Genomic DNA, 72,089 nt, shown 5'->3' on the forward strand with positions numbered 1-72,089 from the left:
TCTGTCCAGTCTTGGAATTTACAGAGATCCTCCCTGGTGGGCTTACTCTTGTGCCAAGGAGGTACAAGGTGATGCTAAAGTCATTTTGACATTAAATATCAGACTAGGGTTTCTCCCCCTAAGTTCTCGTTTGTTGAGAGCTAAACGTACACTGACAGCTTCTTCACACCACAAACACGTTTTCTCAACTATCTTGAGTTCTCACACTATTTCCAAAGTGATGTGAAAAAACCCAAGTCTTTCCACAGTTATTAAACAAATTGGATTTCTCCCAAGTTAACACATATTCTTTTGTGCCCAGTGAGATGAGTTCATCAAGGCTTCCTGCCTTCCTTACACCTGCCAGGTCTGCGCTCTCATGTTTCTCTTTAAAGAAATGTGTCACTGGAGTCTTTTCCACACTGATGATGTGAAGAGCTTCTCTCCCCGGTGTGTCTTCACGTGACTCCTGAGGGACGAGTGATCACTGAAGGCTTTCCCGCAGACCAGGCACTCGTAGGGCTTCTCCCCAGTGTGTATCCTCCGGTGCACATTAAGGTTCGAGCAGATGCTAAAGGCTTTCCCACAGTGATCACACTCATAAGGCTTCTCTCCTGTGTGACTCCTCATGTGTGTCTTAAGGGTCGACTGGTTTCTGAAGGCCCTCCCACACTGTCTGCATTCAACATGCTTCTTTACGAGATGAATGCTCATGTGCCTCCTCCGCGATAAATAATCACCAAAGACCTTACCGCAGGTGGCACACTCGTAGCGCCTCTCTTGAGTGTGTATTTTTCTGTGCGCAGTTAGGTTGGAGCTTGCACTGAAGGCTTTCCCACAGAGATCGCACCCATACGGTTTCTCTCCAGTGTGGGAATTCATGTGTGTCTTAAGGATGGACTGGTTTCTGAAGGCTTTCCCACACTGTCTACATTCAACAGGTTTCTTTACAATGTGAATTCTCATGTGTTTTCTCCGTGAGAGGAGGTCCCCAAAGGATTTCCCGCACTCTTTACACTCGTATGTTTTCTCTACCATGTGGTTCTTCTTGTGCAAGTTAAAGTTGGACTTCCATCGGAAGGCTTTTCCACACTGTGTGCATTCGTAGGGTTTCTCTCCAGTGTGGTTCCTGACGTGCTCTTTGAGATGTGAGGGATGCTGGAAAGCTTTCCCACAGTCGTGACATTCGTAGGGTCTCTCTCCAGTGTGTGTTCTTCTGTGTGCAATGAGATGGCAGCTCCTGCCATATGCCTTCCCACATTCATCACACTTATAAGGTCTCTCCCCAGTGTGAACTCTCATGTGTATCTTCAGTGAGGAGAGGGTTCGGAATGCATTTCCACACTGACTGCAGTCAAAGGGCTTCTCTGTGAGGTGAGTTCTTGCATGACTCCTAAGAGCTGAGGGGTCATTGAAAGCTTTCCCACAGGCATTGCACTCATAGGGTTTCTCCCCAGTGTGTATTCTCCTGTGCCGTGTAAGGGAAGCACTCGTGGTGAAGGCTTTTTGGCACTGATGACATTCATGCATTTTCCTCCCATTGTAAATGTTCACATGTTGGGTTACATGAGATCTGTTCTTGAAAGTCACCCCACAGTCCCGGCGGTGATAAGGCCTCTTGCTAGTGTGCCTTCCCATTTGCTGAGTAAGATGAGCACCCATGCTGAAGACGTCAAACAGGTTAGCATATTCACTGGATTTCTCTCCAAGCCGACTGCTTTCCTGTTGATGAAGAGGGAGGGTTGACTCAGGCATTTCCCATATTCATTAAATTCCTTAGACTATCCCTACATAAACTGGCATAAATAGAAGCGCATCATTACGACTAATGATGTCATAATTTGCAGTGCAAAAGTACTGCTCCTGCCTTATTTGGACTCCATCAAAGAAAACAAGTGAATGCTATGCTCTGGGGCTCCATGTGTATAACTTTCACAACGATTTTTACATATACTTTGTTAACTGTTTAAAACTCAATTAAGCCCCAACACTCAACATCTGAGACACAGTTATAGAAATATTTACTCACTGGAACTTTAAGTGAAGAGGTTTGGGGGTCAGGTTTTAGGGTTTTCCCCAAATCGGTAATATTCAGTGTCTCTGACACTGTTTCCTCTTGGGGACCTGCCTGGTTTTGAACTGCTTGTCTAACTCAGGCTGCCCCTGTCCTCTCCCAATATGGAAGATCCAGAATTATCCCAAGGAAATCTTACCATTGTCACACCATGAGATGTTTCCTTCCCAAAAATATCTTCCATAAGAATTGACCATTTGGTTTTAGATGGAGTCTCCCAATCTGAAACAAATTGGGAAAATATTAACTTGCTGGAGAAAGAAAATGGTGGGATGATGGTGACAAAAACAGAGGTGGCTTTCTTTGCAAATATTAACCCTAAAGAAGGAAAGGGAATATGAAAGGGGAGAACACACATGAGTAAAAATGACTGAAAAATCTGGTTATGTGAGATATTTGGCAATGACAAGGGTAGAAATTTAAGCTGACTAAGAAGCACCTCTTCAAAGAATGACATTGATAATGGCATTAAGAGTGAGATCAGGAATGTTGAGTAGGAAAGAATGGGACAAAGAACCCATTTGGACACATGTCGAATTTAAAGAAGAAGGGACATGGAGACCAAAAGAATTGTGAGAGGATGGAGGGACAGTGAAAGAGAAAGAGCATTTTCAGATTTCCCTGGGTGATGTTTCCTCATGGATCTCTGTCATCCCAATCACTGGAGAGAGCAGATTCTCAAAAGCACTTGTGTCTGCCTGGTGCTTACCGGGACAAGGGCCTTGGTGAAGTTCCTGCTCCTCTGTCCTCAGCTCCTCTTCTTGCTCCAAGTGGGAGATGAGGCTGGGTTTGCTCACCTGACACCCTACTCACGGGGAAAGACACATGTTGAGGGAGGATCGTGCAGAGGACAACCCCTTCCATTAGTCTGGGGTCAGTGTTTTGGTCTTCAGTGCTCTGAAGATGGACAAGTCTGACTTAGGAGCAGCAAAATGATGGTGCCACATTTCTAAGGAACACAGTGAAAGGCTTTCATAAAACACAAAACCACAAATACCCACACATTTTGCCCTTCAAAAGAATGAGGATTTGCTTTTCTTTTTGGCCGTGGCGCATGGCTTGTAGGATCTTACTTCTCCGACCAGGGGTTGAACCCGTGCCCTTGGCAGTGAAAGCTCAGAGTTCTAACCACTGGACTGCCAGGGTTGAGGACGTCTTAACTCAGAAAGCTATGCCCAAGCTCAGACACACTTGACAACCTCCAAGGGCAATACAATGGACAGGTCTCAATAGCCAAGGTACCATCAAGGCAGGCACCAGGTTGGCTTGTTCATAACTGTGTTCCGAATCCCCACACAGTTCCTGGGTCACAGCAAGTACTTACAACAAAAACATTTCATTCATGAACGAATAAATGAAGAAATGCTGCCAGCCTTACCCACTGAGGCAAGGTTGCTATAGTTCTCCAGCATCACATCTTTGTACAGTTTTCTCTGAGAAGAATCCAGCAAGGGCCACTCCTTCTCAGTGAAGTCCACGGCAACATCCTGGAAAGTCACTGATTTCTGAAACACCACACACATTTGGGGTCGGTGAGAACACAGCCTGTATGTGTTCCAAGATGGCTGAGGCTAAAGATTACACAGGAGAGACTCTAAACACAGGATTTTCAATATGGGGATCTGGGGTCTAAACATTTACTCTAGAAGTCACTCAGATGTCTTCTCTTCCAATGAGAAATCTCATGAGACAATCTCATTGCTTCAAACGCAACTCTGACATGGGATCAAACCTACTTCCACTCCAAACCTGGCCTGAGAGCTTTGAGCTATACTATGAGAGAAACACCTGTTATATAAGTCATTTCCCCTAACATCCCTGATACCAGGACAGCCTCACCAACTTCTCCCGCTCTTCCTCTTGCACCCTGATCATGCATTGATCAGCCTGGATAAAGATCTAAAAGAATCCTAACACGTGATGTTGCGGGCATTCTAGGGAAGTGCCTCCTCCACCCTCAGGGGCCTTGAGATCTTGGTGTACCTGGGAACCAACACTGGTTGATGTATGAGGCTCCAGGCCATTGTATGCAAACAGCTCCACATCCTGGGGACAGGAATGGTCTTTTGAAGAAAGAGGAATTTCTGACTCATGGACATAGGCAGGCTCCTGGTTGGACATAGCTAGAGAAAAGAGGACCCATGAGGATTAAAGCCCACCTGACATTCGCAGATCAGGAAACAGTCTCACACTAACGATATGTGTGCAGTGCACATGCCCCAATCTCACATTCCCTCACACACTCACTCACACACACTGTTGTGCAACAAGCCAGAGAAGCCCTGCTCTACTCAAGGACAGGAAAAAGGGTGGTGGGCCTACATAGCCATAAAGATAATGATATATATTCTCAATTTATGGGTAAAGAAATAGAAGCTCTGAGATAGAGCTGTTACTTCATCCAGACTTATCAAAATAATAAATGGGATGCCGCAGGGTTACCAATGACCAGCATCCCTCCTTACACAGCAACTACAAACACTCCCTGCCTCACCCAAACTCACAAAGACCCTGAATCAGACACAGTCACGTGGGGAGCTCTCAAGGCTTCGCTCACTCCCACCCCCGTTCAGTTCCTGTATCCTCCTCCACTTCTAACCTGGCAGCCCTCCCACTAGCTGTGCACATCCTTGCCCTCAGTGAAGGGGCAGGGGCCACTGGCCACTGAAGCTTGATTTCTGAGGGTATTCATCACCCGAAGAACTTACCACATGTGGGAGACAGACCAAGAGCTGCCATCCTCCGAGAATGATAGTAAATTTGCCTGAATGAAAGCAGGGCACTGGCACCAGAAAGCTACTCTCTCGCTCTCATGGGACTCTTGGAGCAGGCATCTGTAGTAAATGAGAAAAAGACTACTAGGTGTAGCCAAAGGCTTTCTGTCTCTCCCACTAACAGGACAATTCTGACTTTTGTTTTTCAGTGTTTCCTCTTTGGAGCAGCCTGTCTCAGCTTGGGTCTTAACCCTGCTTAGGTAAAACCTCCAGGCAATGTGGCGGAGGTCCCTGACCTACCTCAAGTAAGATTCAGATTCACTCTCTCAAGTAATTTGTCCCCAGTTACAATTCTGTTAAACTCTGTCACTCATTGAACACTTGGGCCCCAGACTTCTTCAACTTCAAGGCATAGTCCTCCTGGCTTAGGATGGCTCCAGCTTCCATGAGGACTGGTCCATCTGGACCATGTGTTCTGATCACCAATGCCTTCTGGCCCCCCACTCTACACCAACATACACACCTGTGGGCCACAGCCCAGGCCTTGTCATCACCAGAATCAGATTCACTTCACAAACAATGATTCAGAAATTTGCCCTCTGGACAAAACCTCCTACACAACATTCTTCTCACTTAAACTCTACCACTTAGAGGGGATTCCAGGCCACCCAGGCTTCTACCACCTTGCTCCCTAACAGCAAATTCTTCTTCACTGCCCCACCTATTCAGCTGAGAGATGCATCATGTTCCATCACTTCTACAAATTTTTGTCCAAATTCCTTTAATCCTCTACCTAGTATACCCTCAATGAGCAAAAGACCAGTGTGGGATGATTCCAACCATCTGTTTCCTCCCTGAAGGTACCTGGAAAGACCAGTCCGCACATACCCAGTCACACTAGCAGCTTTCAAAACAGTCACTAACCTTGAAGGAGCATCTATACTAAAGAAAAGCATAAGTGGTAACCCAATCTCCCCAAAACCATGTAAAAATCTCACCAGTTTTTCTAAACCCCAAACTGTCTTACATGACCCTTGCTTTCAGCAAATAATCTTGCATTTCATTTCACAGTAATCACAACAAAAAAAACATAACTCAGCAAAGAACTGGAAAATGAAACTTAAAAAATACTTTCATTTATAACAGCATAAAACATATAAGGCCCATAGGAATAAACAAATAAAAGCTGTGAGACCATGCTGGAAGAAATAAAAAACCTAAATAAGTGAGGAGCTATATCACTTTCATGGGCTGCAAGAGTCAATATTATTAAGGTATTCACTCTCCCCAAATTCATCTGCAGATACAACGCAGTCATCACCAAAATCTCAGCAGGTTATGTTCTAGACATTGACAAAACAAATCTAAAATGGGTACCAAAATGCAGAAGATCTAGAAGAGCCAGAACAGTGTTAAGAAAGAAAAATAAACTTGGAAGATTCCTATTACTAACTTTACTACAGTAATGAAGAGCTGTTGGAATAAGTATAGACCAAAAGGTCAATGGAACAAAACAGAAATAGACCTACATGTGCATAGTCAAATGATTTTCAATAAGGGAATAAAGAAATTCATTAGGGAAAGTGGTCTTTTTAATAAACAGTGCTGAGACAGCATCCTTCTATAGTTGATAGATGGGATGCTGCCCAATTTATAAATCGCCTAAGAAAGCCAATTAGATCTTCAAATTAGGAAAAAAACAAGGTGCTGCAAGAACTTAATGGACAAAAAGGAACTTTGACCTCCATTATCACTGCATACACAAAAATTTGAATTAAAAAAAACCTTTTTGAGATAACTCAGACACCAAAAAGTAAAATCCAGATAAGACTTTAACAACATTGAGTTACACAACATTTTAGACTAGACACAAATGGAACTAAACATTAAAAAAAATCAATAATTAGACTTTACCAAAATTAAAAAATTTTAGTCATCAAATGACATTATTAAGAAAATAGGGGCTTCCCTGATGGCACAGTGGTTAAGAATCCGCCTGCCAATGCAGGGAACATGGGTTTTAGCCCTAGTCCAGGAAGATCCCACATGCTGTGGAGCAACTAAGCCCGTGTGCCACAACTACTGAGCCTGAGCTCTACAGTCCGCAAGCCACACTACTGAGCCCACGTGCCACAACTACTGAAGCCTACATACCTAGAGCCTATGCTCCGCAACAAGAGAAACCATGACAATGAGAAGCCTGGGCACCACCGCCGCAACTAGAGAAAGCCCGTGCACAGCAACGAAGACCCAAAACAGCCAAAAATAAATAAATAAATAAGTTTATTTTTTTAAAAAAAGAAAGAAAATAAATAGGCAAGCCACAGATTGGGGAAAAAAGATATCTGCAGTACATACACCTGAGAAAGAATTCACATTCAGACTACATAAAGAACTCCTACAAACAATAATAATAAAAAATAAAAAAAAAAACTCAACAAGGGCTACACTTAGACACTTCACAAAATTCAATGAGTGAGGAACAATAAGCATGACAAGTTACTCAAAATCATTAGTCATCAGATGGATGCAAATTAAAACTAATGGTATAACATTTTAACCCACCAGAGAAGCCAAAATTAAAAGACTATAAACACTAAATGGTGGCAAGGATACAGCATACCCAAAACTCTCACATACTAAAGGTGGGGGTGTGAAATGGTTCAATCACTTTGGAAAACAATGCGCCAGTTTCTTAAAAAGTATACCTACCATTTGACTCAGCAATTCCACTCCTAGATATTTACCCAAGAGAAAAATTTTAAAACATGTCCACAAAGATTCATATAAAAATGGTCATAGCAATCTGATTCTTAATAGCCCCAAAGTGTAAGCAATCTAAATATCCATCAACAAAAGAATGAATAAGCAAACTGTGGTATGTAGAGTGGAATACTACTCATCAACGAAAAGAAACTACTGAGACACACAACATGGATGAACTTCTATAATGCTGACCAACAGAAGCGAGACAAAAAAAAAGCTCTATAACTCCTATTCCACAAATAGGTGAAATTTATTAAGGTCGATAGCAAAATGTGTTTATTTAAGTCAACAGAAGGAAAAAAGTTGGTCGCCTCCTTGCAGGAATATGATATGGTGGTAGAATGAGAAGCAAGAGAGAACTTTCTGGGGCAACTGAAATATTTTATTATTTTTTTCAGTTAGTGGCTATACAATGTACACCGTGTCAAAAAATTCATCAAACTGATCATCTGAGATATGTGCATTTTCTTGAACATAAATTATACTCTACTTTAAAAAAGTTAAGTGGAGTCTTTCTTACTTTCATGTCTCCAGTTACACAAAAATTCCTCCCACAACTGACCTATGACTCCTATTACCAGTAAGATGTCTGCCCTCCCTCCCTTCTAAAACCAACCTCTTCAGATCTGCCTCAGCTACACTTAGTCCTCCCTCCAGAGCAAAAGCTTATAAAGACAGTCCACACTATCTCCCTAATTCAGTGTACCTAATGTCAATTACCATCATCTCCATCTTCACAGAAAATACAATTACACCTGTGTCAGTGGAATCCAGTAAGTGCATTTCAGTCTTAGATCCTCAGCAAAATTTGGTGTCTATTTTCTTTGAGAATCATTCTCTTTCTAGGCTTCTATATAACTCTCTCCCTAGTTCTCTCTCTACTTCTCTTGATACTCTGTCAAGGTTTTTTCAGAAGGTCTCCTTCTACCATTAAAGGCTGGATTTGCTCAAGAATCAGCCCTTACCCTGTTGCTCTTCATACTCTGCGCTTTGCCAAGGCTTCCCTTAATGTTCCTTAATTTTCATCTCTAACACTCAAGGTCCAATATGAATTCAAAATCATATTCTCACTGCCTACTAACAGCCACCAAAGAACATCTCATACAAAAGCCTGTTGAAAAAAAAAAAAAAAAAGCCTGTTGAGCCTGTGTTTCTGGGCTCAACGAAGAGAATCAGTAGCCAGCCCTCTGGCCGCTCACAAGAGGGAGGTGAGGTATGGGAATATATGTATGCATATAGCCGATTCACTTTGTTATACAGCAGAAACCAACACAACATTGTAAAGCAATTATACTCCAATAAAGATGAGGGGGAAAAAAAAGCTACAACTTAACTGCTCCATTCCATGGCTCTAATCACTTACAAACTAAAGAAAAATCCACACAACCTTCTTCACATTAAAAATTTAAGTTATTATTTTCATATGAAAAAACTTGGCTTTCTCTGTTAGCTGACTCTCTTTCTCCTACAAAACCTGTCACAATGTATTTTTATGTTTTTACTCCCTTGTTTTTATTTCCTTGTTTTATACTCTGTTTCCTAAACTATATAGGAAACTAGAAGAGTGCACCACTGTACTCAGGTCCTAATCCACTACCCGATATTAAATAGAAAATGAAGGGGGGTGGGGGCAGAAAAGGTCAATGAATAGAGAACAGACTGGTGGTTGCCAAGGGAGAGGGGTTTGGGGGAGGGATAGAGTGGGAGTTTGGGGTTAGCAAATGTAACCTTTTATATACAGAATGGATAAACAACAAGGTTCCACTGTATAGCACAGAGAACTATATTCAATACCCTATGATAAACCATAATGGAAAAGAATGATAAAGTATATACATGTATAACTGAATCACTTTGCTGTACAGCAGTAATAAACACAAAATGATAAATTAATTATACTTCAATAATAAAATTAAGTAGATGTTTTAAAACTCTTGAAAAAAAGTCAATGAATTCTACCTCTTACACCACATGTCTCCAAATCATTTAACTTTCTCCAATTCAACACCCAGCAATAGAGTCTGGATCATATATGCTGGACCATAAAAAAGTCTCAAATTTAAAAAGACAGCAAATGTACTAGATTTGAAATTAATAACAGTAAGATATCTAGAAAATACTCAAATATTTGGAAGTTAAAGACAATTTTATGTAGAGGATAAAACAAAGGAAATTTAATAAATATTTTATACTACATGAAAACACAACAAATAAAAACTTGTGAAATGAGGTTAAAATCATTCTCAGAATGAAATGTATACAGTTAAATGTCTACATTAAAAAGTGGACAAGCTCAGTGAAAATCAATGAACTACACTTACGGAAAAAAAGAAAATTAGGGTTTTCCAGAATAAGCCATAAATTAGGCCAAACACAATTCTCAACCAATTTTAAGACAAATAATAGCAAAATATATTCTCCAACCACAATGGAATGAACCTAAAAAACAATGATAGAGGGAAAGCTGGAAAATTTACAAATACATGGAAATGAAACAACACATTCTCACACAACCAACAGGACAAAGAAATCACTGGGGAAATTAGAAAAAACTTTCAGACAAATGAAAACGGAAATGTAACACAGCAAAATTGATGGGATGCAATGAAAGCAGTGCTCAGAGGAAAATTTATAGCAGTTAATATCTACATTAAAGAAGATCTCAAACAACCTAACTTTACACCTTAAGCCACAAGATAAGCACAAACTAAACCTAAAGGCAGCAAAAGAATTAGAACAGAGATAAATGAAATGGAGAGCAGAAAAACTAGAATCAACAAAAGTTGGTTCTTTCAAAAATCAACAAGATAACTAAAATCAGAAGTAAAAATGGGGACATTACTACCAACCTTACAGAAATTAAAAAGACTCTAAAAGGGTGTTCCCTAGTGGCCTAGTGGTTAGGACGCCAGGCTTTCACTGCCAGGGCCGGGTTCAATCCCTAGTCATCGAACATCCTGCAAGCCGTGAGGCATTGCCAAAAAAAAAAAAAAAAAAAAAATCCACATTATAGAAATAGAAAAGGTATTTTAAAAAATAAAAATAAAGAGAATACCATGAAAACTGTACACCGACAAATTAGGTAATCTAGATAAAATGGACAAATTCCCAGAAACATACACTTTTCCAAAATGGACTAGAGAAGAAATAGAAAATCAACAGACCCATAACAAATAAACAGGCGCAATCAGTCATCAAATTCTCCCAACAAGGAGAAGTCCAGGACCAGATGACTTCACTGGTGAATTCTACCGAACACTTAAAAGAAGAATTAACACCAATCCTATTCAAACTTTTCCAAAAATAGAAGAGGTAATATTTTTCTAACAAAATCCTTACGGCCAGCATTACCCTGATACCAAAACCAAGACAATCTCAAACACCTCTGGACTCCTAAAGAGACCAAGCTACCTGGAGACCAAGCTACCTGTATACATGTTAAGCCTGGGGTGGTGTTTAGACTCTATGTCGCTGATAGGTTGTCTGGTTCTCAGTCAATGTCACATTATTCTCTATGAGACTCAAAGAAGTGAACAAAGCAGGCAGCTTTTATACCTTTCAGACAAGGAAACAATAAATTTGTGAAGAACTGACACGACAAAGTTTGGGCCTGAGGTAGTAAATTGGTAAAGAAGTAATAAATTTTGTTTATACAGCCTTCTCAGCCCTGAACTTCATATTTATCTCTGGAGATAAGGATGTCTCTTTGCCTTCTGGTACAGGGAAGGTGCCTTAGGTGCCTTTCACACGGGAGATTTATTTCCTACTTTCAGGGTAGCAAAAAAGGGTCACAGTGTCCTTCTCACGCCAACTGTTTTCTTACGTAACTTTAATTCAAAATAATCAATATGCCAAAGTGGCATACTTTGGGGCATCTTGCCCTGACCTCCATCACTGCTAATCCATATGTCATAGTTACCCCAGTCATTTATTGTTTGGCTGAATTAATCCTTTAGCAGTTTTGTTTTGTTTTTTCATATAGGTGATTATCAAATCTCATCTGAATTCATGCTGATTTGTTATACATATCAGCAATTTCTGACATACAGCAAAGTGATTCGGTTACACATTTGCCAAGCACAGTACCTCGCACGTAGAAATTACTTTTAAAATATTGAATGAAGAAAAGGATACATGAATAGTAAAATCAAGTTCAAATGATAAAAGTTAAAAAAAAAAATCACATTACTTTAGTATCTTCCGGTATCTAGGAAAACGTGTCACTCATCAGTTTTCCTTTGTCAAAAATATTGGATATTCTCGAATATTTTCTTTTGCAGATGAAATTTAGAATCAGCTGTACTACTGGTATAATGTATTTTCATTTTCATTAATGTTTTGATATTTTAAGGTCTTCATTTTCTAAGTGTTTCTAAATAGGCACATCAATTTATTGAAATGATCTTACGTTAAAATGTTTAGAATATTTCCAATTTTTCACAAGTAGAAAAACAACACTTGGAAGAAATATTTGCAGCTAAATTTTTGCAGTTTTTTTCAAGTTTTTCCTTAGAACGAATTTCTAGATAGTGAAATGCTTAGTCAACATTTATGACTAAACATTTAGTAAGTGTTGCCAAAATGCTCCCAAAACTGCTTTATCTGCAGTCTCTTTAGCTACACATATTTATCATACATTAGAAAAAAAACACTTGTCTGCCAAGGTGATGAATTATGTTCTTTTCAAATTAAAAACTGAGTAGGGATGTAAAATACTGTAGCACACAATTTTATAGCTTGTCAACTGGAAAATAAGGAGCAAGCTGTTTAATTCCTTGAGCTGTAATTAAATGTTACCAAGCACCAGTCTTACCTATTTTCTAGAAATGTGAACAAACCAGATGTAATAAAACACAAATAGAAAAATGTAATACTCTTGGGAACAACTTATGAAACTGGGTGAAGGAATAATAATAAAAGTAGTCGCATTTCTCTTTGAAAGGTTTACAAAGAGAGTGAACAGCACTGCACTGGTGGGAACCCAGGTCCCACCTCATGTTAAGCACGATCCAGTGTTGGGTTTACCTGAACCCCACAGAAAACCAATCAGATGGGCCTTATAGCACCATCAGAGGTGCGCAAACAGGCTCAGAGAGTTTAAGTAACTGCCAGAAAATTGCATAGCAGGTGGCAGGGGTGAGACCTGGGTCCTAATTTCTTTAACTGCAAAGCCTGAGTTCATTCCTCCCTTTGGAGGTGGCAGTGGCGGCATGGTTTTATTTGATAAGTACCACCTGTGTGAGAACAGTGAGGGTTCTTAGAGATTCAAGAATACTACATCAGCTGATGTAGTAGATTCTCAACAAATATTAGCTCCCTTCTCTTTCCCCTTTTGCAGTGAGGAAATAAACAAATGTTAACCATCTTTCATTCATTTCTAGATACCATGGTACCTGTCTCCAAATGAGATCAGGTGCTGCCACCTTCTGGGTATAAAGAGGTATTGCAAGCCTTCTGAGGTCACACTTGGAACAAACCTTTGCCTTTCTCAAGTAGAGGATTTGGGTTCCAACATCAGATTACTAAGGAGAGACTCGATAAGTTAAAAAAAGAGGTTCAGAGTCACTGAAAAACAAGGTCTCCACCCTCACCTCCCACTTATTCCTCTATTCTCAATTTACAAATTTCTGCTCAAGTTTCTGTCCCCCAACTTTTCTTGCCAACATCAATACCAATGCTACAAATAACAACATAAGCATGCTTACTATGTACAAAGTATCTCCTGAGTCTTTCCAGGGACTCTCATTTAATACTCACAAGTTCCCCAGGAGGTAAGCAGTATCCTGAGGAAAAAGTAGGGCATGTACTGAAGGGTTAGGTCATGTGACGAAGGTCAAACAGGGGCTAATGAACCTGATTCCAGAGCCACACATGTCCCCTCTCACGGTGACCTCTGCATGTGAACCCCCTGACACCAAATCAGGAAAACAGCTTTTTCCTGATTCTTGTCTTGATCTCAGTACATGATCCTGCCCACTACCAACCTCCCCTCTCTCCCTCTTCCCGGGGAACCTCTGCTCTTGGCCACTGTGCATCATATCCCAAGGTTGTCCTCCTCCATCTCTCCCATCTCAATGGCAACACTCTTTTTGAGACTCCTGCTCGTGGTCCTTCCTCCTTTGCCAGGATCTCTAAGGGCCAGGGTTCTCCTGAGCCTTCCTCTCCCTCATCCCACACATGTTCACACTCTGAAATCCCTCCTCCCTTGGGTACTGACATACAGGTTCTGATTACACATCCATGAAGGTTGTTGTCTGTCTGTCCTTGAGACCTCAGGTGACCCCACCGTGCTGCAAGCCCAGATTTCTTGCCCATGGGGGCTCCATTCAAGAATGGGCTCACGGACTTCCCTGGTGGCACAGTGGTTAAGAATCCACCTGCCAATGCAGGGGACACGGGTTCGAGGCCTGGTCTGGGAAGATCCCACATGCCGCGGAGCAACAAAGCCCATGCGCTACAACTACTGAGCCTGCGCTTTAGAGCCCACAAACCACAATTACTGAGCCCGAGCACCTAGAGCCCGTGCTCCGCAACAAGAGAAGCCAAGGCAATGAGAAGCAAGCACACCACAACAAGGAGTAGCCCCCGCTCGCTGCAACTAGAGAAAGCCTGCATGCGCAGCAACGAAGACACAACGCAGCCATAAATAAATAAATAAATAAATTTATTTTTTAAAAAAGAATGGGGGCTTCCCCTGGTGGCGCAGTGGTTGAGAGTCCGCCTGCCGATGCAGGCAACACGGGTTCGTGCCCCGGTCCGGGAAGATCCCACATGCTGAGGAGCGGCTGGGCCCGTGAGCCATGGCCGCTGATCCTGCGTGTCCGGAGCCTGTGCTCCGCAACGGGAGAGGCCACAACAGTGAGAGGCCCACGTACCGCAAAAAAAAAAAAAAGAATGGGTTCACTAAACTTGTTTCCTCATCTGGAAACTGGAGGTTATAACACTGGATTATGGGACTGTATGTGCTCAATAAATGTTCACTCTAAACACTATTATTTTTATCATAAAACAAAATGGCCGTTGGCGATTTAAACTGTAAGCTGTTAATTTACAGTGGATGCCACTCTCCACTACTTGGTACTTGCCCCAGGCAGCATGAGCCAGAGAAATGGGTAGATGAGCGCTACGTGAACATTTCCCCTGCAATATCTAATAAGACCTCAAGGTAAACACCTAACACTGAGCTCCTGCCAGCCTCCCCATCTCAATGGCAACTCCATGCTTCCAGGAGCTCCAGGCAAAAAGCCTTGAAGTCATCCTGGATTCTCCTTTTTCACACTTTAGATCCAAATCACCAGCAAATCCCACGGGCTTTACCTTGAAAGCTTACCCAAAATCTGGCCACTCCTCACCACCTACTCTAATACTGCCTTGGTGCAAGGCACCACCTCTCTCCTAGATCATTCCAATAGCTTCCTAAAGTATCCCTGTTTCTGTCCTTTAGTTTATACGGCAAGTAGAACTTTGCCAGTAAAATGTAGGTCACATCACTCTGTTGCTCAAAACCTGCTGGCATCCCATCTCACTCAGCCAAAGCCCTACATTCCTGCTGCCTCATCCACAACCCCTCCTGGCTCCCGGCCCCCGTGGCCCTGCTCACACTATCCTCCTCACTGGGCCTTATGCCTGTGCTAGGCATGTTCCCGCCTTGGGATCTTTGCACTTGCTGTTCTCTACACGGAAATGTGCTTCTCCGCATTCAAGTGTACCTGCTCCCTCGCCTGCTTCGGATCTTTAGTCAACTTTAAGTGTCTCGACATGGCATTTACCGGCCACTCTAATCAAAATGCAAACCTCTGCTTGTCTATCCCTAAACCCCACTCCTTCTTCTATTTTTCTTCAAAGCACTAACCTCCACTTAATATACCGTGTTAAGTCAGGGTAGGCTCTATTTTACTGCAAAAACAGACTTCAAATCTCAATGACTCGATGAAACGGAAGTTTATGTCTGGCTCATGTTACTTGTTCAACCTGGGCTGGTGGTGAAACTTTACCAGTTACACGGGGGCATGCCTCTTGTATCTGAGCCAACTGAAACCCGTGGTCATTCTGTCCAAGGATGATTAGAAGGGTGTGCCTAGAGAACTGTGCACCTTGACACACACGCTCTGGCCCTGAAGTGCTCATAGCTCATTGCCCAGAACTAGTCACATGCCCCTGCTAGTTCCAGGGATCCTGGGAAGTGTAGGACAGCACACAGAATACCTAGTAAGCATTACTGTCTCTCCCACACATACTATGTATTTTACTTGTTTCGTTTTCTTCCCTTATGCCCAGTCAGACAATAAGCTCCAGGCAGATAGATTTTCCACTTCTTTGTTTCTTTCACTGTTGAGGTGTCTGGAACAGTTACCTCAGATGACAAACAGGATAATAGTGAGCAAAAGAATGAATGGATGACAAATAAGCTGATCTACATTTCTCTTCATATTGAGAAGGCCCTCCCGAACCTGGGGGTCTTGGGAAGATCACAAAGGAGGGGGTCTATGGATCTTGGTGTATGTGTGGGGGGGGGGCTCCCCTTCAGGTCCTATGAGATGTATGTTGACCCAGCTGCTAGGACACAGCCATAAAGCTTAGCTACACCTTGGCTCCTGAACTGCCCACAATGTGGGGCAAGGTAAACAAAACGGTTCAAGCCTGGATAGAGAGTGCACTCACATCAATTTCAAACCTGGGGGATATTTTCAAAGTCTCATGGTAATGCAAACTAGAGGCCAGAGCAAGGTTCTGGAGTGTTTCTCATCTGAGCAATTATACCACTTGTTGAGCTACACTCAGTGACCCTGAATACAGATGCAACAGGACTACCTCAGCATCTAAGTGACTGGAAGTGGAGCAGGGGAGTCTAGGAACAGTTATGGGATCTATTAAAGAAGTTTTGACTCCTGTTTCTACACAATACATGAAACAAAACCACGATGATCAGACTGATATCAGCACAGATAAATGCGATGGAGAGAGAATTTTCAAAGAGGTACTGAGATTGTTTAATTTCTCTTTTAATTTCCTTTATAACACAGTGAAAACAGTTCCCTTTTTCTATTTCAATACATCTTAGCCCATTCTCATTGGGATCTGTTTTTCTCTGTGCCAGGATCAGCACGAGGGTGAGGTAAGACAGGTTGCTGGAGTACAAAATTCAAACAGGTGCTTTCAGCATCATACAAGTGCAGGGTTAATGCCTCCGCCCACATACCTCACCCTAATCTCACCCTGCTCCCCACAATTACAGAAGATCTGCCTCCTACATCAGTTTTTTGGTCCAAAACACATTTTACCCTTTAAAATTGTTCTATTGTGACTTCTCCTTTTGTGGCCATAATTCCTCCAATATTTGATTTAAAATCCCCACATTCAATTTTATAATACTGCCCCAAGATATTCAGAATTTGCAGATGTAAATACTAAAGACAGAATGATTCTTTTGTTACTTTTATGGAGTGATATTTCTGCCTCTGCTAGAACTGTTTCTAACAGTGTTACTCTTGTACACATAGACAAAGTAACAATAGTAGTGAGAACACTGCATGCCACTTTTCTCATTCCAGAAATGTGTTACATTTGTAAATTAATATCTCTATGTACTTCACTATCTGTAAGCTTTCAACCAGATGAAATGTACCAGGGGTAAAAGGGCAGGTTAACAGGCAATCTAGGTATACTGATTAAACCTTCCACTCAAAATTATTTTAAGTGCAACACAAAATACAGACAGAGGGCTTCCCTGGTGGTGCAGTGGTTAAGAATCCGCCTGCCAATGCAGCGGACACGGGTTCGAGCCCCAGTCCGGGAAGATCCCACATGCCGCCGAGCAACTAAGCCTGTGCGCCACAACTACTGAGCCTGCAGTCGAGAGCCCACGAGCCACAACTACTGAGCCCACGTTCCACAACTACTGAAGCCTGTGCGCCTAGAGTCCGTGCTCCGCAACAAGAGAAGCCATCTCAATGAGAAGCCTGCGCACCGCAACAAAGAGTAGCCTCTGCTCACCGCAACTAGAGAAAGCCCGGGTGCAGCAATGAAGACCCAACAAAGCCAAAAAATAAATTTAATTAATTAATTAATTTTTAAAAAAAGACATATCTTTCAAAATCATTCACAAGCTGGCGATAAATACTCAGAAATTTAAAAATGTGTAATTTCTAAGACGACAATTACAATTGCTGAAATAAAGGTAAAATGGCAGGGACTAGGTAAACAGTTTTATCAGATTACACACAGCCCCCAAAAAATTGTTTTCTAGAGTATCACACAAAGTGTGGTTCCTCCAGCCAGCTGCATAAACATCATCTAGAGAGCTTTAATAATTCTGATGCCCAGTTCATATCCAAGTCCAACTGAATGAGACTCTTTGGAGTACACTGATGAATCTGTTTTAACAAGCATTATAGGTGACTTCTATGCAGGCTTAAATTTAAAAACCACTTCTAGAAAATAAACATAAGGGCACACAGATAAAACGATGATAAGTATAAAGAGCCATGGGGGACAGAGGGAAAAGGGCTGAACTGATTCTAAATAGAATTCCAAAGGGAGAGAGAAGGAGCACAGGCAGTTATTGCAAAATATAGTAGCTGTGGATTTCTCATTTCAAAAAGCAGATATAAAGAGACTGAAGATAAAAACAGATCACAGATACAACAACACTGAACCAGAGAAACAGCAATGGCAAAAAGAATATTTTAACAGCAGCCGGGGAAAAAGCATAGGTTATCTTTAAAGCAATGATTCCCAAACTTCAAGATGCATCTGAATCACCTGGAGGGCTTGTTAAAACACACTGAAGGGCTTCCCTGGTGGCGCAGTGGTTGAGAGTCCGCTTGGCGATGCAGGGGACACAGGTTCGTGCTCCGGTCTGGGAAGATCCCACATGCCGCGGAGCGGCTAGGCCCGTGAGCCATGGCTGCTGAGCCTGCGTGTCCGGAGCCTGTGCTCCGCAACGGGAGAGGCCACAACAGTGAGAGGCCCGTGTACAGCAAAAACAAACAAACAAAACACTGAAAACATATTTTATAAAAACAAACCAAAAAACTCACATTGCTAGGCCGCATCCCCAGTTTCTGATTCATCAGAAACTGGGGATGCAAGAATATGCATTTCTAATAAGTTCCCAGGTGATGCTGATGTTGTACATCTGAAGCGTACACTTTAAGAATCACTGCTTTAAAGAAATAAACATTAGCCTGACACCTGACTCCTCGCCAGCAACAATGGAAGCCAAAAGATAATGGAACATCTTCATGGCTCTGGAATAAAATATACAGTCCTTTAGCAACCAAAATGCCTACTAAGATGGCAAAATAAAGGTATATTGGGGCTTGCCATTCAGAGAAAAGAGAAATTCTAAAATACGTTATTTTAGAGAGAAATAAAAAAATCAAGGAACCAAAGTAAAGAGTGTTAAGAACTTATATCGAAGAGTCCAAGAATCAAAGTAAGCATACAAAATGGAAAATGTGTGGGTAAAATGAAACTAAAAATGACTGTATACAATGAAAATCTCTTCTGAGGTTTAAAAATAGATAGAATTAAAATGCATGATCACAAAACCATGTAAATCAGGAGAGTGATAACATATCAAAAATCTAGGGACTTCCCTGGTGGCACAGTGGTTAAGAATATGCCTGCCAATTCAGGGGACATGGGTACGAGCCCTGGCCCAGGAAGATCCCACATACTGCAGAGCAACTAAGCCCGTGTGCCACAACTATAGAGCCTGTGCTCTAGAGCCCGTGAGCCACAACTACTGAGCCCACGTGCCACAACTACTGAAACATGTGCACCTAGAGCCCGTGCTCTGCAACAAGAGAAGCTACTGCAATGAGAAGCCCACGTACTGCAACGAAGACAAAACACAGCCATGAATAAATAATTAAAAAATCTAAATTTCATGAACGAGCATGAATAAGAATACTCCAAAATAACCACTAAAATAATAGACATAAATAAATTCAATATGCATATAAACATGTAGATAAATTCAAAATATGCAGAGAAAAATGTGGAATGAAAAAAGTACTCAAATCAAAGGAAGATAGAGGAAAGAAAAAAGGATGTTAAGGGACAAAATGCTTCAACTAAAATATGTATATTCTCAAAATGAAGTAAAAACAATCCAGTTATATGTTGTTTACAAGAGAAAGGATATAGCAAGAATGGAAATTTTAAAAAGATATACAAGGCAAATACTTTTTAAAAAAAACCTGGTTTAAATATATTAATATCAGAATAAACTAAGGCAAAAAGGCTAATAGAGAAAACTGAGGAATTACAAAAAGAAGAGGTACAATCCAAGAAAAAGCTATATATATTTCATAATATAGCCTCAAAAATATATCCGTGGTAGGACTTCCCTGGTGGTGCAGTGGTTAAGAATCCGCCTGCCAACGCAGGAGACACGGGTTCAAGCCCTGGTCTGGGAAGATCCCACGTGCCGCGGAGCAACTAAGCCTGTGCGCCACAACTACTGAGCCTGCACTCTAGATCCCGCGAGCCACAGCTACTGAAGCCCGCACGCCTAGGGCCCATGCTCCTCAACAAGAGAAACCACCTCAATGAGAAGCCCGCGCACCACAACAAAGAGTAGCCTCCCCCCCCCTCACTGCAACTAGAGAAAGCCCGCGTGCAGCAAGGAAGACCCAACGCAGCCAAAGTTAAATAAATAAGTTTATTAAAAAATATATATATATCGGGGTGGGGGGCAGAACTCTAAGGAGATGGACAAAGCCACTACCAGAGCTCTCAATAATATGTTCAAGCAGACAATTCAATAACTATATGCAGACTGCACAAGATGAAACAGTATTTCCTAACTATAAACTCCAACCACACATGGGGCACAATGTGTGTCTCAGAAAACGTCATCAATCTCTGACTATAGTGCAAGCAAGTTAGCAAACAAAACCAAAAGATAACCCGAAAAACATCACAGAAATGGAAATTAAAAGGCCTAAATAATTCACATGCCAAAGAAGTCATAATATTTGATAATATTTAGAACTGAAGTAAAATAAAATACTACCACTGTAATCCTTTCGGATGTGCACGTTCCAATGTAAGAAACTGTAAAGAAACATGCCAAAAAGGTAAAAGGAAGACAATTATAAAGAACAGAAAGTTATGAAATAGAAAACGTATACATTATAAAGTGGTTCTTCATGAAAAACAAAATTGACAGAATTGTGGCAGGATGTATTTTTTTTAAAAAAAGAATATATAAATACAAGAATGAAAACCTAGAAAACACTACACTTGCAGCAGCATTAAAAATATAATAAAAGCACATTATTAACAACTTTGACTATACAGTTTAGCCTTAGATGGAATGAATAAATTCCTAAAGAAATTTTACTTACCATAATGAAATAGAGAACTTGGATGCCCTATGACTCTTATAGAACTGAAACAACAGCTTTAAAATTTTCCACAAAGAAAATTCAGACCCCAATGGTTTTTCCTGGTAAAACTCCCTTTTAAGGAACAAGTTATTCTACTCTTAGGCAAAATATTCCAGAGTTTAGAAAAAAAAAAAAAGGGAACACTCCCACCCCACTTTATGAGGCTGGAATAAACCTGAAACAGAAAAGGAAAATTACAAGCCAATTTCACTCAAACATAGATGCAAATCATAAAAAGATAAAAAATAAAAAATAAATACTAGCAACCAGAAACCAAAAATGGTAAAATAGTACATATCCTTTCCAATTTAGTTATTTTACCAAAGCAAATTTAATGTAACATTAGAAAATCAATTGGTTTAATTCACCACATTATCAGGTAAATGAGAAAGTCTTAGTTTTCACTTATTCATTCAAAGCACAAACAGAACTAGAACCTATCACAGACCTATCATAGTTTTCAAAGGGTGACTGAAATCCATCAACACATCAAAGAAGTTGCTGGGGGGGGGGCGGAAATCACTTGTTAAAAGCTTACAGCTGTCCATGACAAAAACTCTTAAATTAGGAAATAGGAGACTTCTTTTACCTAATAAACGCTTTTCAAAAAAAAAAAAAAAAAGCCTCCAGCAAACTTTCAAGTTAACTTCCCTTAAAGTCAGAAAGAAAACAGGACTGCTTCAAGATTGCTATCCAACTCCATTCAATGCTACTCAAAGTCCTCAGCCTGTCTAGCAAAGAAAGTAAATGTTAAAAAATGTGTGTGATGCAAAAGGAAAGTATACACTTTCCTAGGAATAAATCTAACAACAACAAACCAAACCCTTAAATCGTTTTTGCTGATCCTCATAAAACTTCATTGAAAGGCATTATACAAGATATAACTGGGACTTCCCTGGTGGCACAGTGGTCGAGAATCTGCCTGTCAATGCAGGGGACACAGGTTCGAGCCCTGGTCTGGAAAGATCCCACGTGCCATGGAGCAACTAAGCCCGCGAGCCACAACTACTGAGCCCGCGTGCCACAACTACTGAAGCCCGCTGGCTTAGAGCCCGAGCTCCGCAACAAGAGAAGCCATCACATTGAGAAGCTCGTGCACCACAATGAAGAGTAGCCCCCACTCGCAGCAACTAGAGAAAGCCCGCACGCAGCAACAAAGACCCAGCGCAGCCAAAAATAAATTTATTTAAAGAAAGAGATAACTAATTAATTGTAAAATTCAATGGCATAATGATGCCAATATTCTCAAAATCCATATATATATTCAACACAACTTGAAAACAAAACCCCGGTATGTGGAACTTCGTAAACTGACTAAAATTTGAGTCACAAAATACCTGAAAAAGAATGGGTAGGTAGGTGCATATAATCTTCTACAAGATATTTGGAAATATCTAAATTAAAATGGGTACTTCCATCAATATGGAAAGAGGGTGTCTCTGAAAATACTTTAGTGTAAGTCCACCTACAAGTAATTACCAAAATTAGTAAATACATTTTTGAGAAAACATATAAGCAGTAAAATCCAGGAAGAAAATCATGGGGAAAGAGAAAGACGCAGTTTAAGAGAATACAGGTTTCCGAGGTTTCAAATACTTATTTTTCTTGGCCTGGTTTGCAGATTCACTTTATTTTTCTTTTAATTTTCTGTGTTTTCATATTTTTGTGGGACATATATGTTCTATATTCTGATAAAAGAATTATTTGAAGGGAAAAAAATAAACAGGAAGTACCAAATAAGGTGGTAAAGATCAACGCAAAATATTAGTAATCACAGTAAATATTAATGGACTAATTCTCAAATTAAACAACAATGTTGAAGTGCATTTTAAAATCTAGTTATAAGCTATTTACACGAGAGTCAACTAAAGTAAATAAAGATAAATAACTGAAATGTTTAAGTGTAAAAATTATTCAAGATAAATGGTAACAGAAAGAAAACCAGTGTGCTCCTATTAATGTTAGACAAAGCTGACCACAAAGCAAAAGGTAGGTAGTTTATCCTTGCGGTCTCCAATTCCTGACACACACACACACACACACACACACACACACACACACACACACAAAATAATGTCCTGAATTCACTTCGGCCGGGCTTTTCTGTCCCCATCCCAAGATGTCAGTTTTTTTGGACCAGATCACCAGTGCCTCCCCCTTGTCGCTAAATACAGTGGTCCTAAACTTCATCACTAGCGTTTCATACCGCTTATCACAGGATCTAAAACACACTCTTCCTGGCTGCCTGGCTTCCCGGTCCCAGGTCCCTATCCCCCGATACCCCTCCCTGCCTTATGGCCTCTCTTGTCCTCAGGAAAGCGGGGAGTAAAGGGTTAAGTGAGGAAAGCGGGTCTTACATCACGGAGGGTAGAATCACGGGGAGCAGAGGTCACGGAAGCTGCTGCCGAAGGGACGAGAAACTCATTGAAAGGTCCGGTCTGTCGCGGGGACCAACAGCTCGGAAGTAGCCGCGGTGGACCGCTCCTCTGCCCATGTGTACAGCAGCAATCGCCTCCGGAGAGTAATGGCTTCCGCTTCACTTCCGCCTTCTAAGTGTCGCGGGACTTCATAACCGGCCTCTAACCAGGAAGCACAGACGGAAAGGACTCTGGGAAATGTAGTTCTGGAGTTTAGACGGGCATGGCGGGGGTACCTCGGTGGAAACTGCGGATGGCGCTAATTTCCCCCCAACTTCTAATTGTTCAAGTGCCTCGGGACTCAGTTCTCAGGCCTCTTTTCGTCTTATAATCCCTGTGGTAGCACTGAATCTTACCTCTTTAAGTACTGTGTATACACTCAGGAGTCAAAATTCCATCCCACACCTCTGCCCTGAATGCCAGACAGAATGAGATATTCTCTCTCCACTTGGGTATTTTAGAGACACATTTAAAGTCCACAAATCAAACTCCTGACTCCACCTTATCAACTTCAAATAATAGCAACCCCATCTTTCACATGTCCATTGTAAACCTTGGCAACATCATGGACCCTTCTTTGTCCCATTGATCCAACAGGCAACGCTCAGCTCTAGCTTTACCATCAATCCAGAATCTGATTGCTTTGCCAGAAATGTTTTTCTTGTTTCTGAGTCATGAAAGGTCACAGCAGGACTTGAAACTGGCCCTCCTGGGCAAAACACCCTTTCTGGGTCCCCCATTTCTTATTTGTAGGATGAAGGCTTCAGCCTCCTAGACTTTCCCTGAGTTCCAAATGGCAGATTCAAACAGCTGCTAATCAGGGAAACAGGGAATGCAGAAACAATGGAGGAATAGTCAAGAAACTATAGTGCAGTGATTAAAGCAAGATCCTGATCCTCCTCAAGGGATATACATAACAATATCTTTGAGTTCTTTTGAACGAACTAAGGTCCCCAATAAGGCCCCCACCCAAGTGGACGATGGTAACTTCTGGCTGAGCACAAGATTCCTTTAACACCGCCCTGTTACCTCACCATCAACCAATCAGAAGAAAGTCAAAAACCCTGCAGCCCTCACCCCCAAATTTTGCCTATAAAAACTTCTCCCAGGAAACCACCAGAGAGTTCAGACTTTTCAAGCATAAACCACCCATTCTCCTTGCTTGGCCCTGCAATAAACCTGCCTCTGCTCCAAACTCCAATGTTTTGGTTTGTTTGGCCTCACTGTGCTTCAGGCACAAGAACTTGTGTTCAGCAACAAGAGCCTTTCAGTAGCTCTGAAGGGACTGCTTCAAAGAGGTAGGGGGAGAAGCCAGTATATATATGATTTTTGGCTAGGGAATACATGCAGTTAAGCACATATCTCGGTAAAAGATTATTACTACTCACAAGGAACAGATATCTCAGTTAATGATTTTAGTGCTTTTCTATGTATGGGAAGATCCAAGAATCTGGGTTCATTAAATTTCTTCTTGAAATATACTATCTAAAGGGCCTGTTTTCAGGCTTCCCTGGTGGCGCAGTGGTTAAGAATCTGCCTGCCAATGCAGGAGACACAGGTTCGAGCCCTGGTTCAGGAAGACCCTACATGTCGCAGAGCAGCTAAGCCTGTGCACCACAACTACTGAGTCTGCGCTCTAGAGCCCACAAGCCACAACTACTGAAGCCTGTGTGCCTAGAGCCCGTGCTCTGCAACAAGAGAAGCCACCGCAATGAGAAGCCTGCGCACCGCAACAGAGAGTAGCCCCCGCTTGCTGCAACTAGAGAAAGCCTGTGCGCAACAAACACCCAACGCAGCCAAAAATAAATAAATTAAATAAATAAATAAATAAATTTAAATAAATAAAATAAAGGGCCTGTTTTCCTAAAGCACAGAGTGCCTCATCTTGTTTTTCATCCTGAATTCCTCTCAGGAGGCACTACTGTCCATCAGCAACTGCAGTGGCTAATGACTTAATCCTTGTAGCACTTGGATGGAGAGAAACATTCTTTGTTTTACAACAAACATAAAGTCCACAAATAAATTTTTAAAGAGAACATACCTATGCGCAAATTATAAAAAAATGTCCACAAAATGCACACACCTATGCACATACTACCCAGGTTTTTCAAAAAGAAAATTACCAATAACACAGAAGCTCCCTTCATGGCCCTCCTGGTCAGTACAATTCCTCATCCTCCAAGGGAAACCCTATTATTGAGGCAGGAGATAGATGGCCTCCAGGCTGAGCAACTGGAGTTTGTCCCCTGTGGCCAGATACTCCAAGACAAAGATAATAGCAGGGTCAGAGAGGAGCAGAGTCCTGCCCAGATAAAAGATAAAGAAACCATATATTTCTCATTCTCCAGGTCAAGGAGACCTTCCCAACTACACATGCGCAGAAAGGCTCCTTGGGGGTCAAAAAGGGAGGGGGCGCCACCCCATAGTAGGTGATATCAACCTACCCATAGGCCTCTTTGCTAGAATCCATCTTGGCTAAGAGATGCACATGCACACAGTGGAGGACCCTGAGATAAACCAAATATGGACTCAGAACCAGGCTAAGCCAGGTGACTTGCCAAAGGAAACCTGGGAAAAATGCCCTATAAAAGTGATTCAAACTACCAGCAGGATGTGACTCTCTCTCTGAGTTCGCCCATGTGAGTCTATTCACACATACTCTTTTTCCTTCTAATAAACACTTTACTTGTTTCACTACTTTCCATCTCTCAGTGGAAATTCATCTCTACAAAGCCAACAGGCCAGGGCCTTGTCACTGTCCCTCATGGTCTAGCAGTTAGGATTCAGGGCTCTCACTGACACAACCTGACTTCAATCTCTTGCCAGGGAACCAAAATCCTGCTTCAAGCCACTGCAAGCCAAGGCCACTGAGATCATTTTAACTTATTATAATATCTGTGGCCAAAAAATAAAATAAAATAAAATTTTAAATAAAAGGGAATTCCCTGGCCGTCCAGTGGTTAGGACTCTGCACTTCCAATGCAGGAGGCATGGGTTTGATCCCTGGTTGCGGAACTAAGATCCTGCATGCCGCGTGGCACAGCCAAAAAATTTTAAAAACAATAACATCTGACATGGTTCAGGACACAACTACCCTAAAATATGGCACCTTAGCATATCAAATATTTTAAGTTGAGGGAATCAGAGAAATGACTCAGGGAGGATTCTTTGACGTTCCCCTGAAGCAGGTCATAGGACCCTCCTGTGATAGTTGTCCTTCCTACACCAGAGGAAAGGAGTGTCCTTATCTCTGAAGATGGAGGGACACATAAAGGAATCCAACTGTACAAGACTGCTAAATTTCCTTCAGTTTACTACCCTTAGCTCATATCCTTTTGTTCAATCACATTTTTCTATGGCTTTCCAGTCTGCATCAAACCTAGCATAAAAAAGTGCTCAGACTTAACCACTTTTTTGTGTGTCTTCATTTCCTTATGAAGGTTTTAGGGTCATGTAAAACAGATTTGTATGCTTTTCTCTCGTTAACTTTTGCTACAGAGCCCCAGCCAAGAACCTATAAATGTAGAAGAAAAGTTTTGGGATTTTTCCTCCCTTACACATCATAGAAGAGTTTTGCCTGTTTCTTGAACTTTATGTAAGTAGAATCAAGCCTCTCTCCTTTGGGATTGGTGCAAGAGTAGAAAATTTGGGACTTGCCTGGTGGCACAGTGGTTAAGAATCTGCCTGCCAATGCGGGGGACACGGGTTCGAGCCCTGGTCCGGGAAGATCCCGCATGCCACGGAGCAACTAAGCCCGTGAGCCACAACTGCTGAAGCCCACATGCCTGGAGCCCATGCACCACAACAAGAGAAACCACTGCAATGAGAGGCCCAAGCACCACAACGAAGAGTAGCCCCTGCTCGCCGCAACTAGAGAAAGCCCGTGCCCAGCAACAAAGACCCAAAGCAGCCAAAAATAAATAAATTAATTTATTAAAAAAAAAAAGAGTAGAAAACTGACCAGTGCAAGAGGACAGAACCACACACACAGGACCACCTAGTATGACAGCAATGACTACAGTGGGACAAGGACAGTCTTTCCAATAAAGCTGGGTCCATTGGATGTTCACATGGAAAAAAATGAAAATTGATCCCCATGATTCCAAAATGATGGCAGAACTAAATGTGAAAGGTAAAACAAAATTATAGAGAAAAACATGATTGGGGCTTCCCTGGTGGCGCAGTGGTTGAGAGTCCGCCTGCCGATGCAGGGGACGCGGGTTCGTGCCCGGTCTGGGAAGATCCCACATGCCGCAGAGCGGCTGGGCCCGTGAGCCATGGCCGCTGAGCCTGCGTGTCCGGAGCCTGTGCTCCACAACGGGAGAGGCCACAACAGTGAGAGGCCCACGTACCACAAAAAAACAAACAAAAAAACCCATGATTTTATGGCTTGGAGTAGGCAGAAATTTCTTAAATAGGAGACAAAAGGGGGAAAAAAAAGATTTGATAAGCTGGAATACATTAAAATTAAGAACTGCTTGGGAATTCCCTGGCGGTCCAGTGGTTAGCACTCAGTGCTTTCACTGTGGCCCCAGGTTCAGTCCCTGGTTGGGGAACTAAGATCCTGCAAGCCACATAGTGTGACCAAATTAAGAACTGCTCATCAAAAAACACCACTGATGGTGAAAAAGTAACCCACAAAGCAGAAGAAAAACATATACATCTTTATGTATATGTGTATATATCTACTATATATAAGATAGACATATATAAGATAGATAGATAACCAACAAGGACCTACTGTATAGCACAGGGAAATCCACTCAATATTCTGTGATAACCTATATGAGAAAAGAATCTGAAAAGGAATAAATATACATATACATGTATATGTATAACTGAACTACCTTACTGTATACCTGAAACTAACACACATTGTAAATCAACTATACTCCAATAAAATTAAAAAAAAAAAAAATTCACGTGCAGAATATGTAAAGAAATTTTCTCACTCAATAAGAAATAGACAACTCAATTTAAAAATAGGCCAAAAATAAATCTGGTCATATCACAAAACAAGATATTCAAATGGCCAATAAATATATGAAAAAGTGCTCAACTTTATTAAGGAAAGGCTCATTAATTTAAACCGCAATGAGATACCACTACTTAACTAACAGAATGGCTATGAAAAAGGCCAAGGTTCAATCCTTGGTCAGGGAAATAAGATCCCACAAGCTTCATGGCACAGCCAAAAAAAAAAAAAAATTGGGAAATTAAGTGGTGTGACACCTACTTCACTGCTGTGACAATAATGATTATAAAGTTTGTAGAGTTCCCTGCTTCTTAAGGATATCCCTTGAGAGAGGCACAGGCAAAGAGAGAAATGAAAATCTGTGAATATACAGTTGAGACCACACATGGAAAGTTATCTCCAATGAAAGAAGAACTGCTTGAAACTTCTGAGTAGAGTAGCAGAATTCAACAAAAATGTTTTATAAACTGTAACATTAGAAATTGAAGGGAGTTCCCTGGTGGCCTAGTGGTTAGGATTCATGGCTTTCTCTGCTGTGGCCCGGGTTCAATCCCTGGTCAGGGAACTGAGATCCCACAAGCCACGTGGCAAGGCAAAAAAACCCCAAAAAAACATTGAAGCCTTGGTTGCCTTCTGAGATGGCCCACACTGTCTCTGGAGTGTATATCTCTCTCAATAAATCTACTTCTTACCTATCACTTTGCCTCTTGCTGAATTCCTTCTGCACTGAGAAAAAAATAAAATAAAAAAGAAAAAGAAATCGAAGCCTCTAAAAATTGTCAATGGAGCATTTATTTATTTTATAAATTCCTACTAACTGTATATAAAAAGGGTCTGAACTATGCTCTGTGGTGCTACAGCTTCCTCATCCCCCCCCCCCTCCAGTCTGTGACTGTAGAAATTCTCTCCTTTTTCTCTAGAAATATAGCTCTATCTCCAGGGCCCACACTTTTGCAACTTCCACAAGTGCCATTCATGTAAAACTTCAGATCCTGCCTGCTCTATATAGAGAGACCTGAGGAGAACATATTGATTTCAAATATTACTTTATTTTTTTTCACATCTTTATCGGAGTATAATTGCTTTACAATGGTGTGTTAGTTTCTGCTTTATAACAAAGTGAATCAGCTATACACATACATATATCCCCATGTCTCCTCCCTCTTGAGTCTCCCTCCCACCCTCCCTATCCCACCCCTTCAAATACTACTTTAAATAAATTGATACTAGCGCCACAGTTAAAGTTTAGGACTACATTCCCCAGCCAGCTCTGTTTATCTAAAACTCTGGTGTGCCAGGTTGCATTTCTGTTAGTCTTTCTAAAATAACTGGTTTCAGGAAAATAAAGTTTTCTTATGGTTTTCATGTGTTTGGCACTTTACTGACAAGAATGATTCTTAAAAAAAATTTTTTTTAATTTATTTTTTATTAAAGTGTAGTTGATTTACAATATTGTGTTAGTTTCATGTGTACAGCAAAGCGACTCAGTTATACATACATATATATGTTTTTTCAAATTATTTTCCTTTATAGGTTATTACAAAATATTAGGTATAGTTCCCAGTGCTGTACAGTAGGTCCTTGATGGTTATCTATTTTATACATAGTAATGTGTATATGTTAATCCCAAACTCCTAATTTATCCCCCCCCCTTCCCCTTTGGTAACCATAAGTTTGTTTTCTATGTCTGTGGGTCTATTTCTGTTTTGTATACAGGTTCATTTGTATCTTTTTTTTTTTTTTAAGATTCCACATATAAGCAATAATAAGCAATATCTTATATTTGTCTTTCTCTGTCTGGCTTACTTCACTTAGTATAATATGCTCTAGGTCCATCCATGTTGCTGCAAATGGATAAAAATGATTCTTTTAAATGAATTATCAATGCCATAGTTTTTCTACATGGGATCAGCAGTTAGAATGATGCTGGTAGTGGGCTGAGCCAACAAGAATCTCTTCGTTCCCAGCTTTTTTTTTTTTTTTTTTTTTCCCTTTACCATGTTTTGCTTCCACCTTTGTACCTCTTAAAGAGTGCAGAGTTATCTGAAAGTCCCCTGGTCAATACCGGGAGGGTGAGCTTTTCATTAGTGCTCTGCTGAGGTTCCCAAATCTTTTCTTTTCTTTTGCTTTCCTTTTTCCAACTTTATTGAGCTATAATTGACAAATAACATTGTGTAAGTTTCAGGTGTACAATGTGTTGCTTTGATACATTTGTAAATTGCAAACCGGTTACCACCAGAGTGTTAGCTACCACCTCCATCCCATCACATAGTGGCCATTCCTTTTTTTGCTGTGAGAACATAAGAGATCTACTCTCTTAGCAAAATCTGAGTATAGGATACAGCATTATTAGCTATAATCACCTGTGCTCCACCTCGGATCCCCAACCTTGTTAATCTTATAACTGGAAGTTTGTGCCCTTTTCCAATCAAGTTCACTCATTCTTCCACCTCATTGTTTTTTTTTTTTTTTTTTTTTGCTATTTTTTGTCAAAGGCAAACAATAAAAAGTGAGCTAGTAGGGAGATTGGTTTTATTCAGGCTAACGCAATAAGGAAAACACCCCCAATCCAAACATCAGAGTGTCTCTGCAGAATGGTTTTGCCTTAGACTTTCATAGGGAGGAATAAGCAAATTATAGGTGGAGGGATTTTACACTTGGGATTGTTATTGTAACCAGGGGACTCTGTTAGTTGAGCAAGAAATGCTTAATCTCTATGTCTAGCTAGTTTGTCAGGGAGGGGGACAAACAGTCCACCTACTCATTTATGAGACAAAAGAATGGGAATTGGAGAGTGTGTGTCTGGCCCTGTCATAGGAAACAAGGAGGTCACTAGAGAGTCCTATCCTCCTATGGGGAAGAGAGGTTCTTTGCAGTACTGGTTTCTAGAACACAAAATTGCGGGAGGTGGGGGGATTAACTGTCTGGGTTTTCCAGCAGCACAGGTAAAGCTCAATATTGTCGCTCGCCTTTATATATTAATAATTGAACCATGCATATAAATGCCTACTTTATGCTAAGAGAACTTATCTGTCTTCAATTAAACTATTTTTCCCCCCTAGCGATGGTTCACAATGGGGAATGATTGGGCAACGCTTGGAGATTAGTGTTGGGTAGCACAACTTGGTTTGGGTGGGGTGCTACTGGCATCTAGTGGTGGAAGCAGGGGATGCAGCTAAACACCTCAAAATGCACAGGATGGCCTCCCAAAACAGACTTATTTGGCTCCAAAGGAGAATAGTGCTGAGGTTGGAGGCGGGGTGGGAGGGTTGGGGGGATTTAGGGGAGTACTGGTAAAATTGCTCAATACTTCCCTTTGGGAACCAGGGCTTTAGAGGCCGGGCAAAAACGTCTGAAAAACTAAATTCCTCCTGAGATGCAGAAAACAAGCAGGCTCAAAGGATTTTCAAATGCATCTTGAATTTCCCTTGGAGTTGTTGATCATTATTCATCTGTCTGTTACCTTTTTTTTGAAACACTGCAGCTCAACTTGTATAATTTTTATATGAAGTTTGTAAAACTTTACTTATAAAAATTCATGGAAGAGTCTCAGATTTTAGCTAAGAGCAAGGATAGGGTAGGGAGCAAACTTTTTCTTTTCTTTTCTTTTCTTTTCGGCTGTGTCACGCGGGCTTGCAGGATCTTAGTTCCCCAACCAAGGATCAAACCAGAGCCCTTGGCAGTGAAAGCGAGGACTCTTAACCACTGGAGTGCCAGGGAATTCCCTATAGATGCGTTCTGGCTCACCAACCTGGAAGCTCTCTGAACTCTGTCATTTTGGGTTTTCATGTTGGCTTCATTACATAGACAAGGTGGATTAAATCATTGGTCATTGGTGATTGGTTCAACCTTCAATACCTCCACAGGTGGGGGTTTGAGGCTGAAAAGTTCCAACCCTCTAATCAAAGTTCAATCTTTCTGGCAACAAGCCCTGAAGCTCTCTAGAAGCCGCTTAGCCCAGAGTTATCTCATTAACATACCAAAGACACTCTTTTCACTCGGGAGGTTCCAAGGGTTTTAGGAGTCTGTGTCAGAAACTGGGAACAATGACCAAATATTTTTTATTTCTGTTAGTCATCATAGGGACAAATACCAGCCCTCCATTCATACAAGCGTCCCCCCTACCCCACTCTCAGAAAGTACACAGAACTCACCTCAGAAAATAGGTACTTATGGGGAATTCCCTGGGGGTCCAGTGGTTAGGACTCCGTGCTTCCACCGTAGGGGTCACGGGTTCAATCCTGGTCAGGGAACTAAGATTCCAAGTACTGGCAGGCGCAGGCCAAAAAAAAAAAAGGTACTTCTGCTTTAGAAGACTGTATCCTCCATAAGTCTGATTTAGCTGGTACAGAAATTTAGCTTCAAACCTAAGATAGTATTGATTTAATAATCTGTATACAGGACTTCTGCTGCCGGTAATCGAAGGCTGGGAAATTTAGACCAACTCTCCAACTGAAGACAATGAAAAGTATGCATGTAGTGTACATTAAAAAAAAAAAATCTAAAAAGCAACAAAGATCTAAATACTAGTAAGAAATCACTGCCGTGGAATCTCAAAAAGCCGAACCCATTAAAATAGAGAATAGAATGTGCTTGCCAGGCGCTCTGGGAGGAGGGGGTGGGAATTGAGAGATGTTGGTTAAAAGGTACAAACTTCCAGTTATCAGATGAATAAGTTCTGGGGATCTAATGCACAGCATGGTGACTCTGGTTAACAATACTGTATTGTATACTTGAAAGTTGCTAAGAAAATAAATCAAGTGTTCTTACTACAAAAAACAAAGGGTAATTATGTGATAGAGGGGGTAGCTAACACTATGGTGGTAAGCATTTTTCAAAGTATAAGCATTTTACAAATCAGTACATTGTACACCTTAAACGTATACAGAAAAGAAATCACTGCATGGAGACTAGGAGAGGACAGGGTTCCAGAGAGGTGAGGCAGACACTGGGGCTGGTTTTACCCTTGAGGTGGTCTACAAGAGGCAGCTAAGGGACCAAGTGAGCTTTAGGTCTCTACAAGACCAGGGATAAAGAGTGAGAGTAAGGGTCTCCCCTCTTTGGGCTGGCGTCCCAAAGGAATGTCTCTGGGGAATAGAGGGGAACTGGAAGCAAACCAGTATGGACTGCAGCCAGGTTTCCCATCACCTGGTAGATGCCAGAAAAAGCTTGTGTAACTACAGTGCATTACTATCAGACAAAGTAGATTTTAATGCAAAAACGTTTGTTACACCCAGAGATAGCAAAGGTAACTTCATAAAGATAGAAGATTGGGTCCACCATGAAAACATAATAATTCTGAATTTATATTCAATAGTCTATTGATTTTTTATATATATATAACTTTATTTATTTTATTTTTGGCTGCGTTGGGGCTTCATTGCTGCACGTGGGCTTTCTCTAGTTGCGGTGAGCGGGGGATACCCTTCGTTGTGCTACGTGGGTTTCTTGTTGCAGTGGTTTCTCTTGTTGCGGCGGAGCACAGGCTCTAGGTGTGCAGGCTTCCGTAGTTGTGGCTCGCGGGCTTCGCTGTTCCACGACATGTGGGATCTTCCCAGACCAGGGCTCGAACCCGTGTCCCCAGCATTGGCAGGTGGATTCTTAACCACTGCACCACCAGGGAAGCCCCTCAATAGTCTATTGATTGAACTGCAAGCAGAGATAGTCAAATTCTATATCACACTGGGTGATTTTAGCATATATCACTCCATAATTGATACAACAAGGAGACAAAAAAAATCAGTAGGGCTTCCCTGGTGGCGCAGTTGTTGAGAGTCCGCCTGCTGATGCAGGGGACACGGGTTCGTGCCCCGGTCTGGGAAGATCCCACATGCTGTGGAGCGGCTGGGCCCGTGAGCCACGGCCGCTGAGCCTGCGCGTCCGGAGCCTGTGCTCTGCAACGGAAGAGGCCACAACAGTGAGAGGCCCGCACACCGGAAAAAAAAAAAAATCAGTAAAAATAAGATTTCAACGTGATTAACCAACTTGACCTAGAAAATGCACTCAATCGTCCACATTGATCTTTCAGCGTAAACAGTTCACCTACTAAGTTTAACCACAAGTGCATGAGAGCAAATCTCAATAAATTTCAAAGAATTAAAATTATACAGAGTATGTTCTTTAGTCACAATGCAATGATACTAAAAATCAATAACAAAAGAAGGAAAAGAGGTCCTCCATATAATTGGATACTAAAAAATGCACTTCTATATACCTCATGGATTAAATTAAAACTCTCAATTGACTTTATTCAAATCAATTTCTCTGCATAGATTGCAGCAGAAATGAGGAAAATGAGGATGACTCAAAAGGGAGAGATGAAACGAGAACTGGTTTATCTAAGTATAATGTGAAAGCAAATGAGTGTTCACTACAAGTTTACAAACACATGGCCTGCACATCTGATAATAATTTTTTCCTCCAGCTTTATTGAGATTAATTGACTTTGGTTAACACCGGATAATTACACATTTGATTTTACTAGTGCTTAATATAGACAAATTTCTGTACACATATATTAAACTATCTCATATATTCATATATTCCCATATATGAGATATATTCCCTATATCACTATTAAATATGTAATATTTTGCCAATTTATAGATGTCAACTGAACTCAGAGAGTTAAGTTAGCTGATAAATGACAGGTAGTGAAACACAGGATAGAAGGATTTTTTTTTTTTTTTTTGCTGCTGCTGCTGCATTGCAGCCTGCGGGATCTTAGTTCCCCGACCAGGGATCGAACCCGTGTTCCCTGCAGTGGAAGCTCAGAGTCCTAACCACTGGACCTCCGGGGAATTCCCAGGATAGAAGGATTTAATACAAAGATATCTGATTTGAAAGCCCATGATTAATCACTTTGCTAGGAGAATTGAATTTTGGAAGAGTCGGGAATTCTGGCATACCCAGTATTTCATTCCCTTTGACTCTTTCTAGAAGCCCACATCCAAGGCAGATGACAGAATCATGAAAAAGAAAATGTTCCAGAGATCAGTGTCCTCAAGTCTCCCTTTATGGCTCTGTTCCTCAGGCTGTAGATGGAGGGGTTCACCATAGGGGTGACCACAGTGTTCATCACTGAGGCCACTGCCCTCCTCCTGGGGGAGAGAGTAGCTGCAGAACTAAGGTAAACTCCAAAACAGGTCCTATAGAATAAGAAAACGACAGACAGGTGAGACCCAAAGGTGGAAAAAGCTTTATACTTCCCACCAATTGATGGGATCCTCAGGATGGACAAGACAATGCGAGTGTAAGAGAAAATTATCCCTGAGAGGGGACCGACACCTAACAGGCTAGTCGCTAGATGCATTAGGATGTCATTGATAAGAGTATCAGAACAGGCGAGTCTGAGGATCTGAGCAAGTTCATAGAAGAAGTGGGGGATTTTCAAGTCTGTGCAGGACAGATGCAACACCATCAGACTGTGGAGCAAGGTGTTCATAATGCTAATGAACAAGGAGCAAAGAATCATCAGACCACAGAGACGGGGGTTCATGATGATTGCATAATACAGAGGGTGGCAGATGGCCACGTAGCGGTCATAAGCCATGATGGTCAGGAGCAAATTGTCCATACATATGAAAACCATGAAAAAATACACCTGAATGAGGCAGCCTGCATCGGTGATGACTTTGTTCCCTGTCTGGATGTTCACCAACATCTTGGGGACTATAGTGGAGGTGAAACAGATGTCAACAAAGGACAGGTGGGAGAGGAAGAAGTGCATGGGGGTGTGGAGGTGGGAGTCTGAGCTGATGGCCAGGATGATGAGCAGATTCCCCAGCACAGTGATCAGGTACATGGACAGGAAGAGCCCAAAGAGAAGGGGCTGCCGTTCTGGATCCTCTGAGAGGCCCAGGAGGAGGAATTCTGAGACACCAGTCTGGTTTTCTGATTCCATGTTGTTGATGAGTCTACTGGAAAATAGAGACATGAATTACCATGAAACAGACACACAGACGTCACTTGTTTGAGAGAAGTCATTTAAACAATTATTCCCTTCTGGCTGCTCTACTCATTTCTTCCTTCACCAAGTAATTTTTTAATGACTTCTAAGTACCATACATTTTGTTCTAATACTAAAAATTAAAACATTTTATTAAAAATTAAAATATTTTATTTTTTTAAGAACTATCATGCCTGCATGGCATTTTAAAATCTATGATTAGGGCTTCCCTGGTGGTGCAGTGGTTAAGAATCACCTGCCAACGCAGGGGACATGGGTTCAAGCCCTGGTCCGTGAAGATCCCACATGCCCTGGAGTGACTAAGCCTGTGTGCCACAACTACTGAGCCTGTGCTCTAGAGCCTGAGAGCCACAACTAATGGGCCTGCAAGCCACAACTACTGAAGCCCGTGCACCTAGAGCCTGTGTTCTGCAACAAGAGAAGCCACTGCAATGAGAAGCCTGTGCACTGCAAGAAAGAGTAGCCCCCGCTCACTGCAACTAGAGAAATCCCATGCACAGCAGTGAAGACCCAACACAGCCAAAAATAAATAAATAAAATAAATTTATTAAATAAATAAATAAAATCTGTGATTAAATTCTCATCGTTTCTTCACATAGGGTCAAACCTGGTTGGATGACTGCACTTTCTCAGAGAATTTTAACTCTGTAGTTAACTTTATACTGAGTCTGCTCAGAATGGCAAATCTCAGGTATTGCTGGAAATTATAAGCTCAAATTCTTTACTGTCTCAATGTGAGAAATAATGTCATTAATCCATTCCTTTAAATATTCTACTTTTTACAAATTGGATCAAACCACTCTATTGGAACCTGTCTATATAGAAAGAATTGTTTTGCTGCAATCTGTCATTTGCCATCAGCCTACAGTGAGGGACATTTATAAGAAAAGGTTAAATGATTCTACATCTTGTCTATTGTGGAAGTGTCATACCTGTAGGGGAAATTCCTCCTGTCTGGCCCTTAAAACAAGAATAGCTAATGCTTTTTCTGAAAAACTGATTTAGGGAGTTCCCTGGCAGTCCAGTAGTTAGGACTCGGAGCTTTCACTGCCGTGGCCCCAGGTTCAGTCCCTGGTCAGGGAACTGAGATCCTGCAAGTCTAGAAACTCAGAAAGAGTCATTTTATAGCATATTTCAACTAGTTGTTCCTTGGTAGCTACCTTTTTGGACATGTCTATATGGCAATGGCTTTGTAATTATCCCCTACCCTCCAAGTACTCTTTCTTTTAAAAATTTATTTATTTATTTTTGACTGCGTTGGGTCTTCATTTCTGCTTGCAGGCTTTCTCTAGCTGCGGCGAGTGGCGGCTACTCTTCGTTGCGGGGCGCGAGCTTCTCATTGCAGTGACTTCTCATTGCGGAGCACGGGCTCTAGGCGCACGGGCTTCAGTAGTTGTGGCACGTGGGCTCAGTAGTTGTGGCTCGTGAGCTCTAGAGCTCAGTCTCAGTAGTTGTGGTGCATGGGCTTAGTTGCTCCGTGGCGTGTGGTAACTTTCTGGACCAGGGCTCGAACTCGTGTTACCTGCATTGGCAGGCGGATTCTTAACCACTGCGCCACCAGGGAAGCCCCTCCAAGTACTCTTGAATGCATTTAACCCTGTGCATTTTTGCAGAGCAATCTTCTTCCCAAGCGTGCCAGGGAAGGTCCAGCACATCCTTCTGGAACACTTCAATGGCATTCTACCCAATAAACCCCCAAGTCTTCACTTTGGCATTCAAGTTCTTCCAACATCTGGGCCCTGTAATAATTACACATGGGGCAAGGTACTCTCAGCAATGAATTTACCTTGTAAAACTGACACTCCATGTGGTTTCATTGAGAAAGCTTCAAGAGTGAATAATTCTAGGAGCTGGTGTGCAAATACCAGCAGGACACATAACTGATGAAGATGTGTCATTTCCTGCTCAAATCAAAAGCAGATTATTCATCTCAGAATATGAGCTTTGGAAGGACACATATTTGTAACAGAAGTGAAGGGAGGATGGAATGCATAGAGTCTTGAGAGAGCAAAGGAAACAAGTGAGCATTTTTAAGCTCTGCCTTCACACTGGCTGGCATGTGGGAGGGAACTCATGAACTACCCAATGCTAACATCCAGACCCCTTGACAGGATCAGAACCCAGGCAATGGTTTATGAAGCAAAGGAGGAAGGTCAGGTGTCTAGTCACAAAGGAAAAGAAGTTGAACAAAGTTCAAAGGACATTTGTGTCCTTCAAATTAATAAGACATATGCATTAGATAGGAAACGTTCTGAGTACTAGGGACATAGGGAATACTCCAGAAATATTGGCTCTCATTGCCATTATTGTTTTTTATTAATAACAGAATAGTTATTGTTATATTAGTCTTTATGGAAGAGAAAATATTGAGCTTACTTAAGGATGCTCCTCTTCCGCTTAATTTTCTGATGCACAGACTGATCTGTTTAACTGTCACAATTCCAGAAACATGAATGAAATTTCAATATTTGGAAAGTTTAAAAAGGCAAGAAAGAGATTTTGTAATTTTTCTGTTTTTCTTTTTCGTTCTTTTTTTTTTTTTTAGCTTATAAACAATAGGAGTTTATTTCTCATAATTCTGGAGGCTGGAATGAAAGTCTGAGATCAGGGTGCCAGCATGTTGAGTGATGGAGAGAGGTTTGGCCTGGAGGCTAGAGACTTCTTACATCCTTACCTGGCAGAAGGGGTGAGGGATCTCTTTTATAAGACACTAATCCCATTCATGAGGGCTCTACCTTCATGACTTAAGCACCTCCCAAAGGCCCCACTTCATAATACCATCATATGTGGGGGTTAGGATTTCCGCACATATATTCTGGGGGTACACAAACTTTTAGACCATAACACATATATTGGCATAATCCTTTTCATATTTTTTCAGTGTATTTAGGTTTCCTTTCTGTTATTGATTATTTATGTTTTTTAATTTAATTTAATTTTTTATTGAAGTATAGTTGATTTACAATGTTGTGCCAATGTCTGCTGAACAGCAAAGTCACCGTTATATATAATATATATGTTATATATTATATATATAATATATATATATACTCTTTTTCATATTCTTTTCCATTATGGTTTATCATAGGATATTGAATATAGTTCTCTGTGCTATACAGTAGGACCTTGTTGTTTTCTGTTTTTCTTAAAGAAAATGTTGAAGACCTTCTCAAAAAATTAAAAATAGAATTACCATATGATCCAGCAATTCCACTTCTGGGTCTGCATCCAAAAGATCTGATAGTAGGATCTCCAAGAGCTATTTATACACCCATGTTCTTAGCAGCATTATTTACAATAACTGAAAGGTGGAAGCAGCCCATGTCTCCAGTGACAGATGAATGAATAAGCAAAATGTGGAATATACATACAGTGGAATATTAAATATTATTCAGCCTTAAAAAGGAAGGGCATTCTGACACATGCTACAACATGGATGAACCTTGAGGACATAATGCTAAGTGAAAAAAACCAGTCACAAAAAGAAAAATGCGGTAAGAGTCCACTTATATGAAGTACTTAGAGTAGTCAAATTCATACAGAGAGTAGAAGGCAGAAGGGTGGTTGCCAGGGGCTGGGGGGATGGCAGAATGGGGAGGGGTAGCGTTTCATGAGGACAGAGTTTCAGTTTTGCAACATGAAAACTGTTCTGGGGATGGATGGTGGTGATGGTTGCACAACAATGGGATTGAACTTAATGCTACTGAACTGCATACTTAAAATAGCTTAAAGGGTACATTTTATTTGATATATTTTGTCATGGTTAAAAAAATAAATGAATTAATAAAAAATCCCGAAGGAACTCTTTCTGGTTTGCTTTACTCATGCTCCGGCCCACTGTGCTGCGAGAAATCAGTTGCCCCTCATTTCTCGAACTTCATAGATGTTCTTAGGGAACAAAACCCCACCCTCGCTTCTGTTTTATGCTTCTCCCTCAGCCAGAGAATCCTGCAGATCAAGGAATACTTAACACCATTCATGGAGACTCAGATCTTACCTCCACCTGTTCTTGGTAGGATCACATCCAAGTCCGGCTTAGAAGTAACTGGGTGAGTGCTGTCTCCTGGAAGAATCCACGGCAGGAGACAGACTTAGATCCTTACCAACTCTGTCCCCTCAGTCTACTTCAGGATCTTTGGACCTTTCCAAAGAGGCAAGAAAGGACTGACTAGGCGGTTCTCCAAGTGTCTACCAATTGTTCTTAGGAATGAGGGGGAAGGAGCCATCCATAATGAGTCCCCAGGGATCAGAAGCTAAAAGGATAATGAGAATTACAGAGCTTTCAACACCCAGCCTCCATGCTCCACCTACCAGGGGACAAAATAAGGACACTGATAAGTTGGTTATTCTCAAGGAAGATAGTACTTATGATGGCACTAGGGTTTTTAAACTTTAGTGTGCATCAGAATCACCCAAAGTGTTTGTTAAACAGATCTCTGGGTCCTACCCTAGAGTTTCTGATTGACTAGGTCTGGGGTGGAGTCCAAGAATTTGCATTTCTAACAAGTCCCCAGGTGATGTTGATGCTGATACTGCTGGTCAGGGGGTCACACTTCAAGAATTACTGCTGTAGAAATTCCTAAAGCGTGGTGTGGAATCAGCCACATCTGGATTCAAATTCTGTATAAAGCCAAGGAGGAAAATCCTTGAACATGTTTGAGCTTTTGTTTCCCATCTGGATAATGGGAGTGAGAATGTAGGAGTACCCTACATTTTCAGGAGTACATGTGAAAAGGAAAAACATAAAGCCCACAGCAGAGTATGCATTTATTGGGGCTCAGACCAGGCCACCCCCAAATATGCCAAAGTGTCATAATGATTATTTTGAATTAAAGTTACTTTAGGGACTTCCCTGGTGGTCCAGTGGTTAAGAGTCTACCCTCCCAATGCAGGGGGCCTGGGTTCAATCCCTGGTCAGGGAACTAAGATCCTGCAAGCCACACAGCTCAGCCAAAAAAAAAAAAAAACTTCACAAAAATGTCCAATGCAAGAGGGACACTTTGACCCTCCCCTCTGTCTCCTTGAAAGCAGAAAATAAATCTCCCCTGTGAAAAGGTACCCTCCCTGTACCAGGAGGATGGAAAAGTCCTTATCACCAGAGATAGGGAGCCCAGGGCCAAGAAGGCTATATAAACAGATCTTGTTACTTCTTCATTAATTAGCCATCCAAGCCTATTTTTCTTTGTATGGTCAACTCCTCACAAATTTATTGTTCTTTTGTCTAAAAAGTATAAAAGCTGCCTGCCTTGGTCACTTCTTAGATCCTATTTCTATGAGACTTCTGTATGTATGACTTAATTTTTGTTTCTCCTTTTAATGTGTCGTGTGTCAATTTAATTATTAGATCGCCCAGAAGAACTCAAGAAGGAGGAGGGGATATTTCCCCTCCCCAACACGTTCATTATTCATATCCTTATTATTTTTAAATTTTATTGGAGTATAGTTGATTTACAATGTTGTTTTAGTTTCAGGTGTACAGCAAAATGATTCAATTATACATATACATATATTCATTCTTTTTCAGATTCTTTACCCATATAGGTTATTACCTAATATTGAGTAGAGTTCCCTGTGCCATACAGTAGGTCCTTGTTGTTTACCTATTTTATATATAGTACTGTGTGTATGTTAATCTCAAGCTCCTAATTTATCCCTCCCCACCACGTTTCCCCTTTGGTAACCATAGGTTTGTTTTTGAAATCTGTGAGTCTGTTTCTGTTTTGTAAATAAATTTATTTGTATCATTTTTTAAAAAAATAGATTCCACATATGAGTCATATCATATGGTATTTATCTTTCTCTGTCTGACTTACTTGACTTATTATGATAATCTCTAGGTCCATCCCTGTTGCTGCAATTATTCATATTATTTATATTACGATTACCAGGACTTGAGGAGATCGCGACCTGATTCCTCCCTTTGAGCGGCGTGTGTTGGAGGGTTTAGGGCGGAAAGGACAGGAATGTAAAGGAGGAAGAGGAAGAGGCAGAAGAGAGAGAACATCCAGGGACAACACTTATGAGTTGTGAAGAAGGAGGACCATCTTGAATATTCCATGAGGATCCTTAATCACAGCAAGGAGCAAGTTGTCTGGGGAGACTGACCCCCTTTCCTTGAATCTCAGTGTCTTCCTTAAAGGGTTGGATCCAAAACCAGCAGTGTGAGGATTCAACAGCACAGTTCTCCTCCTTCCCTTCCCGGGACATAAAGGGATGCATTGGAGCAGCCTGGAATTCTCAGAAAATTTTGAGAAGTATTGATTCCTTTGAGTAGTGAATTGGCCCATGCAATTTTAAGGTGAGAGAAAGGGGTCAGGAGAGCCACAAGCAATTGCAAATCTAGTGCCAGGGGACTTGGAAATAGGCCAGAAAAATCGGGAGGGCAGTTAGACAGTGATTCTCACTCTTGACCAGGTGTCAGAGTCACCTAAAGGGTTTCTTAAAACACAGGTTGCTGGGCACCACCCCAGAGTTTCAGCATGTCTAGATGAAGTCTGAGAAATTGCATTTCAGAGAACTCCCCAGGTAATGCTGATATGACTGGTAGAACCTGCTGCATAATTTTTTGGGTCCCAGTGCAAAATGAAAATGTGGGACCCCATGTTGAAACAATGTCAAGACAGTGATAGCAGAGCATTCAACCAAGAGTGGGGTCCTCTGTGGCTCTCCTGGTTGCACACCCATGAACCCAGCCCTGGCTGCTGGTCTAGGGACACATTGTGAGAACAATTGGTTTAGACTTCCTACTTAATTAACCTAGGACTACCTCCAAATAGGAAAAATAATGATAACAATAATAATGTTGCCCCCTTTCCTCTAGAACTTACAAGGATTTCTGTGTCTCCAGGATGGCCCCACAGGAGACCACAGGGGCTGAGTTTCTCCCCAGGATGTAGATGTTGAAGATAAACGGATGCTTGAGAATTTCAAGGAGACAGTCATGTGTGCAGTTTCTGGACAATACACATTCTCTAAGAAGCAACAAGGTAGCAAAGCTTTCTGGTTGGTTGGTGTGAGATTGTGTTGATAGGGGACACTCAGTATATTTACAGTTTTTCTCTGGCCCTAGGGGCCTTGTCTCCAAAGCTCCTCATTAGCGAAAGTGTTCTATCTTCACTCCAATCCTGCAGCAGACGGAAGGAAACTACTGGCTTGCTAATCCCCTGAGCCGGGGTAAGCATGTGGCCTTTCCTCTCTCCTGCTTCTTGTACCAAAGCTCACAGTCTGGGATGATCAAGATGCCCAACAGGCTCAGCGGCCATGGCTCACGGACCCAGCCGCTCCGCGGCATGTGGGATCTTCCCGGACCGGGGCACGAACCCGTGTCCCCTGCATCGGCAGGCGGACTCTCAACCATGCGCCACCAGGGAAGCCCTGGCTCTTCTTTTCTTTTATTATTATTATTATTATTTTTGCGGTACGCGGGCCTCTCACCGCTGTGGCCTCTCCCGTTGCAGAGCACAGGCTCCGGACGCGCAGGCCCAGCGGCTCAGCCGCTCCGCGGCACGCGGGATCCTCCCGGACCGGGGCACGAACCCGTGTCCTGCATCGGCAGGCGGACTCTCAACCACTGCGCCACCAGGGAAGCCCCTGGCTCTTCTTTTAAACTCAGCAAAGTTTGTTTGTTTTTTGGTGCTGGTGATATTTTCTAATACATGTTAAAATACACAGTCTTTAAAATACTGTCTGCATCCCATTTTGGAAACACTAACGAGTGCATCTCTATAGCGTCTAGATTTTTTGCATCAGGAGCGCCTGCTCAGGTAGCCTCCTCTGACTCTCCCCCTCGGCCAGGGTTCTTAATTTGGGGCTCTAGTCATTGACGGTACTCACCTATGACTGTACTGAGATCCAAGACTCTGAAAATTATCTGATGAAAGGCCCTGTAAAATGCAGCTACAAGAGAACAGTTTTTGCTCACCATGGCTTAACACAGTGCCCGACCCAAATAGGAGCTGATAAAATATTACTATGCGAGCCAGGAAATCGTGGCAACCCATGAGTTAGGTGCCATTATTATACCCAGAATGGGAACCAACGATTAGAGGCAATGGTTTGCTGGGAAGTCAGGAAAAAGATCTGATTTGTAGCACTGGTCGATTTCTGAGGTGTAAATTCTCCCACCACAAATTCGAGCTCTCAGTCATTGAAGGCAGAGTTGGGAAGAGCTGTATGATCAGCTCTGCAGTGTGGACTTTCAGCGCACCACTGAGAGGGGTTCTCTATTCTTCAACTCCCCAAGCTTTATTCATGCCTTAAGGCTTTTATATCAGCGTTTCTGGCATTTCTCTCCTTTGAAATGTCCTCTCCCAGATCTTCCTACAGTTGGCCTTTGTAATTCAGATTGTCAAATTAAAAAAAAAAAGAAAAATGCCACTTCGAATGTCAGTAAGGAATGACTTTATTAAGAGGGACTATTGCAGCAGGCAGAAACGCCTATTGTTAGCCAGAATCATTTCGGGGAGGGAATGTAGGAACAAAGCTTTAATATGCGGAGGCCAGTGGCTGGAGAGGGAAGGAGGGACTCATAAAAAACTGCTTTGTGGGCGGGGCTGGGATGATAGTGGGGGTGAAGGTGAGCGGGGGCTGGGGGTAAAGTGCAGGATGGTGGAGGAGTGAGGAAGTGTCTTTAAACTTAAAGTGTTTTAAATAATTGCAACAACAGGAAAAGAGGAGGCAGGAAATGTTTGTTGTCAGGCACGTGGAGGAGGGGTGGGGATCTGGGACTGACGCAGAGCTAAAAAGTTATAGGGCAGGAAGTTCTCACAAATAAACGGTCTCGCTCTCCTAAGTCAATCCAGCCTCGGTTATGTCAAGCAACGTTTTAATCAGCCTTGTCAAGGTCTCCGCTGGAACATCGGCTCCCCAACGAGTGCCTGTGTTCAACTACTACTAGTCATTCAGGTACCCCGTTACCATTTACTTTTCTTCTAGCATTTGCCATTTGCTTTTTATTTTTTTCTTTCTTTTTTTTTTTTTTTTTTGGCGGTACGCGGGCCTCTCACTGCTGTGGCCTCTCCCGTTGCGGAGCACAGGCTCCGGACGCGCAGGCCCAGCGGCCATGGCTCACGGGCCCAGCCGCTCCGCGGCATGTGGGGTCTTCCCGGACCGGGGCACGAACCCGTGTCCCCTGCATCAGCAGGCGGACTCTCAACCACTGCGCCACCAGGGAAGCCCTCTTTTTTGTTTTTAATATTTATTTATTTGGCTGCGCCAGATCTTCGTTGCCACGTGCGGGATCTTCCTCGCGGCATGTGGGATCTAGTTTCCTGACCAGGGATGCAACCTGGGCTCCCTGCATTGGAAGCGCGGAGTCTTAGCCACTGGACCACCAGGGAAGTCCCGTCATTTGCTTTCTTCCTTATTTGATTTTTCTGTGTATATGTTGTGTTGTTTATTTTACATTCCTGGTATTTAGAATAGTGCATGGTATACAGTAAGTACTCAATAAACATCAATTCAATGAATGAATAATTACCTTGTAAAAATACGCAACGATTTAGACTTCCGTAGGCAGCGAACCACTCTATTGATACCACTGAATACAGTCGACCCTGGGGGTCGGTAGATCCGCGATTGGCTGAATCCGCAGACGCGGGACCCGCTGAATGGGAGGGCAGAATGTAATACTACATCACGTTACATAAGGGACTTGAACATCTTTGGCTTTTGGTATGCGTGGGGCGGTGGTCCTGGAACCAATCCTCTGCGGATACTGAGGGACGACTGAACTTGTATCTTTACTTGTACAATTAAAAGGAACTAGTGTAAACAGGGTGTGTATTCTTTGGTTTAACAATAATCCTATATAAATCAGTAACACTGAGCCTGTTACTGTTTGGGCTAGATGACTGTGTAAATCTAGTCAGGGAGAATAGGGTGTGTCTTTTAAGCCTTTAGTCCTTTCAGTTGTCATAGTTATCATAGATAAAAGTCAGTGACCTTGTGCATTTCTCCAGACAGAAAGCTTGCTGTAGCTGAGAAGTATGTGGACATCAGCCTGGTCCAAGCTCTTACCTCGCTGACTGTGGATTTCTGTGTCTTTCGGTGAGTAACGAATAAGAGCTTGTGGCAGGGGCTCCCCACTGCCCTTCACGTTGTAAGATAATTTTTACCCTGCAGAACATTTTCTCTTGACTGTGGGCATCCGGGTGCATTTGAGATTGAGGTATCTTGTGAAATGAAATTTTTCAGTTATTTATGTTGGGTAAGCGTCGACTGAAAAAAGTGCACAACGTGCGAGTTGTGAGTTAGGTTTTATTTGGGGTAAAATGAGGACTATAGCCTAGGAGACAGCCTCTCAGATAGCTCTGAGGAACTGGTTCCATAAAGGTAAGGGGGAGGTCAGTATACATGTGATTTGGGTGAAGGGGGACACGTGCAATGAAGCACACAGGTTGGCAGAGGGTTGCTACTAGTCATGAGGAACAGATGTCTCTGTCAATGATTTTAGTCCTTTTCTAGATATAAGAAGATGCAAGGAATTGGTCTCATAAAATCTTCTCCTGAAGAATATCTAACTGTCTGAAGACCTGTTCTGCCTGTTTTTCCCAGAGCACAGAGCGCTCATTCCCCAGCTCTGCCCCGAACTCCTTTCAGGGTGTATTGAAGGTCAGCCACTGCAGTGGCTAGTTACTTCATCCTTGTAGAGGCAGACTGCAGTTTTTCATCCACAAAGGCTTTGTTCACAGGGTGTCAGGATGGGCAATTTATTACCTTTTAATTATGAGTTCTACTATTAAGGTCAGCTTTGTTCTTTTCAAGCGAGCTCAGCTAACCTGACAACCCCCAACGCTTGAAAGTCAAGACATTCTTTAAAAAGTGATGCAAATTTCATTAAGGTACTACCTGAAATGAGAGTTCAATTGACTTTGTATGGAATGAGTTTTACCTCGTGCTGTGTTAATTAAATATTTGTTTTTCCCCAAACCATATAAAACATAAAAGCAAATTAGTCATCAACTTTTAAGTGCAAGCAATTTGGTTATAAAAGAGTATTCTCTTACAGAATTTGATGCTTCCTTAAATAGAATTCACATTATTTTAAAAACTCACTAACAAGCTTCTTGGTTTTTTTTTGTTTTTTTGCGGTACGCGGGCCTCTCACTGTTGTGGCCTCTTCTGTTGTGGAGCACAGTCTCCGGACGCGCAGGCTCAGTGGCCATGGCTCACGGGCCCAGCCGCTCCGCGGCATGTGGGATCTTCCCGGACCGGGGCACGAACCCGTGTCCCCTGCATCGGCAGGTGGACGCTCAACCACTGCGCCACCAGGGAAGCCCAAGCTTCTTGTTTTTATCATGTATTACATATATTTTAGTGATTATCATTTATTTTTAAAAATTTATTATTTATTTATTATTATTACTTTGGCTGCGTTGGGTCTTCGTGGCGGTGTGCAGGCTTCTCATTGTGGTGGCTTCTCTTTTTGCAGAGCCGGGCTTTAAGTGCACAGGCTTCAGTAGTTGTGGCTCATGGGCTCTCTAGAGCACAGGCTCAGTAGTTGTGGCGCACGGGCTTAGTTGCTCTGCCACACGTGGGATCTTCCTGGACCAGTGCTTGAACCTGTGTCCCCTGCATTGGCAGGCGGACTCTTAACCACTGCGCCACGAGGGAAATCCCCTATTCTTATAATTTAGTGAGTGCACACTGAAAAATTCCCCGGGTGAGTTTTTGTCTCCTGTCAGTGGTCCACAAATATTTATTACATGCCTACATCGAGCCTGTTCCTGTTTGCTCAGGCCCACGGGTACAATGGCAAACAAAATTTATAACGGTTAGGTCCCCTGGAGTTTACAGTCCAACCATCAAGCCTACTTGTAAATGATAGCTGGTTTTGAGTTATTTTATTTTTTAAATTATTGTTTGGCCCTGCCCATGGCATGTGGGATCGTAGTTCCCTGACCAGGGGTGGAATCCATGCCCCCTGCATTGGGAGCAGAGAGTGTTAACCATTGGACCACCAGAGAAGTCCCTGAGTTATTTTAAATGAGAGCATGTCAATGGAGGACTCAGTCTATGGGCTCATAAAGCCTCTTGGAAAAAAAAAAGTTATTGAAGCCAAAATCCAGTCTTAGAAATGACTAGGATACAGACAGGCAGTGGGCTAGGCAGTGATGGGGCCAGGAATGGGGAGAACATTTTAGCGGGACTCTCTGCACATGTAAAATCCCTGAAGCAGCTAAAATCCCTGGATTGTACCAGGGTGTGAGCAAGACAGGACATGGCTGAGAAAAGAAGCAAGAGAGGAGGAAAGTGAACTAGATTGCAAGAGTCTCAACCACATGACTTGTAATCTGGAAAGCAAGTTCAGGGTTTAATTTAATTTAATGCTGGTTGGAAGCCATTGTGAGCCGGGGCATCAACAATTAGATTTGTGTTTAGCAGAGCTAGCTGCACCATGAGGATGCTGGGTGAGGATGGAGTACAGAGGACAAGCTTGACTGGTGGAGAAAAGATTAAGGGTTAGTAGTAGGATTTAGGAATGAGTGATGGTAATCTAGACTCTTGGTGGCTACAAAGTAGAACAAAGTGATGATCTGGGGGGATAGATTGAAGGTGGAATCCATACTCATTCATTTCTGCACCCAGAATGTTGTACACTTTACGATGTGGCTAGTGATGTGCTAGTGACTGGGTATAGGGTTTTAATAAGAAAAGGCCATTCTCTTGGACATTACAATCTAGTGGAAGAGAAAAATATAAGCAAAGAAATAAATATATAATTACAAATTCTGAGGGCTACATAGGGAGACTCAGACAATAAGATTGGCTTTATATTAAATATGGGGCTCACAATAAAGGTGATTCTGAGGAAATGACATTTAAATGGACAGAAAAATGACAAAGGAAAAATTATCCATGTGTGGCAGGGAACGGGGAAGAATTTAGTAGTTGAGATTTTCTCTGGAGAGAGCACCATTGAAATGATTGGAGTTGGGTGGAGAGAGGGTGTGGCTTGCATTAGTCCCTGTCAGTTTCTGCTGTGGGGTAGGGTGAAGTCTACAAAGGAATAGTTTTAGGTTTCAGGTGATTTCTGCCTTTGGGGGATGGGGGAGGAAGTGTGCCCATATTTTAAAATTTCAATGGCTGTTTCTGGCTGAGGGGAGAGGAGTCAAGGATTCTGTGGGTTTTAGTTGAGTCCAGCCCACAGGAGGGGAGAAGGGCTTATCAAATAATTAATCTTCAGTTTTAATTAATTACAGCTGTGGGGTGGGGTAAAGGGTGTGATACCAGTGATGCCTTCTGCCTGCTCTGAATACCTAGAGCATTAGTACTCCTTACTGAGAGTGCAGATGCTTGAAGTGAAAAGTTTTGGGGAAGAGATAAGTTCAGTCTGATAAGCTTCATCCAAGGTGCCTGCAAAACGTTTAGATGGCCATAGTTGAAAAGGCAGCAGGATACATGGGTCTTAAGCTCAGATTTGAGTTCTCAAACTGGAGATTTGGGTGTTATGAGCATAGAGATGGAATTTATTTATTTTTAATATTTATTTGGTTGCACCGGGTCTTAGTTGCGGCACCTGGGCTCCTTAGTGTGGCAGACGAACTCTTAGTTGTGGCATGCATGTGGGATCTAGTTCCCTGACCAGGGAATCTAACCCGGGCCCTCTGCATTGGGAGCGGAGTCTTCCGCTGCGCCACCAGGGAAGTCCCGAGATGGAATTCAATTTCAAGGGAATGCATAGATGTGGAATACACAGAATAAGGTGAGAGATAAGGGCCAGGACTGAGCCTTGAGGACAGTCAACAGTGGGAGAGGAGCTGGCCAATGATCCTGAAAGACAGTGGCCAGAGAAATAAGATGCTGTAAGGAACGGCACCAAAAACGGAGGAGAGCTTAAACAAGCTTTATTTGGGAACGCTCCCGGGCGAGGTTCACTGGTCCGAGAGAAAGGGGCCAGAGAAGTCGCGCCTGGGTGCGGGCGCGAACAAGATTTATAGGGGTGGACGCAGGGGAGACGCTTGCTGTGTGAAGCAACCCCCTTTTTTGGTAATCTTTTGGATGTTGTGGCAATGTCGTTTGTCGGTTGCATCAGCTTCAGAGCCGTTGGTTCCGCCCCTCGGGGAGCGGGCGGTTGCATCAGCCTCAGAGCCGTTGATCCCGCCCCTCGGGGAGCGGGCGGTTGCATCAGCCTCAGAGCTGTTGGTCCCGCCCCTCGGGGAGCGGACGGTTGCATCAGCGTCAGAGCCGTTGGTCCCGCCCCTCGGGGAGCGGGCGGTTGCATCAGCCTCAGAGCCGTTGGTCCCGCCCCTCGGGGAGCGGACGGTTGCATCAGCGTCAGAGCCGTTGGTCCCGCCCCTCGGGGAGCGGGCGGTTGCATCAGCCTCAGAGCCGTTGGTTCCGCCCCTCGGGGAGCGGGAAGACCGGGGCCGAGTGCAAAGTCCCGGGCTGATGCCGCTCGTGTGTCCGGCTGCATTAACCACCCTGGCGGGGGATCCGTCTGACTCCCTGGGCCCTTCCCCGGACCTGCTGGCCTTACGGATGCCAACCGGGAGATTATGGTAACAAAAGCCCAGAACAGAGGCTGATTTATAGAAGAAAATAGTGATAGAATTTTTCTGATGAACGAACTAAGTCAAAGACAGGATGGCATTCACTGGATTAATCCTCTTAAATCCTTGGCAGTCTTGGCAGAGCAGTGTCAGTGAGGTGGTGGTGAGACAGAAACCAGTTTGGAGTGTAATTAAGGGAGGTGAGGAAATGGGGAGAATGAGAGGGTAGACCAGTCTTTCCAGAAGCTGGATGGAGAAAAGGAAGAGGGACTGAGCAGTAACTGTAGGGCTAAGGGGGACCCAAAGGCATGAATTTGTTTCAAGATGGGAGATTTTGGGCTTCCCTGGTGGCGCAGTGGTTGAGAGTCCGCCTGCCGCTGCAGGGGACACGGGTTCGTGCCCCGGTCCGGGAAGATCCCACATGCCGCGGAGCGGCTGGGCCCGTGAGCCATGGCCGCTGAGCCTGCGCGTCCGGAGCCTGTGCTCCGCAACGGGAGAGGCCACAGCAGTGAGAGACCCGTGTACTGCAAAAAAAAAAAAAAAAGGGGGGGGGGGAGATTTTTAATTTTTTTCAGATGAACAAGAACATTTATTTTCAAAGAAGAGATGCAAGGCAATATGTATTAGAAAATACAAGGCAATATTTAGAAGATGTAAAACTATGCAATCACTTATTTTAAGATAACTCTCAAACTTTAGAAAAATTACCAAGGAAAAAGGAAAAAAAAAATTAGTAAGGAAAATACCTGTCTCCAAGCCCGTGCACTTTCTCTTCATTTTTTTTTAACATTCCTTTTTTTTTTTTAATCTTTTGCATTAGGGTTTATCATAGGATATTGAATACAGTTCTCTGTGCTATACAGTAGGACTTTGTTGTAAGATGGGACATCTTTGATTATGTTTCAATGTTAGAAGTATGAGTACAGTGGAGTAGAAGTTGATGGTGATGGAAAAGAGCAAAGGAATAATTAATAAAGCAAGCTCTCTGAGAAGGTAGGAAGGGATTAGACCAGTGGTTCTTAAAGGGGAAATTTTGCCCTCTAGGGGACATTTGGCAATATCCCTTTCACAACTAGAGGGGATACTACTGGATAGAGTCCAGGGATGCTATTAAGCATCCTACAGTGATAGGATGGTACCCCCATAACAAAGAAGTATCCAGCTCAAAATGTGCCAAAGGTGGGAAACATGACATAGCAAAGTAGCAGATATTGACGTTAGATAAGAAGGCAGACACATCTTGTTTGCAAAGTGAAAGAAACCATGATGCTGTGGAACACTTTTGTACTAGTGGCAAGAAAATGAGGAATCCTTCTTTCATTGTTAAGAGTTTCTTTGCAAAGTAAGATGTAAGATCATTTATTGAAGAGATAAGGTTGAGACCATATGAGATTCAAAATCTTGGAGGAATTGTGAAAAGGTCTTTGGATAACTAGGAGTTTAAATTGCCTGTTGGGCTTTTCCTTTAGTGTTGAAGCCCCATTTAGAGTATATGGACTCAAATTTTTAGTGCTTCCCGTATAATTTATTGGATAGGAACTACCCAGGCAGGATAGACAGATGGTTGGAATTATCTAAGGCAGGTGTTATGATTCCTCAGAGAGGAATTTGAGGTTTTAGAAAATATATTATTGAAGGGATGGGTCATGGCATTTCATATGTAGTGCCAAGGAAATGAGGATTATAAATAGCAATATGGTGGAAGTATGGATGGCTTGGAAGCTTCTATGAGGTAGGAAAGCAGATGCAATACAGGCAAAAAAGTGAACAAGATGGAAGTATACCTACTGTGTTCAGAAAGTGGGATGTCTGACTTTTTGCCTTCATAGAGAGCAAGAGTCTCAGGTGATGATAAATTTAAGGTGTTTGGTTGAGATGTGGAAGCCATGGACGTTTGCTAGTTTATGCCCAAGAACATGGAATCATCTTCAATCCGAGCAGGGATGGGAGTTAAAATGAAGAATGGGAGTCAGGTGACAGTGACTTTAATGGGTCAGGTCTATATGTTGGTGCTAATTCAGGGGAGAAGCCAGTGAGGTGCCTCAGTGGAGATGGAATTTTTGATAAGTGGTGGGTAATGTGGTTTCATAATGTGGAGAATGTACATTAGGAATGGAGAAGGTCAAGAATACCCACTATATTGCTTTGAGGTTGTACATGGCGTGCAAAACAATGACCCAGGATCACAGACAGCTTGAATCTGAAAGGAACACATATTGGATGCATGGTGATGTAACTGTCCTAAGTGCAAAGGAGAAACAGAAAGCTTGTGAATTCTCTTGTTAGTATTTCTTTATTTCAGAGCCCTGCCTGGAGTGGATCATAGAAGCAGTAAGAGGAGCATCCTTGTTCTCCTGGTTGCTGTCTGATCATATTTACTACTTACGGACTTGCAGAATGGCAGCCCCACATCTGTCCACTATATGTGGTGAGTTCCTAGGGTAGATTCACTTTACCAGGATTAAGTGGGCACAGAATAAGGGAGTTGAGTAGCCACAGGGGACTGGGAAGAAGGGGCTGAAATGAAAGGAGGTGGGTATGGAGCTCTGTGAACACTTGGTGCCCCAGAATTTGCTCATGTCGGATTCAGTGCCCTTTGGGATTCTAGAGGAAGGGCGTATGTGCGTGGTGGGGAGAGGGAAGAAAATTTCGGGGTGGCATCTCCTTATCCCATCCATTTGTTTTATAAAGCTGGGAAGGGTAACAACTCAACCTTTCTGACTTTCAACTTCCCTTGCTAGGAAAGTTGAGACTATGTATGTGCCTAGAAACTCATGTCACCCTCTCCTCTAGCTCTGCCTGTCCTAGACCCTTCCTGTGCCCATGAGAGGATCACAGAGATGGAAAACTTGCACTCTGGGTTACAAGTGAGTCATAATTTTTTTTCTTTCTCCTAAAATACATTCCTGTCCCCTGGGGTGAATGCATCTCCTTCCAGTACTCTGGAACCTCATAACCCCTCCTGCATTTTGAAACTTCTGATGGTGGTTAAGGGACTTCCAAAAAAAAATTCTTCTATTACCTTACTACTTACAGTTTTTTTTTCAGGCATCTCTCCTGCTTAGTGCTGTTAGTAAAAGAAGTAAAAAGTAAAAGAAGGATATAAGACTGTCTTAGCCTTAAAAATGTATGGCCACTCTATGGGAAATAATTTTTTCATTTAGGAAGTATTTCTCTCATTCTTGCAACGTGTTCAGGTCTCTGATTAACCCTGCAGATAGAAGAGAGTACGATTATGAAAGCTTTCAGGCTAGGAGTGGAGAGATACATTTCATCATGTGTTAGAGAGGCCTTAAATTCTTGAGGCTGGTTGAAATTCCTTAAGGCGTGAGCATGAATAGAGAAGGAAAGATTCTGAGAACTAAATCCTGGGTTAAATGAAGAGCCCTCATCAGAATCTTGAATTTACTGTGAAACAGGTGTTTCATTTCCAGTGCTATGGTGCATGATCCTCTCCCCAGCAACATTGGTGGGGTTGGTGGCTGGTTGAGACAGGATGTGTTGTCATTTTAGAACTCAATAACCTTTGAGGATGTGGCCGTGGACTTCACCCAGGAGGAGTGGGCATTGCTGAATTCATCTCAGAGAAAACTGCACAGAGATGTGATGCTAGAGAACTATAGAAACTTGGTTTCACTGGGTAAGACTAACAGAATCCCTTGATTTATTTACTGAATTTGAGCATGGATTTCTTGGGTGAGTAAGACCCAATCGACTTGTGATACAGACTATAGGAGTTTTTTTTTGTAGGCTTTTACTTTTAAGAAAAATTGCCATATTGAGACCTAATTCACATACCATAATTTACTCATTTGAAGTGTACAATACAATGGTTTTTTTTTGTAGTACCTTCATATAGCTGTGCAACCGTCACCACTGTCTAATTCCATAACATTTTTGTTGCTCCACCTACAGGGTGTTTGATTCCTCCCTGCGTGCAGCCCCTGGCAACAACTAATCTACTTTCCTTTTCTACAGGTTTCCCTATTCAGCATTTCATATTAATGGAATCATACCAAATGTGGTCTTTTGTGACTTATTTTTTCACTTAGTGTAATGTTTTCAAGGTTCATCCTTGTTGTAGCATATGTCAGTACTTCTGTCCTATTCATTGCTGAATAATATTCTCTTGCATAGATATACAACATTTTGTTTATCCATTCATCAGTTGATGGACATTTGGCTTTTGACACTTGCTGTTACGAACAGTGCTGCTACAAACACTCACATACAAGTTTTTGTGTGGACATATGTTGTCCTTTATCTTGGATATATGCCTAAGAGTAAAATTGTTGGGTCATTTGGTAACTTTATACTTAACATTTTGAGGAGCTGCCAAACTGTTTTCCAAACTGGCTGTATCATTTTACATTCCCTTCAGCAACGTATGCAGGTTCCAAATTCTCCACATTCTTACCAACACTTATTTCCCGTCTTTTTTTTTTTTGCGGTACACGGGTCTCTCACTGTTGTGGCCTCCTGTTGCGGAGCACAGGCTCTGGACGCGCAGGCTCCGGACGCGCAGGCTCCGGACATGCAGGCTTGGCGGCCATGGCTCACGGGCCCAGCCGCTCTGCAGCATGTGGGATCTTCCCGGACCGGGGCACGAACCCGTGTCCCCTGCATTGGCAGGCGGACTCTCAACCACTGCACCACCAGGGAAGCCCGGGATGGGAATATTCTTAAATTAAAATGTCACAGATCCTGTTCACTTACCAAGGTTCAGTAATTTCTCTTGGAAAGACAATTTTCCATTTATGGAAAGTTGATCTCTGAAATGCTTTACTTTTGCTTTCTCTGTTAGAATTTTGTCATTTTGCTGCTTATAAAATCACAACTGCCTATCTTCAGAACCTCAAAGAACAAGTTGTTGTCACAGTTTGATGGTAGTTTTTGTTGTATACTGCATGGTCCTCTCATATGTATCTTTCCCCATAATAGGACATCAACTCAGCAAGCCTCCTCTCATCACCCAGATGGAGCAGGAAGATGAAATGGACATAGTAGAGAGAAGAATTCACCAAGACACCTGTTCGGGTGAGCACCAGGCATATATGAATGTCTTGCCTACAAGATCTGTTCCCTGTGCTAAACATCCCACCATTTTATACTCTAGGAACTTGAGGTTATGTTTCCCATTTGTTTCAGATTGGGTTGGGGCATTACCTGCTTTTTGTCAGCATATTGTCACCATGTCTTTTCCAAAACTTTTTCCCACTTTGTTCAGATGAGCTGATTCTCCTTAAAACCAAACAACAACAGCAAAAACAAGGTATTTTGGAGAAATATACGCTCAATGGCAAGAAGGTAAGAGTCACATGGGATAATTTCTTGTCCTCACATTAGAAGTCCAGAATTCTGTAAGATAGAAAAGGACTAGAGGGTAATATGAGTGATATCACACTCATTTCACCAATAGAAAGCAGAAGATTCTCTAAGTATTCATTTGAAGGAAACTCATAACTTAGTTCCAAAAATGGTTACAGAGAATCCCCAAGGTAAATAATTGCATAATGGGATTAGTTGTTAAATGTTTAAGATACTCACTCTAAGGCAATTTTATCTAAAATCTGTTGAAGAGACTCCAGTGAAGCCATCTGGTAGAGCAATCAGCTTATTCAAGCTGATAAACTCAGTCAGAAACTGCATATTCACTAAGAAAATGTGAAACTCTCATGCTAATAAAGTGCTCATGAGATGTATCAGAATTTATGTCAGGGGAGATTCTCAGTCATGAACATGATAAATCCTGTGATTGTAACTCATATTTTAATCAATAGGAACAAAGTCTTGGAGGCAATCCCATTCAATGCAGTGAAATTGTTGAAGCCTTGAGTGTGAAATTTAACATTACTCAGAATAAAATTTACCCTAGCAAGAAAGCCCATCGATACCTTGACTCTGCAAAAGCCCTTAGAGATTCTTCACGTCTTAAGCCATCTGAGGGAATTCTTCCTCGGGAAAAATCTTATGAATGTAAAAAGGACGAGAATGCCTTCCTCAGGAGTTCTAACTTAGCTGGGCACAAGAGACAACATACAGAAGAGACATCCCATGAACGCAGTGACTTGGGGAAAGTCGTAAATTCAATCTCACACCTTAAGAAGGATGAAAAAACTCACTCTAGAGAGAAACCTTTTGAGTGTAATCAGTGTGGTAAAGTATTACAGAGCCATTCATCCATTAAGTTGCACATGAGAATCCACACTGGAGAAAAACCGTATAAGTGTGATCAGTGTGGGAAAGCCTACAGCTCAAGCTCTTACCTTACGCGTCACAAGAGAATTCATACCGGGGAGAAGCCCTATGAGTGCCGTGACTGTGGAAAAACCTTCCGAGATAGCTCACTTCTCAGACAACATTCAGGGACTCATTCAGAAGAAAAACCCTACAAATGTGATCAATGCACCAAAACCTTCAGTAGAAGCTATAGGCTTGCCATACACCAGATAACACATACTGGAGAGAAACCCTATACGTGCAATGACTGTGGGAAAACTTTCAGTATTCTCCCATATTTTAAAAGACATGAGAGAATCCACACTGGAGAGAAATCCGTTGAATGTAGCCATTGTGGTAAAGCCCTGAGTAGTCAGTCATCTCTTAAGGTACACCTGCGGATACATACTGGAGAGAAACCTTTCAAGTGTGATCAATGTGGGAAAGCTTTTAGGCTGAGCTCCAACCTTATCACGCACAAGAAAATTCATACTGGAGAGAAACCCTGTAAGTGCAATGACTGTGGGAAGGCTTTCAGGGATCGTTCATGTCTTAAAGAACATGTGAGAATTCACACTGGAGAAAAACCCTTTACATGTAATCAATGTGGAAAAGACTTCAGAGTGAAATCTTTCCTTATTTTGCACAAGAAAATTCACATGAAAATGAAACATGAATGTAAGGAATGTGGGAAAACCTTCCATGGTCTCTTATCTTATGGGAGGCATATGAAAATCCATACCAGGGACAAGAAACCTTTTAAGTGCAGTGAGTGTGGAAAAGCTTTTAGCAGGCATGTGTCCCTTACAGTACACATGAGAATTCACACTGGAGAGAAACCCTACGAGTGTAATCATTGCGGAAAATCCTTTAGTGTAAAGTGTAATCTCAATGTGCACAAAAGAATACATACTAAAGAAAAACCCTATAAATGCAATGTCTGTGGGCAAGGTTTCAGTAAATCCTTTCCCCTTCGGCGTCATGAGAGAACTCATGCTCAATAAATCCCCTTTTAGTGATATCCATGTAAAGTAGCTTTCAGTGAACTCTCAATCTTTAAGGCATACAACCAAATGCTAAGTGAAAAGAACTGGTTGTGAAGAATGTGAGAAAGCCTCTAAGTAATGCATATATGGAAGAAACCTAAGTTATGCAATGACTGTGAGAAATCCTTTATTCATTCATTATCCCTTAGAAGATATGTGATAACGCTGAAGGGAAAATGTTTTAATATCTTCAAGACTTGTTATTTGGGCTTCCCTGGTGGCGCAGTGGTTGAGAGTCTGCCTGCCGATGCAGGGGACACAGGTTCGTGCCCCAGTCTGGGAAGATCCCACATGCTGCAGAGCAGCTGGGCCCGTGAGCCATGGCCACTGAGCCTGCGCGTCCGGAGCCTGTGCTCTGCAACGGGAGAGGCCACAACAGTGAGAGGCCCAAGTACCGCAAAAAAAAAAAAAAAAAAAAAAAAGACTTGTTACTTGAGAAAAATAAACACCTAATGTTTTAAGCCAACATGTTTTCCACGTGTTTGTTCCTTTGTTTTGTGTGTGTGGTGGTGGTAGGGAGGTTTTTGTTTTTCTTTTTTCACTCCTAATTGACTAGTCACTAATCAACAGAGTCCACAGATGGTCAGTTTTTAAAAATAAAGTTTTATATATGGTAACAAAAGTGAAAAATTATTTGGTACAGGGATGTATGTTTAATAGAAGTTTACCTATTGGATAAAGCTCTTAAGTTGTGCTTACAAATCATCTGTGTACCTCTATATTTCATGTGTCCTAACCTACCATTGCCTGCACAAAGTCTGTAATGAACCTTCCCATGAAGATTGCAGATGGTGAAATTCTCCTTGGAATTCTGAACTTTTTCCAACACATTTTGTTTACATTTAACATGTAGAAGAATGTACAACTGCATGAATTCTTACAAGGTAGAACACTTCTATATTAACTGCTGTACACTCTGGTTAAGATACAGAATATTAGGGCTTCCCTGGTGGCGCAGCGGTTGAGAGTCTGCCTGCCAATGCAGGGGACATGGGTTCGTGCCCCGGTCCAGGAAGATCCCACATGCTGCGGAGCGGCTGGGCCCGTGAGCCATGGCCGCTGGGCCTGCACGTCCGGAGCCTGTGCTCCGCAACGGGAGAGGCCATGACAGTGAGAGGTCCGTGTACAGCAAAAAAAAAAAAAAAAAAAAAAAGTATAGAATATTATAGGCACCTGAGAATCATTCTTTAATGCTCTTTCCATTACTAATCACTCTGATTCCTACCACCAGAATGTAGGTACTGTATGGAATCATGTCTTTTTAATTTTTTAAGTCAAACTATAGTTGATTTACAACGTTGTGTTCGTTTCTGGTGTACAGTAAAGTGATACAGTTATAGGTATACATATTCTTTTCATATTCTTTTCCATTATGGTTTATTATAGGATATTGAATATAGTTCCCTGTGCTATACAGTAGATGTGGGACTTTGTTGTTTATCTATTTTATATATAGTAGTTTGTATCTGCTAATCCCAAACTCCTAATTTATCCCTTCCTCACCCCTTTTCCCTTTGGTAACCATGAGTTTGTTTTCTATGTCTGTGAGTCCGTTTATGTTACCTAAATAAGTTCATTTGTGTCTTTTTTTTTGGCCACGCTGCGAGGCTTGTGGAATCTTAGTTCCCCAACCAGGGATCGAACCTGGGCCCTGGCAGTGAGTGCTGAGTGCTAACCACTGGACTGCCAGGGAATTGCCTGGAGTCATGTATTTTAAAAACAACTTTATTGAGATATAATTCACATACCACAAAAGTTCACCCATTCGAAGTGTAAAATTCAATGATTTTTAGTGTATTTAAGGTTATGTGCACTCTGTGCCTGATACCGTATGTTATCATTTGTGCCTGGCTTCTTCTGCTGAACATTACATTTTCAAGATTGATTTTTGCTGTTGCATTTAGCAGGAGTTTATTTTGATTGTTGCATAGTTTTCTATAGAATGAATATGCACACTTTATCATTCAACTGTTTTGAACATTTTATCTGTTTATAGCTGGGATATTTTACAAATGGCTCTGCCACAAACATTATTGTACATGTTTTTTGATTCACAATTGTACATAATTTTGTTGGGTATGTGTTTAGGAGTGCGTATTTATTCAAAACTACCAAACAATTTTCCAAAGTAGTTGCACCAATTTACATTCCCAGTCTCTTGCCAATATTTCACATTGTCTTTTCAGTTTGGCCATTTTGCTGAGTATGGAGTGCCATATTTTGAGTTTTAAAATTTTATATTGAACTACTTTTACACTTAGAGAAAAGTTGCAATAATAGGGAGTTGCTGTATATCCCTCAGTGTTTCTCAGTATTAATGCAATCAGTTTATCAGTCACTTCCTTTATGATTAGTGCTTTTTTGTGCTTTCTTTAAGATTGTTGGTTTATGTCTATTTTTCAGGCAACCTCGAAAAGCCTGCCCAAGTAACTAGTAAATTGGTTTCCTTGCTACCTCTTTCCTACTAACTTCATTCATGTAGGGACTTTAATTAAGAAAGGAGAAAATTTTCTTAAGTGACAGTGTGACAATGATCCCATGATACATTCCCTGCATCCCTGAGTCTCTGTCCCTATGGAGACTTAAACCACTCTTCCCTAGTCCTTTAGTGATAATCTCTGGCTCAGAGAAGGCTGGGAGTTGGTCTTAGGAGGAGGCCATCAGGTCCCTTAAGGTTAGACCTGAGAATCCAATAATGCGATACCCTGGATGTGAGAGGAGACGTGGGAAGAAAATGGCATATACCTGTCTGTCCTCTCCGGGTCAGGAAGTCAGCAATGCAGGAGCTCTCCCTTCTAGCATCTGTGTTCCTTAAGGATATAAGCTGCCTGGGGGAAGTAATGACAGTACACATGCTAATGAGGAGCTTTGGAAACTGAGCCCCCAGGGCCACAGAGACTGCGTATGGTCTGTCTGTGACCACTCTACTCAACAGCCCTACTCAGGTCAGGAAAGAGCGTACTGTAGTCTCCTGCGATGATCCCTCTTGCCCAGCATCCAGTTGCCTTACTTGGTCCATCTGCCCTTCCTGGAGACAGATCTTCCATCCCCATCCTTCAATATCCAGAGGAAAGGTGAATGAGTACATTGATGGCTCCAAGGTAATCTGAAGTGCCCAATAAATGCAGTGAGAAATGGAACAGTTTATTTTTTTAACCAGCCTATCTGGAGGACATCCAAGAGGTAAGATAAAGTTCCGTGGAATTACCAGTGAGATGACAAGTTTTTGACGTTCTTGGTATATTTACTTTTCCACATTCATCCTATTTGCAATCAGCTTTCATCATTTCTGGCTCCTATTCTGTCTTCTAAATCCAAGGGATTCCTTCCCCAGCTGAGTATGAATTAGCCTCTTCAGAAATCTGGCAGATGTTTTTACAATTCTCTGGTTTCCCTCATCTATTTGGTAGTGAGTGGGGCTGGAGTGACGTTGAGTTTGGCTTCTCAATTTTCCCAGTCCTCATTCCAGATTTCATCTTTAGAGAACTCAATCAAGTCTTGTCCTTATCTCTTGCTTCTGAGGACTCTGAGAGAGGACGTTGAGTCTACTGTTTAGTCTTTCTTTGAAAACCTCCAAACAAAACATTACAAAATATTTTAAACCATGAGAACTGCACAGCAAGCAGTAAAATAAACAGCCATGCAACCACCTTCCAGAATTAATGCCAAGCTTTTGCCATATTAGCTTCAGCCACCTTTAAAAGATTGTGACGAAGGCAGACATCATTACAGGGCATGCTAGGTGCTCAGAAGAAAACCACCAGGACAGAAGTCCAGAGCCACAAGCTTACAGAGTAAGCAGGGTCTCAGTGCAGTCACAGGAAAACTTACATGTGTGTTGGAGCACATGGGCATGTGAACCTGCCTTTTCAACTATAAGTTGTATGAAATGTAGGTGTAGGTCAAGTATTTCTTTTTCTTTTGGCTGCGTTGGGTCTTTTTTGCTGCGCGTGGGCTTTCTCTAGTTGTGGCTAGCGGGGGCTACTCTTTGTTGCAGTGCGCAGGCTTCTCATTGTGGTGGCTTCTCTTGCTGCAGAGCACGGCTTCTAGGCATGCGGACTTCAGTAGCTGCGGTGTGCGGGCTCACTAGTTGTGGTGCACGGGCTTAGTTGCTCCCGCGGCATGTGGAATCTTCCCGGACCAGGGCTCGAACCCCTGTCCCCTGCATTGGAAGGCGGATTCTTAACCACTGCACCACCAGGGAAGTCCCTGTAGCTTACTCTTGACATTTTCTTTCTTTTTTAAAAAATTGAGATATAATTGACATAGAACATTGTATTAGTTTTAGGTGTACAATATAATGATTTGATATATGTATCTATTGCAAGATGATGGGCAAAGAACAGCTTTCATGTCAAAGTTGAGGGAGATACGAGGCTGCTGAGTTCATTTCAGAAGGACTGCAGAGGCAGGCTGAGGAGACTTTCACTGGCCAAAAGACAATTTGAGAATATAAATAACAACTGCAGTGTATTGAAATATATCAAATGCATTTAAAATCCAGGAGTTCATGATGACAGCATTTATCGTTGGATAATGCTGAAAACCAATTATTTTAAAAAGTGATGAACACAAGAATCAAGAAGTATTCTTTCTTATAAGAACTCAATTTCTTATAAGAAATAAATCTATTTTTTACAAAATATTTATTTAGTTATTTGGCTACGCCTGGTCTTAGATACAGCACGAGGGATCTTCATTGTCAGTGCGGGATCTTTAGCTGTGGCATGTGGGATCTAGTTTCCTGACCAGGGATTGAACCCGGGCATCCTGTGTTGGGAGAGTGGAGTCTTAGCCACTAGACGACCAGGGAACTCCCAGAAATCCACCTATTTAATTCGGGAAATTTCATCTTTATGGAAGTATTTCAGCCAATAACTGAAAAAAGAATTAAAATGTCAGCGTTTTGTAACTCCTGGTGAATTAATAGATCCAGGCAATCATTATTACAAGAAGACAAATAGGCAATATGTTCTTCCTCATGAATATATTTAAGGATGTTTGCCAAAAATTGAACCTAAATTTAATCAAGATTCTAGACTAGAAGTAGGCACATTTTTTTCAGTAAAGAGCTAAATAGTAAATGTTTTAGGTTGTGTGGGCTATACGGTCTCTGTCACAAGTATTCGCAACTCAGACGTTGTAGCGGGGAAGCTGCCATGGACCATAAATAAACGAATGGCTGTGTTTCAGTAAACCTTTATTTACTGAAATAAGCAGCAGGCAGAATTTTGTCCACAGACTGCATTTTCCCAAACTGTATTCTAGAATACAGTCTTAATAATTTTATTCTGGAGTTATTTGCTTGGAGGCATCTTAAGGGAGAAGACAACATTCCATGACTGTTTTCCTGTGAGTACATAACCCTACTTGACAAAGAATAGATGGACTATAAAAGCTTGGAACAGGGCTTCCCTGGTGGCGCAGTGGTTGGGAGTCCGCCTGCCGATGCAGGGGATACGGGCTCGTGCCCCGGTCCGGGAGGATCCCACGTGCCGCGGAGCGGCTGGGCCCGTAAGCCATGGCCGCTGGGCCTGCGCGTCCGGAGCCTGTGCTCTGCAACGGGAGAGGCCGCAGCAGTGAGAGGCCCGCGTACCGCAAAAAAAAAAAAAAAAAAAAAGCTTGGGACAGGGGGTGGTGTGGGGCGAAGTTTTATGGGAATGTAAAGCAAGAAAAGGAGAGGAAAGAAGAGGGGAGACAAGGAAGGAGAAAAGACCTGTAACTGATTGGTTTCAAAATATGGACAATATTAAGGAAGTTTCTCTGAAGTTTTGTTTCCTTGTCACCATCTTTCTAACAGACCCATTGACAACGTGAAACCCTGAAACCTCTCTGATACTGCAGAATTCCTCCTTCTGGGACTGTCAGGGGATCCAGAACTGCAGCCGCTCCTATTCTGCCTCTTCCTGTCCATATACGTGGTCACTGTGCTTGGTAACTTGCTCATCATCCTAGCCAGTATCTATAACTCCCACCTGCACACTCCCATGTACTTCTTCCCCTCTAATCTGTCTTTCATTGACATCTGTTTCACCACCACCACAATCCCAAAGATGCTAGTGAACATCCAGACACAGAGCAAATCCGCCAGTTACACAGGATTCCTCACCCAAATCTGCTTTGTCTTGACTTTTGCTGGACTGAAAACTGGAATTCTGGCCATGATGGCCTATGATCGATTTGTGGCCATCTGTCACCCACTGAGGTACGGTGTCATCATGAACCGCAAGCTCTGCAGGCTGCTGGTTCTGATCTCCTCCTTTATTAGTGTTGTGGATGCCCTGCTCCACACTTTGATGGCACTGCGGCTGTCCTTTTGCACAGAATTAAAAAGTCCCCTCTTTTTCTGTGAACTAGCTCATATTCTCAATCTCGCCTGTTCTGATATCCTCATTAATAACGTCCTCCTGTATTTAGTGACCAGCCTGTTGGGCGTTATTCCTCTCTCTGGGATAATTTTCTCTTATACTCGAATTGTCTCCTCTGTCCTGAAAATCCCGTCAGGATAAGGCATTTTCCATCTGTGGGTCACACATAATAGTTGTTTCCTTGTTTTACGGGACAGGTTTTGGGGTGTACTTTAGTTCTGCAGCCACTCACTCCTCCAAGAAGAGTGCAGTAGTATCAGTGATGTACACTGTGGTCACCCCTATGATGAACCCCTTTATCTGTAGTCTGAGGAGCAAGGCTATGATAGGGGCTTTGAGGAAACTCATCTCTAGAATATCATCTTTCCATTGATTTCCAGTTGCTTTAGGCTTACACTGCTGGAATATAACAGAGAGAAATAAATTAAGGAGAGGTCCAGCAAGTCTGACCACCTTCTTGAAATACTTAAGACCAGATATCAGATGGTTAAGGGTGAGAATTTGTTTTTTTTTTTTTTTTGAACTTAATTGATATTTATTTTTATTTTTATTTTTTTTAAACATCTTTATTGGAGCATAATTGCTTTACAATGGTATGTTAGTTTCAGCTTCACAACAAAATGAATCAGTTATATATATACATATGTTCCCATATCTCTTCCCGCTTGCGTCTCCCTCCCTCCCACCCTCCCTATCCCACCCCTCCAGGCGGTCACACAGCACCGAGCTGATCTCCCTGTGCTATGCGGCTGCTTCCCACTAGCTATCTACCTTACGTTTGGTAGTGTATACATGTCCATGCCTCTTTATTGCTTTGTCACCGTTTACCCTTCCCCCTCCCCATAGCCTCAAGTCCATTCTCTAGTAAGTCTGTGTCTTTATTCCTGTTTCACCCCTAGGTTTTTCATGACATTTTTTTTTCTTAAATTCCATATATATGTGTTAGCATACGGTATTTGTCTCTCTCTTTCTGACTTACTTCACTCTGTATGACAGACTCTAGGTCTATCCACCTCATTACAAATAGCTCAATTTCGTCTCTTTTTATGGCTGAGTAATACTCCATTGTATATATGTGCCACATCTTCTTTATCCATTCATCCGATGATGGACACTTAGGTTGTTTCCATCTCTGGGCTATTGTAAATAGAGCTGCAATGAACATTTTGGTACATGACTCTTTGAATTATGGTTTTCTCAGGGTATATGCCCAGTAGTGGGATTGCTGGGTCATATGGTAGTTCTATTTGTAGCTTTTTAAGGAACCTCCATACTGTTCTCCACAGTGGCTGTATCAATTTACATTCCCACCAACAGTGTAAGAGGGTTCCCTTTTCTCCACACCCTCTCCAGCATTTATTGTTTCTAGATTTTTTGATGATGGCCATTCTGACTGGTGTGAGATGATATCTCATTGTAGTTTTGATTTGCATTTCTCTAATGATTAGTGATGTTGAGCATTCTTTCATGTGTTTGTTGGCACTCTGTATATCTTCTTTGGAGAAATGTCTATTTAGGTCTTCTGCCCATTTTTGGATTGGATTGTTTGTTCTTTTGTTATTAAGCTGCATGAGCTGCTTATAAATTTTGGAGATTAATCCTTTGTCAGTTGCTTCATTTGCAAATATTTTCTCCCATTCTGAGGGTTGTCTTTTGGTCTTCTTTATGGTTTCCTTTGCTGCGCAAAAGCTTTTAAGTTTCATTAGGTCCCATTTGTTTACTTTTGTTTTTATTTCCATTTCTCTAGGAGGTGGGTCAAAAAGGATCTTGCTGTGATTTATGTCATAGAGTGTTCTGCCTATGTTTTCCTCTAAGAGTTTGATAGTTTCTGGCCTTACATTTAGGTCTTTAATCCATTTTGAGCTTATTTTTGTGTATGGTGTTAGGGAGTGATCTAATCTCATACTTTTACATGTAGCTGTCCAGTTTTCCCAGCACCACTTATTGAATAGGCTGTCCTTTCTCCACTGTACATTTCTGCCTCCTTTGTCAAAGATAAGGTGACCATATGTGCGTGGGTTTATCTCTGGGCTTTCTATCCTGTTCCATTGATCTATATTTCTGTTTTTGTGCCAGTACCATACTGTCTTGATTACTGTAGCTTTGTAGTATAGTCTGAAGTCAGGAAGCCTGATTCCTCCAGCTCCATTTTTCGTTCTCAAAATTGCTTTGGCTATTCGGGGTCTTTTGTGTTTCCATACAAATTGTGAGATTTTTTGTTCTAGTTCTGTGAAAAATGCCAGTGGGAGAATTTGTTTTTAATTAAAGAAATTTTTTTGGTGTTTCTTTTTTATTTTATTTTTATATTTCTGGGGGGTGAGAATTTTGGAATCAGACCACCTGGATTTGAATCCTACCTCTGCTAAACAGTAGCTATGTGACCTTTGACAGTTTACTTGAACCCTCTAAGCTCAGTTTCCTCATCTACAAAATTGGCATAATTATATTTACAATTGTGGAAGATTTGAGACACTTCGATACTCTCAGAGAGAATACATGTGTGCTTTCAGCAATAATAAGGCAAAAGTCTCGACTCTCATAGGGAAATGATCAACGATCACTTTATCATCTTTTCTAACAATGACTTTAGAGGTCAGATAGGTCTAGGCACAAAAACACAGGGCTGCATTTCATTCTGCCTAAGCCTTCCTCCTAAGGCTGTTCCCATGATGGTCATCAATGCCTATAGCTGTGCAGGGACATTACAGACACAATAACCAGAAACAGAAAACTGGCTGCCTCTCCTTAGGTCTCTTTGCAATGCAGAAAGAATCTTTCCAAGGAGACACCCAAAAGACGTTGTTTTTGTTTTTGTTTTTTTGTTTGTTTGTTTGTTTTGCGGTACACGGGCCTCTCACCGCTGTGGCCTCTCCCGTTGCGGAGCACAGGCTCCAGATGCTCAGGCTCAGCGGCCATCGCTCACGGGCCCAGCCGCTCCGCGGCATGTGGGATCCTCCCGGACCGGGGCACGAACCCGTGTCCCCTGCATCGGCAGGCGGACTCTCAACCACTGCGCCACCAGGGAAGCCCAAAGACGTTGTTTTTATTATCAGCCTGATTTGGGACATATGTCCTGTATTAGTTTCCTATTGTCATTGTGGCACATTACCACAAGCTTAGTATCCTAAAACAACACAAATGTATTCTCTTGCAGTCCTGGAAGTCAGAAGCCTGAAATCAGCTACATTGGGCTAAAGTCAAAGTGTTGGGCTCCTTTTGAAAGCTCTAAGAAAAGAATGAAAAGTGGAGTTATTGTTTTTTGTTTGTTTGTTTGTTTTTGGCTGTGTACATCATGGCTTGTGGGATTTTAATTCTGTGACCAGGGATTGAACCCAGGCCAAGGCAGTGAAAGCGCTGAGTCCTAATCACTGGACTGCCAGGGTTATTCCCCGGAGTTATTGTTGAATGCGTAAAGAATTTCTGTTCAGGGTGATGAAAAAGTTCAGGAGATGGTTAATGGTGGTGGTCCCACAACATTGTGAATGTTCTTAGTGCCATGGAATTGAACACTTTAAATGGCTGAAATGATAAATTTTATATCTATTTCGCCACAATTTTAAAAAGTCAAAAAAAGGGAATTGAAACTGATAAATAACATCGTTCTCTCTAGACAAAAACAAACAAAAATCATTCCAATGTTAAGCAAAAGTCAAAGTGATTAAATATTTTGGAAGACCATATACAAAGATATTTTTATAACCTCAGAGGAGTTGAGCACCTGAGAGACTAATACAATCCAAAAGGTAAAGACTGAGGAATTTAAGCACTTTAAAAATAAGCCACTAGGGCTTCCCTGGTGGCGCAGTGGTTGAGAGTCCGTCTGCCGATGCAGGGGACACGGGTTCGTGCCCTGGTCCAGGAAGATCCCACATGCCGCGGAGCGGCTGGGCCCATGAGCCATGGCTGCTGAGCCTGCGCGTCCAGAGCCTGTTGCTCCGCAACGGGAGAGGCCACAACAGTGAGAGGCCCTCGTACCGCAAAAAAAAAAAAAAAAAAAAAAAAAAAAAGCCACTAATAAAAAAGTTAATACAGAAAAAAAAAGCCACAAACAATTTTCGAGAATGAAAATTCAGAATTGTTCTTTCAATATAATGAAAAAAGCAGGGCAAATAAACTTCCAATGAAATATCTCCACATGTGACCTTATTCACTCCATCGATATCAACATGCTTTGATTACTCAGTACGGAAATAAACAACTTTTAATATATTCCGGCACTCTCAAAAATCAATCCTTCTCACCCTCTCCCCTGTAGCCCCCAGTCTACTTTCTGCCCTTATGAAGTTGCCTATTCTATGTACCTTATAACTGAAATCATACAATATTTGTCCTTTTTTGTCTGGCTGATTTCGCAGAGCATCATGTTTTTAGGGTTTATCCATGTTGTAATGTGTCAGAATTTCATTCCTTCTTATATGGCTGAAATGAATGAATAAATAAATAACTTCATAACCTACAATTATAACCAGGCTTCCTGATATCATTGATTGCATAGATATGCCATTGGTTGTATCTAAAAAAAGAATACTAGAGTCCAGGTAGAGAAGAATGGTTTGTCCACATTTGCATTGTATGTGAAATACGTGTGAACAGAGAGAGGTAGAGCAGTGAATGATGAACACCTGGCTTCATAGCATCAGGGAATCAACCACCCTGAATTGTTCCATTAGATCTTCTTGGCCTTTAAGGATTTGCACTGCACTGGCATCAGCGTGATGATGAAATTGTTTGGCTAATGAGGAGCTTTGGATATTGGTCCTCCAAAGGTACAGAGACTACAAATTGTGAAAAACGCACTCAACAGCATTTCCCCGGTAAAGAAACAGCACACCTGTACCTCCTCCTGGAGATAAGCCTTCTTGCCCAGGAGCCTGGAGCTTCACTCAGTCCCTCTCCTCTTATAGAACTTTAGTCTCCATCACTGAATATCTAGCAGAGATGCATCATTGCATCTCTAGGAGAGATTCCATCATTGCACCTCTAGGAGAGATTCCATCATTGCACGGTGAAGTCATCCAGGTAGCAAAATGTCCCTTTGTTAATGTTTGGAAATCAGGGCAGGTGATTTACTACAAGTTTATCCAGGGGAAACTGTGAGGAAAGGACATGCATAAAATGATTAGAACCAAGGCATTCATTTGCCTCATGCCTGTCTCCCATCTTGACATGTTCCCTCGTACCTTTCCTGAAATCCTCAAAGAGCTCTCATTCTGTCAGTCTCCTACTCTCTCTCCATAATGGCAAAGAACACGCTCATTTACAAACATGGTGATTGTTTTCAACTTGGCGGGCATTTAACTTCATTTCTGTAGTGGTTTCGGGGAGGAGGCTTGGGCAGTTTTACTGTATCTTCCAGTTCTGTGTTTTTAACACAGCTCTGTGTTATCTCTGTTGCCAGGCTGTGAGGTCTCTGAGAAAGGAGGTGGCAATCCAGTTAGACTCATCAGCCTGACTACCTGTTTCTCCTAATAAAGTTACCAAATGTTATAAATAATCAGAACATCATAGTGTAATTTTTAAAATGACCATTCCTAGATCCTTTCGAGAATTAACAAATGTTGACACACTGCTTTATTAACTTCAGGTCTTTTTTCAAAATAACAAAATAACAAGCATATGGAAAGCATCCCCCCATTCTATTACTTCCCTTCCCAAACTGGTGTTTGCCTCTGGTGATACTCCTGCTGCTGGACTAGGGACCACATCTTTTCCATCAGATTTATCAACAATATGGAACCCAGAAACCAAACAGATGTTTCAGAATTTCTTCTCGTGAGACTGACAGAGGATCCAGAACCGAAGACCACTTTCTTCAAACTGTTCCTGTCCGTGTACCTGATCACCATCCTGGGAAACCTTCTCATCATCTAGGCTGTCATCTCTGACTTCCAACTCCACACTCCCATGTACTTCTTTCTCTCCAATCTGTCCTTTACTGACATCTGTTTCAGCACCACCATGATCCCAAAGATCCTGGAGAACATCCAAGCACAGAATCAGAGCATCACGTATAGAGGCTGCCTCACCCAGATCAGCTTTGTTCCGACTTTTGTTTGCTGGGAAAATTTTCTCCTTTTAGTAATAATGGCCTACGATCGTTATGTGGCTATTTGTCACCCACTAAGATACACAGTCAGCATGAACCCCCGCCTCTGTGTTCAGCTGATTCTACTCTCCTTGTTCATTAGCATTGCAGATGCCCTGTTCCATAGTCTGATGGTGCTGCAACTGTCCTTTTGCACAGACCTGGAGATCTCCCTCTTCTGTGAAGTTGTTCAGGTCATCAAACTTGCATGTTCTGATACCCTCATCAATAACATCCTGGTATATTTTGCAGCTGGCATATTTGCTGGTGTTCCTCTTTCTGGAATCATTTTCTCGTATATTCAAATTGTTTCCTCCATTTTGAAAATGCCCTCATCAGGCAGAAAGTAGAAAGCTTTTTCTACCTGTGGGTCTCACCTCTCAGTGGTTTCCTTTTTCTATGGGACAGCTTTTGGGGTGTACATTAGTTCGGCAGTTACTGACTCTTCCAGGAAGACTGCAGTGGCTTCACTGATGTACACTGTGGTCGCTCCTGTGATGCACCCCTTCATCTACAGCCTGAGGAACAGAGACATGAAGGGAGTTTTGAGGAAACTTATTGGTAGAGTATTTCTTTTCTGTGATTGTGTCATCCGATTTGGGATGGGTTCACTAGAATGAATCAAAGTAAAAGGAATACGGATGAGCTAGAATGCCTGACTCTTTCAGCAGTAGGTTCTTTGGTAAATAGATACCATGATCGCTAAGTGCATTTTAACTTAGGGTTAAAACCTGAAGTGCTCTTTTTTTTTTTTTTTTTTTTTTTTTTTTTTTTTTTTTTTAGCACTGTGATTTCCATTCTCTAAGAAAAGTTTCTTCAGTTAAGGTCTATGGAAGCTGAATCTGAGGCAGAGGTTCATGGTATAGTAATTTTGTGGGGAATGTTCTGAGCACAAGGGAAGTGGGAAAAGGTGGATAGGTCAAGGAAATGATTTAAAGAAGTCTGTGGTCATGCAGAAGTAGATTCTGCTCGATTCTATGGGTAGCACCGTGTGAATTGCACCCCAGAGTTAAGCCTACTGTGGGACGTAGTGGTTGATCTTTCATACCCCAGATCAGGAATCCTTGAGACTGGTCACTGGTAAATTGTACATGTGTGGGGCAACATTAGCACCCAGAACACTCAGCTTTATTTTGTATACAATTTTTTGTGATTAGATTATCTCAGTAGTTTGAAATGATTGTGTGATGTTTGAAACTGATCAGTGAGGAAGACTTTCTTCCTAATGAGAGAAATTAATCCTGAGTCTAATATGTGCAAACAATAAAGATATCTTCATTACAAGGATCTCAGAGGTAGAAAATTGCGCAGGAGCAGGAAAGTAGAGATTCATTCATTCCTCCAGGAAGTGGCTTCGTGCTAGGGCTGATTCCCCTCATGGACCCAGATGGCTTCACAGATGCAGGTATCATATCTAGACATGATTCCCAGAGGAAAAAAACCCAAATAACAAAAAACCCTGACTGACCTTCCCTGGGTCTGAGGTTAATTGAGGGACTATTTATAATGGATATTTCCGTGGCATCATCCATAAGGTATTACCTTCAATCTTATCACTGAGAACAGGATCATACGCCACCTACTT

The 72,089-nt window shown here is 42.0% G+C and overlaps 3 protein-coding genes across 3 annotated transcripts; 1 reads left to right on the top strand and 2 right to left on the bottom strand.

The window, feature by feature from the left end:
* Positions 1-381: 381 nt before the first annotated feature.
* Positions 382-23,428, bottom strand: ZNF317 (zinc finger protein 317; the record flags this gene model as incomplete). Its single annotated transcript, XM_082650387.1, has 7 exons — positions 23,291-23,428; positions 4,762-4,887; positions 4,037-4,176; positions 3,432-3,558; positions 2,763-2,858; positions 2,193-2,275; positions 382-1,701 (listed from the first exon to the last, which is right to left on the bottom strand). Exons 2-7 carry the CDS (start codon positions 4,790-4,792, stop codon positions 382-384), a joined length of 1,797 nt encoding a protein of 598 aa, XP_082506513.1. The 5' UTR covers positions 4,793-4,887; positions 23,291-23,428.
* An 11,864-nt stretch (positions 23,429-35,292) lies between these two features.
* Positions 35,293-36,261, bottom strand: LOC309819751 (olfactory receptor 7A10-like; the record flags this gene model as incomplete). The annotated part of the gene is made up of 1 exon (XM_082650200.1): positions 35,293-36,261. The coding sequence occupies one exon, from the start codon at positions 36,259-36,261 to the stop codon at positions 35,293-35,295; it is 969 nt and encodes a 322-aa protein (XP_082506326.1).
* A 33,864-nt stretch (positions 36,262-70,125) lies between these two features.
* LOC309819960 (olfactory receptor 7G1-like) lies at positions 70,126-71,124 on the top strand (the record flags this gene model as incomplete). Its single annotated transcript, XM_082650388.1, is given in 3 exon segments — positions 70,126-70,287; positions 70,291-70,851; positions 70,855-71,124. Coding segments are annotated over 3 exon segments (969 nt in total). The 5' UTR covers positions 70,126-70,149.
* Between the last annotated feature and the right edge of the window lie 965 nt (positions 71,125-72,089).

This window comes from Grampus griseus (genome assembly GCF_964374135.1).
Source record: "Grampus griseus genome assembly, chromosome: 3".
In the NCBI taxonomy this organism is placed as follows: domain Eukaryota; kingdom Metazoa; phylum Chordata; class Mammalia; order Artiodactyla; family Delphinidae; genus Grampus; species Grampus griseus.